The sequence below is a fragment of the Capricornis sumatraensis genome, chromosome 5 (assembly GCF_032405125.1).
Source record: "Capricornis sumatraensis isolate serow.1 chromosome 5, serow.2, whole genome shotgun sequence".
Taxonomy (NCBI): domain Eukaryota; kingdom Metazoa; phylum Chordata; class Mammalia; order Artiodactyla; family Bovidae; genus Capricornis; species Capricornis sumatraensis.
This window is the reverse complement of record NC_091073.1, coordinates 118,238,233-118,304,980: the sequence shown is the minus strand read 5'-3', so window position 1 is coordinate 118,304,980 and position 66,748 is coordinate 118,238,233. Positions and strand designations below refer to the sequence as shown.

General features: G+C 54.3%; 6 protein-coding genes across 8 annotated transcripts in view; 5 read left to right on the top strand and 1 right to left on the bottom strand.

The window, feature by feature from the left end:
- Window positions 1-524, top strand: part of SMARCD3 (SWI/SNF related BAF chromatin remodeling complex subunit D3) — a 9,266-nt gene extending 8,742 nt beyond the window's left edge. The window contains exons 12-13 of the mRNA XM_068973208.1: window positions 102-203; window positions 380-524. Of these exons, the coding sequence (XP_068829309.1) occupies window positions 102-203; window positions 380-433 (156 nt within the window). The 3' untranslated portion in view covers window positions 434-524. The remainder of the gene's footprint in view (window positions 1-101; window positions 204-379) is intronic.
- The window catches only part of CHPF2 (chondroitin polymerizing factor 2), a 6,895-nt gene extending 508 nt beyond the window's left edge, over window positions 1-6,387 (bottom strand). The window contains exons 1-6 of one of the 3 annotated variants that reach the window (XR_011144945.1): window positions 6,320-6,387; window positions 4,705-5,053; window positions 3,690-4,254; window positions 2,811-2,993; window positions 340-2,138; window positions 1-16 (exon numbers count right to left, since the gene is read on the bottom strand). The exon at window positions 1-16 is cut by the window's left edge and continues 135 nt beyond it. Coding sequence is in view for 1 of the 3 variants with exons in the window: in XM_068973207.1 (XP_068829308.1) it covers window positions 840-2,138; window positions 2,811-2,993; window positions 3,690-4,254; window positions 4,705-4,985 (2,328 nt within the window). In the remaining 2 variants the exon portion in view is untranslated. Of the gene's footprint in view, window positions 17-336; window positions 2,139-2,810; window positions 2,994-3,689; window positions 4,255-4,704; window positions 5,917-6,319 lie in introns of those variants that run through there. The other 2 variants (XR_011144946.1, XM_068973207.1) reach the window with 2 other exon arrangements.
- A 6,795-nt stretch (window positions 6,388-13,182) lies between these two features.
- ABCF2 (ATP binding cassette subfamily F member 2) lies at window positions 13,183-27,296 on the top strand. The gene is made up of 15 exons (XM_068972743.1): window positions 13,183-13,213; window positions 13,919-14,121; window positions 18,235-18,447; window positions 19,090-19,272; window positions 19,356-19,527; window positions 20,667-20,762; window positions 22,053-22,155; window positions 23,355-23,450; window positions 23,590-23,709; window positions 23,801-23,890; window positions 24,249-24,359; window positions 24,987-25,049; window positions 25,253-25,381; window positions 25,847-26,050; window positions 26,727-27,296. Exons 2-15 carry the CDS (start codon window positions 13,962-13,964, stop codon window positions 26,862-26,864), a joined length of 1,878 nt encoding a protein of 625 aa, XP_068828844.1. The 5' UTR covers window positions 13,183-13,213; window positions 13,919-13,961; the 3' UTR covers window positions 26,865-27,296.
- Window positions 27,297-30,400: 3,104 nt separating this feature from the next.
- H2BK1 (H2B.K variant histone 1) lies at window positions 30,401-32,837 on the top strand. The gene is made up of 2 exons (XM_068972770.1): window positions 30,401-30,532; window positions 32,601-32,837. Exons 1-2 carry the CDS (start codon window positions 30,401-30,403, stop codon window positions 32,835-32,837), a joined length of 369 nt encoding a protein of 122 aa, XP_068828871.1.
- A 2,008-nt stretch (window positions 32,838-34,845) lies between these two features.
- On the top strand, window positions 34,846-53,256 carry IQCA1L (IQ motif containing with AAA domain 1 like). Its single transcript, XM_068972465.1, is given in 20 exon segments — window positions 34,846-34,856; window positions 35,552-35,879; window positions 37,129-37,248; window positions 37,532-37,717; window positions 40,276-40,347; window positions 41,698-41,903; window positions 43,315-43,399; window positions 43,822-43,941; window positions 44,095-44,170; window positions 44,521-44,627; window positions 48,693-48,776; window positions 48,870-48,928; window positions 49,635-49,717; window positions 49,880-49,987; window positions 50,637-50,836; window positions 51,287-51,373; window positions 51,625-51,802; window positions 52,517-52,603; window positions 52,606-52,736; window positions 53,158-53,256. Coding segments are annotated over 20 exon segments (2,427 nt in total).
- A 2,083-nt stretch (window positions 53,257-55,339) lies between these two features.
- Window positions 55,340-65,605, top strand: ASB10 (ankyrin repeat and SOCS box containing 10). The gene is made up of 5 exons (XM_068973458.1): window positions 55,340-55,610; window positions 56,396-56,663; window positions 60,265-60,784; window positions 65,055-65,168; window positions 65,420-65,605. The coding sequence occupies exons 1-5, from the start codon at window positions 55,340-55,342 to the stop codon at window positions 65,603-65,605; spliced, it is 1,359 nt and encodes a 452-aa protein (XP_068829559.1).
- Window positions 65,606-66,748: the final 1,143 nt, after the last annotated feature.

Genomic DNA, 66,748 nt, shown 5'->3' with positions numbered 1-66,748 from the left:
GGGACCTCGGGGAGTGCTGGGTCGAGACAAGCATGCAGGGGAGACAGTGAATGTCGTGCGGGGGTGTCCAGACTCAGGATGACCCTGCTGCTCCCTCCCAGGTGATGACAGACGTGGCGGGCAACCCCGAGGAGGAGCGCCGGGCTGAGTTCTACCACCAGCCTTGGTCCCAGGAGGCCGTCAGCCGCTACTTCTACTGCAAGGTGTGAGGCCTGACCCCCCGCCCCTTCGGCTCCCCGCTCACCCCCAGAGAAACCCCCCAGCCTCCCCCTCGACACGTGGGGCTGCGCCTTCTCCCAGATGCTCCTCCAGGTGGGTGGGGCCCGTCCCGTCACTCACCAGCAACTCATCACCTGCGCCTGCTCTCCTTTCCTTACAGATCCAGCAGCGCAGGCAGGAGCTGGAGCAGTCGCTGGTCGTGCGCAACACCTAGGCGCGCGGGGGAAGCGTGCCGCAGAGGGCCACTCGGCCCTGCCCTGGCTTGTCCCCTCGGGCCTGGCTGTCACCCCCGACACCTTGTGGGCGAGGCAGGGGCTGGATTAAAGGTCATTTGCCTGATAACAGCCGTGTGGTCACTGGCAACTGGGGCGGGAGGAGGATTGAGGGGGGCGGGAAAAGGGCAGTGGGTCCCTCCGGGAAGCTCCCCACCCCCTCCCTCAGTCTCCTTACTCCCATTTTTCCTAGACCTAAACCAGTTTGGCAGAAGACACTTTTAATAACATTTTCTTATTAAAAAAAAAACACAGCGGCGAGCTCTCCCATCTGTCCATGCATCTTGCCTGCCTCCCCAGGCGGGGCCCGGCAGGGGCTGTGTGTGGAGGTGCGGGGCCCCGGGCACACTAGGTACTGTTGGCCTGCTCCTGCTCGAACAGGGCCATGGCCAGCTGCGCACGGGCCCCCAGCCCCTCCAGGTTGCTGAGGCGGCAGCGGTGGTAGAGTTCCTCGCTGAGCCTAGGGCTGCAGTCCCGCAGGGAGAACTTCTGCACCAGCCCTGGCTCCACGGCCCGGAAAAGGTGGAGCCCTGAGAACCGGAGGAAAACATCCATCACCTCCAGCCCCTCCAGGGCTTCCTCCTCTTCCTGGCCTGCCAGGTCGGCGGCCAGCCGGGCTCGGGCAGCCAGGTAGTCCGCGTTGTAGAAGCAGCCCTCTGCTGAAGCCTGCCGGTCAAACCTGCCCCCTCCGGCAGCCCCCCGGGCAGGGTCCGCACCCGGAGGGGATGGGGGGTCGGGGCCGGCCCCCGAGGGCGGTCTCTGTGGTGCCAGGGCAGGGTTGAACTCCTGGAAGTGGACTGGGAAGAAGGCCTGCCAGCCGGAGATGGCGTTCATGCGGCAGCGGTTGAGGACCTCGGGCCCTGGCCTGGTCCACACGGTGGCGAGGAAGAAGAGCGTGTCCACGGGGTGCTTCTTGGAGACCACGTCCATGAGCCGCACCTGGGAAGGCGCCTCCGCTCGCACGGCGAGCCAGGCCAGCCTCGTCCCTGGGTACCGTCGTTCCAGCTCGGCCGCTGCCGCCTTCACCCCGACGAACGGGTCTGGGGCCCCTCGGCCCCCTTCCCGTGGCCCGTAGACCAGCAACAGGGTGAGTAAGGCATGCTCTCGGGGCTCCAGGACCCCAGCCGCAAAGGCCTCCAGGAACGCGGGGGCCGCGGCAGCCTCGGCGGCCGGTAGTGGCAGCACCAGCTGCACGCGCGTGGCCTCGGTGACGTAGGGCATGGGCAGGATCTCCACGCGGCTCAGCGGCCGCAGCAGGCTGACCCTGCGCGCCAGCGCCCGCCGGTGCCCCCGCTGCGTCACGGCCTCCAGCAGCAGGTCCAGCGTGTACTCCATGCCCCGCGCTGGGTCGAAGCGCCGGTAGCCGTTGAGCAGCCGCTGCTTCTGGAAGCGCAGGCGGGGCTGGTAGCGCCGGTTCAGCTGCTCCAGGGCCGTCTCCACAGCGTCACCCACGTCTGCCCTGCTCGCCCCTTGCAGGGGGCACTTGGGGGCCCCGTCCGCGCAGGAGAAGGTGTGCTGCTCTGTGAAGTAGTCCCAGCCCAGCACCTCAAAACGGGAGTGCGGTGTGAAGGGGGCCGGGAGCCCAAGGGGCCAGCTCAGCCCCGCCTCCCCCTCGGGGGTCAGCGCGGTCAGGTTCCGGATCTGAGCCTAGGGCGGGAGGGACGCCCCATTAGCACCTGGCGAGGGAGTCAGGACCCCGGCACGCTCCAGCGTCCTGGGTTCTGAGGTCCACCCTGACTCCATCAACACTCAGTGAGGCCTGGCCTGTCTGTACGGGGCACACAGACCCACCATCTGCACACAGCTGCTGCGGGGAGGAGGATGGGGTGGGCAGAGTGCCGCTGTAGAGGGCAGGGGACCCTGACGTCTGGGGCTCCGCAGCCTTTCTCTTCCTCACTCACAGGACTCACGCTCTCTTCACAGAAGGAAACCTTTGTTTTCACCTGGATCCCACCTCGGACAACCCCCTGCCATCAACTAGAGAATTCTTCTACCTTCTGCCCTTGGGCGTTTTAAGGACAGTGCTAGAAGTCCAGGGACTGCAGGGTTTCAGCGAGGCACTACTGGAGAGGAGAGAAACCCTTCTGGTGCCAAACCCGCTCCTCAGAGCTCTCCTGCAGATCCTCTCAAGTGAACCCACATTGTGCCAGGAGCTTTCACCCAGAGCACCCGGAGCCCCTTCTCCCTGGGGTGCTTTTCACTGAGGTTCAGTCGGTACAGTCAGCCTCCTTCTGCCTCGCCCTGCCTCCCCTCTTGCTCATCTGTGAGCCCGGACGTCGGAAGCACCCTCTGACCTGCAACCCTGGGTCCCCCGCTCACCTGCAGCTGTTCTATCTCGCTGTAGGCCCGCTCCAGCTCCAGAGCACTGAAGCGCTTGTGGAGCCGGTACATGAGGGTTCCCTCGGAGACAGGGTGCACTGCGAAGGCACTCAGGAAAGCTAAGCTTCTCTCCGTCTCGGGGTCCCTATTTTTGGCCAGTTCAAATGAGCGATACTGCTGCCCCTGGAGGACCATGAAACCAGTCAGTGCCACACATGGAGGAACTGCCTGGCCCAACTACCCTTGACCACCCTTGGCGCTCACGCCTGTGACTGCCACTGCCGCCAAAAGGGCATAGGAGCTCATTCTGGGGTCCCCTCAACCTTCGCCTTACTCTCACCAGATTTTGGAGAAGAGAGTGCCCGCTAGGCAACTAGGATGACCTCGTCTCCCAAAGAATCCTGCTGTTTCTCAAAAGAATGACAGCTGAGAGCCAGCAGAGATGGCCAGGACTCCGGTTGAGGAGGAGGGCCCCTCTGGGATTGTCCCCTCTTCTCCAACCAACAGGGAGGCTCCCAGGCCACTCTCCTCCTCCAGGAGAGCGGTCCCCTCAATGGCACTCCCAGGTCACTGGAGACGGCACAGGTGTTGGGCAGAGGGCAGAGGGCGAGGGGCCAGATGGGGGGAGACTGGTGAGGAAGGGACACCTTTCAGGCTTGCTCAGAAGGTCCCTGACAAGACGCCACTTTTGACGGCCCTAGGGATCTAAGGCTGCCAGAGGTGGGCAAGGGAGAACGAGAGGGGCAATTAGGACTGGTGAGGGCACAACGACCACCCCAGGAGCTGCCAGGAAAGAGCCGGCAGCCCCCCAGCCTCGAGACCAGCTGGTGGTCCCTGCTAATTTGTCAGGGATGGGGACTAACTTGCAAGGGCCTTCACCTGGTGTTGGGAGACACAGCCGATGCCCAGAGAGTCAATGAGGCAGCGGCCGAGCCACTCGTCAGGTCGGGCACTGAGAATGTCTCCGCGGCAGCCATCCAGATGTGGCCGCAGCCGAAGCAGGAGGCTCCGGGACAACAGGTAGCCAAAGCCCCCGTGGCAGTACCGGGCCTGCTCGCTGGCACCGATGAACTCCTCCGCCCGGCCCAGGTACAGGTCCTGGTTGATGCTGAGGTGGCCGGCCAGGGCCGCCAGGCGGGGGGCCTGCACGTACGTGTCGTCCTGCATGATGAAGAACCAGTCGTAGTCGGCCCCAAAGTGCGTGTGAAGATGGCGCAGGGTCTCGGACATGAGCCAGGCTGGCCGTTCATCCCCGTGAGACACCACCTGCATCCCTGCCGGGGTCCGGGCCCCTCGCTGCCCAGTGAAGTAGAGCAACCGGGGGAAGTGGTGAGCCACTGTGCGGTTCACAGCCACAGCCAGAGTGGACAGCGTGGCCCGGGAGGTCAGGACAGCCACCAGCAACCGCTCGCGAGAGCCCAGCTCCGTCTGGATGTACCGAGTCCTGCAGGGAGACCAGTGTGCCAGGGTCAACTCCCTAATCTTTAGGAACCCAGCGTGTCCAGCGTATACCTCCCCTCAGGAATTAGTGAGCTGGGGATGAGACAAGAATGGGGAGACCTCCTCATCAACACTAATGAGCTACTGGAGAGAGCGTCTACTGAGTAGCTGATGCTGGAACTGATCTCGGGGAAATGGATTAGATGGATTAGATGCAACTCCTGCCCTCCTGAAGAACATCCAACCACTGACTTAACACCAACGGGTGAGGCTTTCTCAGGCCTGAGGAGGAGGAAAAAAAACTGGAACCATGATGGAAAATAAGGCAGAGAACTGCTTCAGGAAGGCTAATGACGATTACCAGTGACCACGGATAGGACGTGGAGGCACGGACTCGGAGCAACCCTGAAGTGGGGTGTGGGGATGATGCACACACGTGCACGTTAACTCTCACCTGAGCACCTTCTTGTAGGGCTTGTTGGGATCCCTGTAGTAGGGGACAATCCGGGGTTTGAAGTCTTCGTCGCTTTGGTCAAGCTGAGTTCTTGAGTCTAGACTCTGTGACCCTCCGGCTTCCCCCAGAGCCTCTACGCAGGGATCATCTCCCTCCCCCTGGATCCAGGACACTCGCAAGAGGCTCAGGCTGCACCCCAGAGACAGCCCTAGGATGAGGGGCAGTGCTGGTCGCAGCAGAGCCAACACTGAGCTCAGCCGCATGGTGGTGGGCCCGGCCATGTGTGTGCCCCAGAGGGCACAGCCTCAGGGATCAATCAGTGACCAACGGACTCTTTCAACAAGGGAGCCTGGGGCGAGTGAGGTCAACGAGAGAACAAGGTTGTGTTTGCTTCTGGGCCCAGGATCCCCAAGAAACTCCTGCCTTGTCTTCCGCTGTCAAGGTGCTGGTTCTAACCCTCAGTCCAAATGGTAGTAAATGTTAGAATCAATTTCACCCACTAATGGTGGGTCCTCTGGTCCAGAAGAGGAAGAAGCAAGACTCAGTCCTGCCAAACCTAACCCCCAAAGAAGGACTACATACATCTGGTGACAGTATCTAAGCAGAGAGATGGCAGCAACTGATAAAGCTGGGGTTAGGGAAAAGTACATTAGCCAGCAAAACACCAGCACCCAGCTAGAGAAACCTAACTCCACAGGCCTTTCCCAAAGAGCATCTGGGAGGGGCATACATCTCACTCACTCACTGAAGGGGCTGCTGACCCCTGGGCAGTCACAGAGATGGAGCCCAGGCCTTCCTACTCTCTTCACCCGCGTTAAGGTAACACTCGCGCCAGAGGAACCCTTCCTCCCGGCAGTCAGGAGCCTCTGGCACTGCGCACAGAGGTTCTGCCCCACCTAATGAGGTGGAGGGATGTGGTAACTCAGCACGGACAGCCTCAGAGGAGCACAAAAGCTGATGGAGCTGCTGGGCAGGGCATTCTTCTCTGAATCCCCCGTGCTGAGAGCCCGAGGCTGCCCACCATCCTCCGAGAAGAGAAAGGAGGCCGGTGACAAGCCACTCTGGCTGTTGTCAAGAGCGATTCGGTGGCTGCCTTTTCCCAAGGCCCCAGGCACCCGAAGCAAATCGAGAGGACGACAAGCAGCTGGCGCGGGCGGACGGATGCTCGGGTGTCAAGCCCGGCAACTCCTCGCCCCACGTCTCCCTCTCAGCCGTTACTGACCAGCCTCAGGCCCAAGAAAGGAGGCCCAGAGCGCGACTGGGCCGTTCGTCTCGCAGCAGAAATAAGAACTGGCTGCGTCACGGGCTGTCAGAGGAAGTGGGGCAGGGAGGCTCCGTTCGGGCGACGTGGGGAGAGGGCAAAGACCCCGCTCTCAGGCTCGACCGGGCGGCGGACACCCAGGGACACCCCGGCGGCCGGCCAAGGGGAGGCCCCTGCGGCCGGGCCGGGGGCGAGGGCGGGCCGATGTAAGGGGCGGCCGCCGGCCGGGGTATGCCCGGTCCCGGGGAGCTCCGGGGGGCGAGGACGTGGAGCTGGGACCGGAGCTGGGGTCGCTCCTATCGAGCGACAACCCCTTGCAGGGTTGTAGGGAAGGACGCGAAGGGGAGAACAGACCCCAGGGTTCCGCCGAAGCGCCGGCTCCGCCACCGCAGCCGCTGCCACCTCACAGCCCGGCCCACTCCTTCCTTTTCCGCTCGCTGTCGGTCCCCGTCTCTATGGTGACCGCATCCGGCCGCTCGCTCCGCCTTCGCCCTCTCTATGGTCGTCCCGCCCCGAGTCCGCGCAGCTAGCGGGCCGGGGTAGGTGAAGAGCTCATCCCGCCCACCCTCCACCCTCCTCCGCCCGGAGCCGGCGCGCGTTCCGCAACCCCTATTGTGAGTGGACCCAGCCTGAATCGGAAGATGACCCAGATCTTCAACCTCGACTCCCTTCTACCCTAGGAAAAAACTCTTCTCACCTTCGATGAGCGCGTTTTCTACCTCCGTGGACTACTACTCCCAGCGAGCTTTCCAAACCCCATCACCTACTCAGGTTATTTCAGAAATGTTTGTTGTTTGGTCGATGAGGTGGGCATGGTCCCTGCCCTCAGTTGGAGACGGGTATTAAACACACATTGACAAAGAATAAAAATAAGCATTTACGTTTAGGTCGAAATTACAAACTGTCCGAAGTAACAGAAAAGTAAAGACTCTAGTGGAGAAGTGTAGCAGGAAGAATTAGACTCAGGATTTGGGAATGCTGCGATCCAAAATTCAGTACGTTACCCAGGCAAAAAAGAGGAAGCCGGAAAGAGGAAGACTGGCCCAAGAACTGGGAAGGCCAAAGCAGCTAAGGCTGCTGAGTGAGGGGACAACAGGTTAAGGGAGTCTGGAAGGCAGGTGGGCCTTCAAGCAGCTATGGTGGGTTCCCACCCATGATGGCACATTTCTAGGGGGCAATTTGGAAATGCAGGAAGGCAGTTTTGTTGTCAAAGAATTGAGAGGAGAATGCTACATGTACATTGCAAGACTGTATCGCATTAGAATTGTTTTACACAGCTTTCAAATGTCCTACAAAGATTCATTTTAGAGGGGGGAAAAATGGTTAAAATCATCTACTTTTTGAGTCTGTTTAATATGTAACAAGTAATTTTGCAGGGTTGTAATGTGTGCTGAATTTTCAAAGAATGTAACTATCATGTAAATGGAAAGAAGCCTGTACTTCAGTTTTGTCCCTGAATGTTCTTGTTACCATTTTGTAACAAGTAGTGACTATTGATGTTTTCCAGCACAGGGAAGTAACTTTTCTTGTGAAGGATTTCCTTTTCTTCTGTTATCATTACACTGTGATTTTTTGAAATTTATGTGTGTAGTTAGGTTGTCACAAACGAACTTTATTTCAAAAGAGGAAAAGAGGTGTTACTTGAAAAGTTCCTTATTAAAAGAGAACATTGGGGCTGGTAGAGTCAGGAACCCATTCTAGGAGGCAAGTGGGATGGAACACAGCAGCACGGCTCCTCTTCACTGTTTTGGTCTTACTTTCATTTGGTCTCCCCTCAGCAACTGGCACATGGTAGGTGGTAAATGGTTTTTAGGCTCCAGACCAGCACTGTCCATTAGAAATACAATGTGAGCCATATATGTAAACTTTTAAATATTCTGGGGCTAGGCTGTTTAGTTGGTCAGTCATATCTGACTCTTTGTGGCCCCTTGGATTGTAGCCCATTAGGCTCCTCTGTCCATGGACTTTCCCAGGCAAGAATACTGGAGTGGGTTGCCATTTCCTACTAGGAGCGGGATTGCTGGATCATATGGCAACTGTATTTTTAGTTTTTTAAGGAACCGCCGTACTGTTCTCCATAGGAGCTGGTTTACATTCCTACCAACACTCTAGGAGGGTTCCTTTTTTTCCACACCCCCTCGAGTTTAATTATTTGTAGATTTTTTTGATGATGGCCATTCTGAAGTGCTACCTCATTGTATCATTTCTCTAATAATTAGTGATGTTAAACTTCTTTTCATGTGGCCACATTTCTTTTTTTAAAAAAGCAAAGAAAAAAAAGCAAAGAAACAGGTAGATTAATTTTAATATTTTATATTAAATATATCCCAAATATTAACATTTGACCACGTTATTGTTCAGTTGCTCGGTCATGTCCAACTCTTTGAGACTCCATGGACTGCAGCATGCCATGCTTCCGTCCTTTACCATCTCCTGGAGCCTGCTCAAACTCATGTCCATTGAGTTGGTGATGCTATCCAAGCATCTCGTCTTCTTGTCCCCTTCTCCTGCCTTCAATCTTTCCTAGCATCAGGGTCTTTTCCAGTGGGTCAGCTCTTGGCATCAGGTGGCCAAAGTATTGGAGCTTCAGCTTCAGCATCAGTCCTTCCAATGAATATTTAGGATTGATTTCCTTTAGGATTGACTGGTTTGATCTCCTTTCTGTCCAAGAGACTCTCAAGAGTCTTTTCCAATGCCACAGTTTGAAGGCATCAAGTCTTTGGCACTCAGCCTTCTTTATGGTCCAACTCTCACATCCATACATGACTAGGGGGAAAACCATAGCTTTGACTAGATGGACCTTTGTTGGTAAAGTAATGTCTTTGCTTTTAATATGCTGTCTAGGTTGGTAATAGCTTTTCTTCTAAGCAGGAGAAATTTCATGGTTGCAGTCACCATCTGCAGTGGTTTTGGAACCCAAGAAAATAGTCTCTCACTGTTTCCCCATCTATTTGCCATGAAGTGATGGGACCAGATACCATGACCTTAGTTTTTTGAATGTTGAGTTTTAAGCCAGCTTTCTCACTCTCCTCTTTCACTTTCATCGAGAGAGGCTCATTAGTTCCTCTTCGCTTTCTGCCATAAGGGTGGTGTCATCTACATATCTGAGGTTATTGATATTTCTCCCATCTGCCTTGATTCCTGCTTGTGTTTCACCCAGTCTGGCATTTCCCATGATATACTCTGCATATACAGTAATCAATATAAAAATTGAGATATTTTAATCTTTTTCCTATCCACATGCAATCTTCAAAATCACCCCCACCTCATGCATATTTCATACTTACAGCATATCTCAGTTCAGACTAGCCACATTTCAAGGGCTCCATAGCCACATCTGGCTAGAGGCTACCACACTGAACAGCAAAGTTCAAGACCTTTCTCAGTTACTAAGTTTCTAGGTAACTCTGGGTGAAACATTTCCTCCCTTGGGTCTCAGTTTCTTTGTATTTTAAATGAAGAGGCTGGATGCTGCTTCCTGTTCCAGCACTGACCTTCGGTGATTTCCATATTTAGCCAGGCCTTTTCTCCTCTGATCTCTCTCCATCTTATTTCCCCATTTCTTTCCCCTTCAAATCCTAAAAGATGATGCTGTTTAAGTGCTGCACTCAATATGCCAGCAAATTTGGGAAACTCAGCAGTGGTCACAGGACTGGAAAAGGTCAGTTTTTATTCCAATCCCAAAGAAAGGCAATGCCAGACAATGTTCAAACTGCTGCACAATTGCACTCATCTCACATGCTAGCAAAGTAATGCTCAAAATTCTCCAAGCCAGGCTTCAACCGTACATGAACCAAGAACTTCCAGATGTTCAAGCTGGATTTAGAAAAGGCAGAGGTACCAGAGATCAACATCCATGGATCATAAAAAAATAAAAGAGAGTTCCAGAAAAACATCTACTTCTGCTTTATTGACTACACCAAAGCCTTTGACTGTGTGGATCACAACAAACTGTGGAAAATTCCTAAAGAGATGGGAATACCAGACCACCTTACCTGCCTCTTAAGAAATCTGTATGTAGGTCAAGAAGCAACAGTTAGAACTGGACATGGAACAATGGACTGATTCCAAACTGGGAAAAGAGTATGTCAAGGCTGTATATTGTCACCCTCCTTATTTAATTTATATACAGTGTACATCATGTGAAATGCTGGACTGGATGAAGCACAAGTGAAAAGGAACTAAAGAGCCTCTCTCTTGATGAAAGTGAAAGAGGAGAGTGAGAAAGTTGGCTTCACCTCAACATTCAAAAAACTAAGATCATGGCATCTGGTCCCATCACTTCATGGCAAACAGATGGGGAAACAATGGAAACAGTGAGAGACTTTATTTTCTTGGGCTCCAAAACCACTGCAGATGGTGACTGCAGCCATGAAATTTCTTCTCCTTGGAGGAAAAGCTATGACCAACCTAGACAGCATATTAAAAAGCAAAGACATTACTTTGCCAACAAAGGTCCATCTAGTCAAAGCTATGGTTTTCCCCCTAGTCATGTGAGAGTTGGACCATAAAGAAGGCTGAGTGCCAAAGACTTGATGCCTTCAAACTGTGGCATTGGAAAAAGACTCTTGAGAGTCCCTTGGACAGAAAGGAGATCAAACCAGTCAATCCTAAAGGAAATCAATCCTAAATATTCATTGGAAGGACTGACGCTGAAGCTGAAGCTCCAATACTTTGGCCACCTGATGCCAAGAGCTGACTCACTGGAAAAGACCGATGCTGGGAAAGAATGAGGACAGGAGGAGAAGGGAACAACAGAGGACGAGATCTTTGCATGTTGGACATGACTGACTGAACGGAACTGAACTTTTCCTTCATGCCCAGGTCTGTCCCCTGCAAGAGACCTAAACCCTGGATGAGAATGGCAGAACTTCTAACTTTTCTAGGCCACTCTTACTGTGCTAGAGGAGACTTTGCCCAGCAACTGTTAATTTATGGGAAATCATGGACGTGATTGGTTGGTCTGCAGGTAGATTTAGAGAAGTAACTCGTTAGTCCTTGCCATCCCAAGTCACTTTACAGAGCTGGAGTGGTTCCCAGTACCAGAAGATTTGAGCTTCAAACACTGGTACTGTTTCCTACCAGCAGTGTTATTTTTTTAATAGCGCTGTGCCTTTATTTCCAATCTGTAAAGTTGTATTTATACCCACTTTAGAGTTTGTTGGGGGAATTAAATTTGATGGCATAAATGAAGGAGTATAATTATGTTAGTTATCTGTAACCTGAAACCTGCCTGTGACCAGGCATTTTAATGAGGCTGGGAGAGGCAGGCATATTGTAGACCTCCCAGGAGGCTAGGTGCTTGCATGAGTCATTTTATGTGAACCACAATCATATACAACTTCCTTGTTTCATAAAGAAGGGCACTGCAAGCAGTTAACTACTGTCTGTATATCTCTACCTAGAACAATGCTTTGGCCCATATGGCACTTATTACCTACATGTCATGATCTGTTTCCTTTTTAAATTTTTCATCTTGTCGGTTGAAAAAAAAAAAAAGCACAATGTGAGAGTTGTGAGTTAAGTTTTATTTGGGGGCCTAATGAGGACTATAGCCCAGGAGACAGCCTTCCAGATAGCTCTGAGAAACTACTCTGAAGAAGTAGGAGAGGTGAGTATATATAGATTGGTGGCTGGTGGAAGTGGTGGGGGGAGGGGTATGTGCAGTCAAACACATTTTGGCAGAAGGTTGTTCCTAGCCACAAAGAGCAGATGTCTCTACTTTTTTAGACATGAGAAGATGCAAGAAATTGGGCTCATAAAATCTTCCCCAGAAAATATCTGAAGGTCTGTTTTGTCAATTTTCCCCAGAGCACAGAGTGCCTCATTCCTGATCTCTGTCCTGAACTCTTTTCAAGGTGTGTGGACGCTCCATGACTGCAGTAGCTAGTGACCTCATCATTCTAAAACCCGATGGTGAGCAATAACTTTTAGTTGGCATTCTTAACTGTGAGCTCCTTGAGACCAGAGAATGACGTACCACCGTTACAACTCTAGTATCTAGCTCTGAGTCACACCTTGGTGAGGGTTAGTCTAGGAAAAGGCATCCTTAAAGGCAAGAGGTGTGAAATGGCATGGCTTACCTCAGAAACGCAAGTAATTAGATTCTACTGGAGCATCAAGTTTGAGAAGGAAATCTAATCCTATGAGGAAATGAAGTGAGCTCACTTTTTTTTAAAGGGTCGGGGGTCTACTTTTGGATCAGGTGCTTCGCTTAAGCCAAGGAGCAAACTGAGATTTGCAGTTTCCAGGGCCGGAAATAACAGCTGGCTCTGCTCCCTCTAGCCGTGTCCCTGTGGGAGGTACTGATCAGAAACCTGGAGAAGTATTTGATAGACTACAGATTTAGGATTTGCTTACTGCAGGCTATGAGAAGTCCGTGAGGGGTTTTAAACTATGAAAAGTAACGAGGGAGAAGGAAGGAAAAAAAAAAACAACAACGAACGGGCAAGTGACGTTATAAAGGTAAACTCCGAAGTCTGGATTTTCACTTCAGGGTTCTTCCCATCAAACTTACTGGCTTTGGATGGAAACTTAACAAGTTCTGCAGTGGATAGGCAGAGCAGCGACGATTCAGGAACAACGCTCGGCACAGTCTAAAGTTTGGTTATCACTGGACCAGCCTCTAAAGCTTCGGTTTCACGGAACGAGGACGCCTTTCCTTCACGGAGGGATAATTCTGTTCTTCGCATCCTCTTGGAAGCGACGAGCGTTTTCCCGGCCCTCTCACCGGTCGCCTCACTCTTCCTCCTCCTCCCCGTCCCGCCCCCCGCCATTGTTTCAACCCATTGCTGCCTGACGCCTGCTGGGAAGTGTAGTAGCTCTCTCTGCTGTCTGAGCCGGTTTGGCGGCCCTGATGAAGCCGGTAGCTCCGCATAACCCCTCAGCTATTCCAGAGGCAGGGGAGCCAGGGACGGCGCAGCCCCTCCTCTGAGGAGCAAATCTGGGACTCACCGCTTCCGGCGCCCGAAGCGGACCGCTAGCAGAGAGGGCTCTGGGACTCCAGTCCCCCTCAGCCGCGCGCATCGTGATGACGTCATGCGGCCCGCGAGGCCTCTGGGATCCGCGGTAGTTCTCGAGGAGCGGGTCTCAGGTTCGGCAGCGGTGGCCGGAGGACGACACTTCCCAGGAGTCTGCGCGGCGGCGCGACGAGAGCCGCGCGAGGCCGTGATTGGCTGGTGAGCCGGCCGCACGCAGAGGAGCTCAAGAAGCCGCTCTGTTGCGACAGAGGCCGAGCGGCGAGGCCCAGTGAGTTGGGGGAAGGGGCGCTAGGAGGAGGCGGGGGCGGGGGAGGGTGCCGGCCGGTGAGGCGGTGAGGCGGAGGGGGGGACGAGAAGAGGGAGGAGGGAGTGGGCTGGGATGGAGGCGACTGCAAGGGAGGAGAAGGGGCCAAGGGAGAGAAGCTGACGGGCGGAGGCTGAGGGGGGCTCGGAGGGGTGGTGGTGGGTGGCGAATGAAGAGACTCCCGGGGGTACCCACAACGGGGGGTCGAGGGGGAGACGACGGCGCCCCGCGGACAAGCTGGACTCGGCGGCCGGGTGGTGTGGAGGGAAGACGGAGAGGAGGCCTGAGGTAGACGGGAGGGAGGAAGCCCGGGAAAGTGAGGTGGCCGGCCGGAGCGTGGAGCGCCAAGTTGTGGGGAAACTGGAGACCGGGTACCTGTGCCGAGGGGCAGAACCCGGTCCCTCAAGTGGAGGCCCTGAAAAGAGGAGCGTCTCCAGAGCGAGGCCGTGGGGATTGGTGGACAAAGCCCCGAAGGAAGAGCTGGTGAGATGGGAAGAGCGGCAGAGAAGTCGAACTGGCTGGAGACATCCTGACAAAAGTTGGAAGCGACTTTAGGCTGGGGCGGAGCTGGGTACCAGAAGCTTGCTAGGGAAATACTGAAACGGATGGAGCACAAGGCCCAGGCACTGTGCGGAAGTTTAGAATTTGGGGGTGTTTGCCTTCCTTCAGGCTTTCTGGAAGAACAGTAACGGTTTCCCTGTGGTTCATCACCATGCCCTCCGACCTGGCTAAGAAGAAGGCAGCCAAAAAGAAGGAAGCTGCCAAAGCCCGACAGCGGCCCAGAAAAGGACATGAAGAAAACGGAGATGCCATCACAGAGCCACAGGTGGCAGAGGAGAGAAACGAGGAGGCCAATGGCCGAGAGACCACAGGTGAATAGAGGGAGAGGTGGGTTCCTGGGATGGTTGCTGGGACCCAGTGGATGCCTCTGCTGGAATCTGAGTCAGGATGCTGGAGGTGCCAGAGAGTGTATCTGGTGCTACAAACTTTTCATAATGAACCAAACCAGTAGGGTTGAAGCTTGATCAAAGAAACTGAACGCAGTTCTCACATACACAGTGGCAAGCAAATATGAGAGTTGTGCTGCCTTGCTGCCCTGTCTTCTAGATTTGGTGGTCAGTTCCCTGCCCCTTTCTGAATTTTCATTGCTACACATGGAGGCAGTGTGCCAGGCTGTTTGCCACCTGATACCCTTGTCCTCCTGGGGCAGTGACTGTACCAACAAGACAGAAACGTATGAATTGTTTTATGGGTTTTTCCTGGGAAAGATATGCATTTCTGTTACAAGTGCTTCTCAAATATTAGACAAGAGATCACTGAATACTGAGGCACTATAAGCATGGGCTTTCCTCTGATAACTTGCAATCTAGATGGGGAAACAGGGAAGTGTGTGATAAAGACTATTCCAGGCTCTTGGCTGTCTATGCCAGCCTTCTTCTTGCCCCTAAAAGCTCTCTAAACAGGCCTTCTCTATTGTCTACTGTTGTCCGTTGAATAGTCACCACGTTTCTGTCCACTTACAAATTGAGGTTCTTATACTCTAATTTTTGCACTAGCTACATTTGACATTTCTCTTAGGGCCCAGCTCAAGGTGGTAAAATCTTTCCCTGTCAAGCCTGATCTCAATAATACTGCTATTCACTATATCCTTGTACTGTCTATCCAGGGCTTCCCTGTGGCTCAGATAGTAAAGAATCTGCCTGCAATTCAGGAAACCCAGGTTCAGTCCCTGGGTCAAGAAGATCCCTTGGAGAAGGAATGGCAGCCCACTCCAGTATTCTTGCCTGGAGAATCCCATGGACAGAGGAGCCTGGTGGGCTACAGTCCATGGGGTCACAGAGTCGGACACAACTGAGCTTGTGCGTGCACACAACAAACACACTGTCTCTAGGGTTGCTTTTTCTTTGGCTGGTACCACACGGCATATGGAATCCTAGTTCCTAGACTAGGGGATTCAACCCCTGCCCCCTGCAGAGAAAGTAAGGCGTCCCAACCACTGAACCTCCAGGGTAGTCGTCCCAGCATTACCTTCATTGTATCTGTCTCTCCATCTGAATTGTTTGATCTTTGAGTGAAGGGACTGTGTCTTGGGTAATACTTTTTTTGCATGATTATCCTTGCAGACAGAGATACTAGGTAAAGTTGCAAGAGGAGAGAATTATTCATGCAAGTTGCAACAGAGAGACAGGAATTCCGAAAAAAAAACAACAAAAAAACAGGGTTTAAAATGATTGCGAAGAGAGAGTTAAATGGTAGGAATTGTCTCCAAAATAAAAATTATGAGGGAGGACTAGTGTAGTCAACTCAGGCAGTTTTCTTCCTGGTCAGGATAGTGGAGAGATGGGAAGGTAAGAATGGTGAAAGGGAACGAGTGGACTGAATTGTGATCTGTCAAGTAAGGTTCTCTCTAGGCTCTCGGGAACAGGGGTTAAGCCTCAATTCTGTAGTACTTTCTGGATGAGTTGGAAAAGTAGACAACCGAATCCCACTTTGAGACTTGTCCACAGTTCCCATTACAAACTTCTTTGCCTTTCTCCCTAGAAAACCAGAATTTGTCAGGGCAAACCCAGCTGTACCACCCCTAACTCAGTCGGGAGCTTTGGGTTTCACCCTGCTTCCTCAGGGAGCTACTGTTCTAAAATATAAACTCTGGGTTTTTTCCCAGCTCTCTCTCTGAAAATATTTCTTATTGCTAGGGACCCAGGGTCGTTTCTGCTTTCATAACTAATGGGTCATCTGTCCTCTCTCACAAGACTGGGTGTGCTCTCTTCTCCGAGTTTGGAATTACTTAATTCTCCAACCTGGTAGTTACCATTGCTACATGGTTTTCTTTAGGTAGTGAGATATGGAAAGATCAAGAAATATCAAAGAAAGTGACTTCTGACAAACTACTGAGCCTTTCGAATGTGAGACTCTTTAGGATGGGTACTGGAGTTCATCTGGTCCCCTCGTTTGGGAAATGAATAGAAAGGGGCTGCTTGTGAAGTCTACAGTATTCCTTTTAGTTTATTCCAGAATCCTTTCTCCATTTATTTAGTACTGTTCACTTATCTTTTGAGCCTGTTTTCTAGGATGCTATAGGCCAAGACAGTGAGGTATAAGTCTTATTTTTAAAGCTCAGGAGATGACTTAGGCCATAGATGCTATAAAGTGGAAAAGTCAAGTCACTCACAGTTGTGTCTGACTCTTTGCAACCCCATGGACTGTAGCCTACCAGATTCCTCCATCCATGGGATTCTCCAGTCAAGAGTACTTGAGTGGGTTGCCATTTCCTTCTCCAATAAACTGGCAAAGATCAAGAGAAAAGTTGTATAGCTGTGTCTCGGTGTCTGCTGGGGGTTGGTCCCAGGATCCCTGTAGATACCAGAATCCACAGATGCTCAAGACTGTCACATAGAATGGTATATGCAGTCTTTGCATATAACCTGGCACATCTCTAAATTACTTACTGTACCTAATACAACATAAATGTAGGAAATAGTTGCCAGTGTGTGGCAAATTCAAGTTTTACTATTTGGAACTTTCCGGAGTGTTTTTTTTTTTTAATCCACGTTTGGATTAAACATGATTTTGGATGCAGAACTGTGGATACAGAGGGTTGGCTGTGTAGCTTTCCTTTCATTTTGATCTTCTTGCCTGAGCACATGGAGATACAGTCCAGAGATCGACAAACTTTTTCTGTAAAGATCCAGATAGTGAATATTTGCAGCTCTGTGGGCCATATGGTCTCTGATGCAGCTGTTCAGCTTTGCCATTGTGGTGGAAAACAGCCATAGACAACTTGAAGATGTTGGGTATGACTGTCTCCCAGTAAAACTTTATTTACAAAAGCAGGCAGCTGGCCAAATGTGGCCAGCCTTTTTTGTAGGCCACCCCCTCCCAGGCTAATAATGTTTTTTACATTTTTTAAGTGGTTATGTTTCAAATGGTAATGGATATACCTACATAATGGTTGTGATTTTGCTACTAGGGCTATAACCCTAAAATACTTACCATCTGGCCCTTTAAGAAAAAGTTTACTAACTCCTAATCTAGATCATAAACTTCTCTCTACACTGTCTTCTCAAGATCTAGAACAAGGATTGGCACAAAATGGGGCTGTGAGAAGCCTGGTGACTCAACTGTGTAGAAAGGAGACTTTTTAAATTCCTCTCCTCCATCAGAACTGCCCTGGAACCCTCTGTATTTTCTCTTACTGGTCCCTTCCAGGCTGTATAGCTTCTTGGAATTAGCACCTGGAGGCTCTCTAGGTTGTAGAGGAAGAGAACTGCACCTCTATAGCATCTACTTTCTCTGGGGCATTGATACTAATTTGGGGGCTCCCCTATAGCTCAGTGCTAAAGAATCCGCCTGCCCATGAAAAAGACACGGGTTTGATCCCTGGGTTGGAAAGATCCCTTGGAGAAGGAAATGGCAACCACTCCAGTATTCTTGCCTGGGAATTCCCATGGACAGAGAAGCCTGGCGGACTACAGTCCATGGAGATCACAAAGAGTGAGACATGACTCAGCGACTGAACAATGACAGCTAATTCTTTTAATACACACTCATGGAGGACAATTTGGAGTTCTGGCCATTGCTACCGTGCATCATATCATCTAAGAACAAGAGAAGTTAGAATTAAAAGGACAAGTTGTGAAGTAAAAAATGTCCACGAAAGCAGGATACTAGGGCAGAACTACATGTAGTGTACACCTTGTTAAAGCTGGTGAAACATCTGAGTCAGCTCAACCTGATCTTGAGCCCTGTTCCTTCAGGACATGCCTCATTCAGCCTTTGGATTTTTATGTGTTAATATGTGGTAACTTAAAGAAGAGCAAAAGCCACAAATGCCCAAGCAGGGGCCTGAGCCCTCAGCCCTCACAGTAAAAGTCTGATGCCCTTCTTACTGAGCCACCCAGATGCCCCAAGACGTGACTTTTTGTGTAAGAGCTTAGCGTGTCTTACAGCCCTCTTCCCAGATTGCTTTTCTTTTCTGTCCCCAGAAGTGGATTTGCTGACCAAGGAGCTGGAGGACTTCGAAATGAAGAAAGCTGCTGCTCGAGCCGTCACTGGCGTCCTTGCCTCTCACCCCAACAGTACCGACGCCCACATCATCAACCTATCCCTCACCTTCCATGGTCAAGAGCTGCTCAGTGACACCAAACTGGAATTAAACTCGGGCCGTCGCTATGGCCTCATCGGCTTGAATGGAATTGGTGAGGCCCTTGGAAAGCAAGGTGGGAGGTATCTCTCCTTGGCTCATCTGTTGCTCAGCAAGTGTTTCCTTAGCACCAGCTGTGTACAAAGCTGGGCATTTACAGTATGGGTGGGGGCCAGATATGCTCGCCATACAGAGTAGTCATGTGATAAGTACCACGTGAGTTGTTGCAGGCAGTAGGTGCTGGAGAAGTGGGTAGGAGTGGGTGGCAGTGGTGTGTGAAGTGTCTGTAGGCTCACAGACTTCACATAGGAGGACTGGGACAGGACGTGGCAGAGCCATGTCCCATGGAGGGGTCAGTCATAGGCTTTGAATGAACAAAAGGAAAGAAAGGACTCAATAAACGGGGAGGTCTTGGTTTGACTGGAAAAGATTGAAGGCGGGAGAAGGGGATGACAAAGGATGAGATGGTTGGATGGCATCACTGACGCAATGGACATGAGTCGGGTGGGATCCGGGAGTTGGTGATGGACAGGCGAGCCTGGTGTGCTGCAGTCCATGGGGTTGCAAAGAGTCGGACATGACTGAGCGACTGAACTGACTTGGTTTGACTGGAGTGGAGGGACTGATGTAGGGCAATGACAGGCAGAGCTGTGCTGAGCGTCCCCTTCTCTGCATGTTTGTTGCCTGCCCCTCTCAGGAAAGTCCATGCTGCTCTCTGCTATTGGGAAACGCGAAGTGCCCATCCCCGAGCACATTGACATCTACCATCTGACTCGGGAGATGCCCCCTAGTGACAAGACGCCCCTGCAGTGTGTGATGGAAGTGGACACGGAGCGGGCCATGCTGGAGAGGGAGGCTGAGCGGCTGGCTCACGAGGACGGTAGGGCTCCGGACCCAGGGGCGTAGGGTGGCTTCCCCCTGGGAAAGGCCCCGGGAGCCTCACTGGCCACGCACCATCCACAGCGGAATGTGAGAAGCTCTTAGAGCTCTACGAGCGGCTGGAGGAGCTGGATGCTGACAAGGCAGAGATGAGAGCCTCGCGGATCTTGCACGGACTGGGTTTCACACCTGCCATGCAACGCAAGAAGCTCAAAGACTTCAGTGGGGGCTGGAGGATGCGGGTTGCCCTCGCCAGGTGTGTCTACCCGACCTCTGCCCTCCGTGGCACCCTGTCTCTTCTCAGGGTTGAGTGCTCTCTCCCACAGAACTGTTTAGAACAGGGGTCGGTGGTCAGTCCTTGCCAGATACTGACAGTGTGGAGGGGAGGGGGTGATGTATATGAGCTAAGGAGTGAGCTTCCTGACCCACGTGGTCCCTGTTGGACTTTGGCACCATGTTCAGGAATCCTAGGACCAGCTCTAGGTAAATGGGAGGATAGGTCTGTCTCTTTCCTCTTGACTCCTCTCTCCTCCCTGCTTTTTGGGCTTCAGCCTTTCTAATTCTTGTTGTAGAAAGATAAATTGTTAGGCAGCTGCTAGGATATCTGTCCTTCTTGCCCTCTCTTGACCTGACCCAGAACCAGCTTCTGTAGGCCATCATTTCTGCACTGATCCCCCAAGAAGTCCCCAGTCACATAAGTGGTTCCTTCCCCAACCCATCTCTGTGCAGAGCCTTCAGGAGGCTTGATACACTGCTTCAGCAAGGCTGGGTGAGTGTGCCCTGGAACATAAGAGCCTTGGTTTCACTTGCTGGCAAGGAGTTGTAGCCTCAGATTCACTAGGGAACTTTTACATGCATGGATTTCCTGGCCTCTTCACGGCTGTGCTGGAGTCAGACGTCCGGAAACCTGGTTTCTAAAAAGCACTGCAGATGTGACCGCAAGGGTGGGACCAGCGCTGTCCCCTTGTTCCTCCTGTCTTAAGATGCCATCTAAGAAAAGAACATTCTTGGGCCTCTTTGTTAGAGTCTAACAAACCCACCAGTTAGGTTTCACCTGAAAGCTTTTTAGCAGTGTACTTTTTCTGTATCCTTTTGTGTATCCCAATGGTCACCAACCTCAATGTAAGAGACTTGTAGACTCATAACGAACTTTTACAGCCTTGTGTTTGAGCTATATCTTCCCTCTGCTTCTTAGTTCTGTTTTCTGCTCTTTAACCCCCACCCTTCATCTCTGGTTTCTCTCCTACTTCTTACCTTTTGCCTGAGGTGTAGACACTAGAGCTGATTTCAGGACTCAGTTCAGGCCTGACCAGAGCAGCAGGTAGCAGGCAGGCCGTCCCCTCCTGTGTAGCACGTGGTAGACTGAAGTGGTTCTGTCTTCTTTCCTGTCTTCAGAGCCCTCTTCATTAGACCCTTCATGCTGCTCCTGGACGAGCCCACCAACCACCTGGACCTCGATGCTTGTGTGTGGTTGGAAGAAGAGCTAAAGACGTAAGAGGCGGGGCTGGGGGGAAGGGGCAGGTCCTCAGGGAGGGGCTGAGCAGAGTCCAGGGGAGATGACACCTAGGACCCACAGTGATGCTAGAGCAGTGAGCAATGGAGCAAAGTGAGGCTAGAGGGAAGACCAGACTGAAAAGGTGATGACCACTTTGTTCTTGTTTAGTCACTCAGTCGTGTCCAACTCGTTATGACTCCATGGACTCTAGCCCGCCAGGCTCGTCTGTCCGTGGGATTCTCTAAGGAGGAATACTGGAGTGGGTTGCCATTTTTCTCTCCAGAGGATCTTGCCCACCCAGGGATCAAATCCATGTCTCTTGCATTGCAGGCTGGTTCTATACCGCTCAGCCACTGGCAAAGCCCAGTAACCACCGTTAGGGCAGGCCATTTTGTTAGCTTTTGTTTAGTCTGAAATATATGAATTTCTTTGTGGTATTTTTTTGTGTTTTTTTTCCTATTATTTAAAATATAACATCTTTATTAAAGATAATATTTTTTAATTGTATTTGTATCATATTAAACAGGGATCCTTATATAAGATCATGATGCAGTGACAGAAAAATAGCCCATATGGCCGTGGTCCTTTGCTTGAGAGCCAGATAACCTGGAAAGTTGCCAGGTAACCTGGAAAGTTGCCTTCTAGAAGAAGGCTTTCCATGGTCTCTGCAGTGACCTGGTACCTTCTTTATAAAAAGGAGTGGTTTAGTCGCTAAGTCATGTCTGACTCTTGTGACCCCATGGACTGTAGCCTGCCAGGTTTCTCTGCCCACGGGATTCTCCAGCCAAGAATACTGGAGCGAGTTACTGTTTCCTTCTCCAAGGCATCTTCCCAACCCAGGAATCGAACCTGGGTCTCCTGCATCGCAGGCAGATTCTTTACCAACTGAGCTATGAAGGAAGTAATATGAAAAGGAGAGCCTGGTGATTTTTACTATACCCATTCCAGTTCTTCGCACTGGCTTTAAAGTTTATGGGTGCTTGTGCGCATTTTTGATTTTATCATCACTATTACTGCCATCTCCATTCCATTCTTCTGAAAGTTAGAACAAAAGTTAGGAATTTCGACTGCCTCACCACACTTTGAAAAATGTCTAGTGTCCTTACACATAGATTGAGCACTGGCAGCTTAAGTGCAGAGAGCTGGGAATTGGCCAGGAAATTTAAAGGACACTCAGGCATAAGGGTGGGAAAGGATGAAGGTTTTCTGGGCCCGACGTTCAGTTCCCCTGTTGTGAACTGTCTACCGTGTTGAGCTCCTCCCTGATTGGTTCTCTGGCTTTGCAGTTTTAAGCGCATCTTGGTCCTCGTCTCCCATTCCCAGGACTTCCTGAATGGTGTCTGTACCAACATCATTCACATGCACAACAAGAAGCTGAAGTATTATACGGTGAGTGGGCTCCAGCTTCTCCACAGTACCCTCTGTGCTTACCGATTCCATGAAGTTCTCCTTTAAAAAAAAACTGACTTAGCAGCCCTTTTCTACCTCTTGCTATAAAAAGATGTGGACAGGGAGTTCTGCAGCCTGTTTTATTTTAGCCCCAAAGTAATTGCTTTCAGGCCATAGGCCATGGATTGGCAGCCTGTGCACGGGGTGTATGTTTGCCTTATGCAGAGAGGCTGCCTCTTCACGGTGCCCAGGCAGGCCTTGCTGCCCTCTGCCTTCTTGAGTAGCTGCTTATGAAAAATAGAATTCCTCTTTATTCATAGTAGTACTCACCAGAGGAGTATTAATAGTTCTTACATAGTTTTTCAGAAATTTCACATGTACTTGCAAGCGTTTGTAAAAAATTTTATGTACGCATACCACGATTCTGTCGGTTGAGTTTAAATTTTAATATGTCTTGCAAGCTTTCCATATGAGTATATTTAAATCGTCCCCCCCTTTTTTTTTCCAGTGACTACATGGTATTCCATTTAGTGGCTGTCCTGTAACTTACTTGTCAGACTCTTTGATGGGTATTTAGCTTGAGTCTGGGTGTTTGCAGACAGACACCACGGGAGTCCATAGTGCAGGGTTTGCCAGGTCCTAAATCTGACTGGTCTGGTGTCTTCCCACCTGGAGGCAGTTCTTGTGGCCCGCCTGGGGCTTCAGCCTCTCCAGGTGGGGAGGGGATGCACATGCCCTTGGAAGGCTGTGAGCCTCTTGATGATCAGTCTGAGAGTGGTTTTCAAGGCTCCTGCCTGGGCTGTGGGTGTTTTTATGGCTAACCCAAGGATTTAGTCTGAAGCCCTGCTTTAGGAAGGAGAGGCACACAGTTTGAAAAGACCTCAGCTTCTAGATTCAGATATGCTGGTGTTTTATTTTTAATATTTATTTATTTGACTGTGTTGGGTCTTAGTTGCGGCATGTGGGATCTAGTTCCCTAATGATGGATTGAACCCGGGCCACCTGCATTAGGAGCTCAGAGTCTTAACTGCTGGACCAGCGGGGAAGGCCCAGAATATGTTTCTTTAATGCACTTCCTCTTCCCCCGCTGCACCACCTCGTAGCCAGGGCCAAGTCAGGTGCCGTCTTGAACGCCCCCTGAGTGAGGACCCAGGGCCGAGGCTAACGCTGCCCATCTCACCTGGTGCGTCTTCCTGCAGGGTAATTACGATCAGTATGTGAAGACACGGCTGGAGCTGGAAGAGAACCAGATGAAGAGGTTTCACTGGGAGCAGGATCAGATCGCACACATGAAGGTAGGGCCATGATCTCCTCCGAGAGAGCTGACGGAAGGTGTCTTGGGAGGTGAGGGAGCTAGAGAAGTCCTTTACCCTCTTTTCAGATGAATCGTGGGGTACCTGCCCACACACAAACCCCCTCTCTGCACTCTTTCAGAACTACATTGCTAGGTTTGGTCATGGCAGTGCCAAGCTGGCCCGGCAGGCCCAGAGCAAGGAGAAGACGCTACAGAAAATGATGGCATCAGGACTGACAGAGAGGGTTGTGAGCGACAAGGTAGGGTCTGGTTGGGTGGAATTATGTGGCCTAAGGTGAGGTGGATAAGGAAGGACCTGACTTGATAAACACCTCTTTATCCTCTTCCTAGACGCTGTCATTTTATTTCCCACCGTGTGGCAAGATCCCTCCACCTGTTATTATGGTGCAGAATGTCAGCTTCAAGTATACAAAAGATGGGGTGAGTACTTGGGTGTGGTTGGGAGGCTGGGGTACATTGTACAAGGTGTCAGCTGGCGAGAAGAGTGTCCTGTTTGCCGACCACATCTGCTAACCCTTGTGGTGCTGGGGAGTTTTCCGGCCTGGCAGCCTGGGTTGCCTCACTGAGAGCCTTAGAGGAGTGGGGGTCCCCTCCAAGTACTTGACATTGCTCAGCCACCTTGGTGGGTCAGGGCAATGGGTAGGGGGCTGCCATTGGGAGCCTCCTTCCTCCTCATTCCCGCCGCCTTCAGTGGTGACTGGGGGCTCAGCGCAATTGCTCTGCCAGTTGGATTGATTACCCTACCCCTGGGTCTGTTTCTCTCCCCGGCCCACCTCAGCCTTGCATCTACAACAATCTAGAGTTCGGCATCGATCTCGACACCCGAGTGGCTCTGGTGGGGCCCAATGGAGCAGGGAAGTCAACTCTTCTGAAGCTGCTAACTGGAGAGGTATGGTGCCAACTGGGGGCATGGGACTCCAGCACTAGATGCCAGTGTGTCAGGGTTGGGGGGCAGCATGCAAGGGCCACTGGTCTGGGAGGGGGCCTGTGTGCTCTCATGATGAGTGAGCCGTCCTCTGGGGGGCGGGTCATCCCTGGCCAGTGTGATGTTTGGGGCATTTTCTTAGAGAAAACTGGGAGAAGGAGTGTGTGTGAGAGAGAGCCTGTGAGAGGCAACCCAGGCCTGTTCTCACCATCTTCCCGTGTCTTCATTCAGAGCATTTAGATCACAGGAGCGGCTGTGCATTTAGAAACGTTTTTATTGTAGAAAACATATGTTGGACCCCTGCGAGTCCTCTGTCATAGTTCAGTGCATGGGAGAGTAGTCCTTTAATAAGTACCCAGTGGATCGTGTGGTGTGTGTGTCTGCCTCCCCGAGAACATCTGTCTCGGTGTATTTTCTCCGAGTGGCCAGCAGAACAGTTTGTGAGGTGGTGGTACGGGTTCTGTTTTGGAAGTGGTAGGAGTCTTGCTCGGTGTGAATGTATGTTTGCTTCCTGTCTCTGCTTCTGACCAGGTTTCCTTGTCTGTGTGCTTATCTTTCCACTGTCTGCTCTGTTTTTTTATCTTCCTATAGCTACTGCCCACAGATGGAATGATCCGAAAACACTCTCATGTCAAGATAGGGCGTTACCATCAGGTACAGTCCTGGCGGGGAGCGGGGAGTTCCCCAGGGTGTGAGAGCAGGGCTGCGTGTGCCCAGGTCAGCTCCTGGGTGCTTCTGCAGTCTTGGATAGCTGCCCGGGGAGAGGTAGAGAGACGGTACGTGGCAGGTACCCCAGCAGGCTGCCTTTGAAGAACGCCAGGCACACCTGGATGGGTTCTTTTTTTCTCCCCCTGTAGCATTTACAAGAGCAGCTAGACTTAGACCTCTCGCCTTTGGAGTACATGATGAAATGCTACCCCGAGATCAAGGAGAAGGAGGAAATGCGGAAGATCATCGGGCGATACGGTCTCACTGGGAAACAGCAGGTCAGCGGGTTGGGTGGGAGGACCCCAGGCAACTGGGAGACGTGGGCTGGGCGTCTGTTTTTCCCTCTGCTCTAGGTGGTTACAGATTGGAGCTCTGAAGTCTCAAGGGAGGGTGGGGGGTGGTGTGCTGGTCTCTGACATGCCCTTGCCCCAAGACTAGCAGGATGGGCCATGGTGTTAAAAGCAAGGGAAATTGAGACCTAGGACACAGGGTCCTCTGACCCAGACACAGATCCCCTGACGGCTGCACTGCATGAAGACTCTGTGCCGAGGCAGGGCTTCAGACTTCCAGGTGTGTCCCCTAGGCCCTTGAGGGACTGCCAGGGTGCCACTGTCTTACTGTGTGATCTTGGGTCTTCCTGAGCCCCGCTCTCTGTGTGATAACTGAGAAGCTATGGGGAGAGGTGAGTCTTGATGCGTGGTGAGGGCAACTCCAGACCTCGTAAATGACATGGTTCCACGCAGGTGAGCCCAATCCGGAACCTGTCTGATGGGCAGAAGTGCCGAGTGTGTCTGGCCTGGCTGGCCTGGCAGAACCCCCACATGCTCTTCCTGGACGAGCCCACCAACCACCTGGACATCGAGACCATCGACGCTCTGGCAGATGCCATCAACGACTTTGAGGGCGGTCTGATGCTGGTCAGCCATGACTTCAGGCTCATCCAGCAGGTGAGACTCCCAGCCAGGACGCGGTTGGGGGTAGCACCCCCCCCATGGCACGTGGGGGACACTGAATCCATGTTACCATGTTTGGGAAAAGGGCGCAGGACGTAGGGTGGAGAGGACCAGATCTTACGGTTCTCTGAGAAACTTAGAAAGCCTTCGCAGAAATACTTTAATTCTTCATTAGCTGTTTGGGGCCGTTAGCCTGCTTGCCATCGTTGGCCAAAATCAGGGAGAGAACTGACTAGCGAACAGGGTGCTTTTGCTATTGTTTCCAGGATTCTTCAGCCTGGAAATAGTATTGTACTAAGGAGACTCTGGATTAGACAGAGGGCTCCTGCTTGTCACTGGGGAGAAAGCTGCTGGTCATTTCTCTGAAGCTGTGAGAAAGACGGGGTGGAACGCAGGGAGCCGAGAGTGAAGCCCTGAACAGGTCTGGGTCCTGCTGGGGAACTGGCAGTTGAGGTGACTGGCGGGTTCCAGCTTGGAAGGCCCCACCCCCTGTTGGGTATGGTGTCTAGATTAGACCATCCTCAGGAACGCTGAGAGGGTGAAACGGAGCTGGATGTGGGCCAGTGGGAGCTTACAGGGTTTTTTTCTCGGATCCCGCCAGGAACAGTCTCTTGGGCTGGGGTGGGAAGGGCGCTAGCCAGGGTGACTAAGTCTGGGGTTTGCTCTCCAGGTTGCACAGGAAATCTGGGTCTGTGAGAAGCAGACAATCACCAAGTGGCCTGGAGACATCCTCGCCTACAAGGAGCACCTCAAGTCCAAGCTGGTGGGCGAGGAGCCCCAGCCCACCAGGCGGACCCACAACGTGTGAGCCCTTGCCGGCCGGGCTGGCTGGGCCGGGCCCCCGGGGCCACATCCTGCATTGCTGCAATACTGCTCCCCAGCCCCTTGCCCCCACCTGCCTTAGCTGCACTCTGTGATCCTATCTACAGCTGGACAGGACCTGTCCGTCTCCTGTCTTTCCAGCTACTGTGTCCATGTCTGGACTCGGCTGGCTGTTGCCGCCAGCTCCTCGCTGGTTCTGACCCGATAGTGATGCAGCCAGAGGCCTCCGAGGGTCAGCCCGCAGGCCCGTGCCCCAGGTTGGCCTGTGAAAAAGCTTAGGATCCTCGTTCTCTGGGTTTTGGTGATGTTGGAGGAATACCCCCCCAGCCCACCACCCCCATTCCTTTCTGCTTCTGGTTTGGAGCTCTGGACCAGGGCCTTAATCCTGGTCGGTTTTTAAATAATTATTTAACGATGTAACTTTTAGACCTGCGTGACATCCACAAAGCGTCCAATAAAGAAAGAAGAAGCCATGGTCCCTGCCTTCCTCCTTGGGCCTCTGGGTCCTCTCCTGCCCCTCCCTGCGGTGCCACCATTCACCTGCCCTCAGCATGGGCTGGATGCAAACTGAGGACTGTCCGTGGGTGCTTGAAGAACTCTCTTCCCTTCTGATTTGAACTCATGCCTTTACTTAGGCCAGTGGTTCACAAACATTAACGTGCGTCAGAATCAGCTGAAGGCTCATTGGATCACAGGCTGCTGGGTCTCGCCTCGGAGTTTCTGGTTCAGTAGGTCTAGTGAGACCAGGAATTGACATTGCTGAGGGTTGCCCAGTGCTGCTGCTGCTGTATTCCTGGTGGAATACAAGAAGTTCTGTGATGTTAGCCTGTCCACGGCCTTAATTTTCATTAGCACTGCATCCACTTTATCAATACTCCATGCCAGGGCTTTGCTTAGCCTGTCTGAACTTTAATAGCCCATCCAGCCTTTGTGCCACCAGGCTTCCTGCCTGCCTTCACCTCTGAAGTCTCAGCAACCATCCTTGTTTCCCCCCAGTGGGGAAACGTGCACAGCCATGGTTTCTAAGACAGTAAAACACAAAAAAAGTCCCCGATGGTGTCTAAACCCCCAAAGAGCTCGTGGTCCAATGGGAAAGCCAATAAGACGGAAAGGGCATTCATCAGTGCCCTTTAACTTGTAACTTAGATGGTAGGCTACACAGGAGACCTTAAAAGGGAGGGAAATTTCTCGTGAGTAACTGCCCAGAAAGCTGGGATCGGTGCTCTGACTTGAAAGGTGAGTAGGGTCTTCTCAGATGGCTGTGGAGTCCCAGAGCTGCCCTGGGCAGAGGGGACAGGGTATCAGGTGAGTGCCTGCAGCTGAGTCCTAGATTCCAAGGCTGGAGTGAGGGACTCCACTCTGACTCCGCCCTCTGACCCCCAGGGGCCTGGCCTGGTTGCTTTGTGCCTCAAGGCGGGGGCCCAGAGAAAAATGGCTCATCAGTCTGTCCTGAGTGTCCAGAGGTTTGGTTAGGAGGATAATGGGAACAGAGATGGAGAGCTGCTACTTTGGCCAAGGGAGGGCCTGGTTGTGTGAAGAACTCCCGCTGAAGTCTGTTGGGGTCTCCAGGACAGGGGGAAGGGGTCTCCAGGCCTAGAGGAAGGGACGCAGTAGGCTGGTCAGCTTGTCCAGAAAAAACGCTAGCCTCAACATTTTAAAAAATGTTTTAAAAATCCCACGAAATACACATTACTACAAGTGCCTAAAATCAGTGCCTTATTTTGGATGGAGGGTCTCCCTCCTCCAACCCCCGGCGCACAGCCACAGCTGAATGGTGGGAACTGGGGGTGTGGGGGCTTGGTGAGGTGGAGGGTGCTCAGGCGCCTATGGCAGGTGATGCTCATTTGGCTCCTCCCCACCTCTTTATTGGGAAAACCCTCTTCTCACAGCCTGGGCTTATCCCGTTGCTCTCGATTTCCTTAACCACAGCATTCAAGGACCTGAAATAGTCACACTAGGTGCAAAGTGAGACCACCACTCTGCAGAATAGCACTTTTTTTCCCCTTCCCTTCACAGCTTACTTCCACAGGGGCCCCATGTTCACAGAGAGCACCCCGTGTTTCTCACTCCAGCTTCTTCCAGTCCACCTTCACCAAAACCCTCCCAGCTGTGGTTCCTGCTGCCTTCACCTGTCTGGGCTCAGGTTCCGCTCCATCTTCTGCCTCCCCAAAACCACACCCACTGATTTCTTTCTCCCTTTCCTCCCAACTAAAATCTCTCTCCCCAGTTAAATTGTACCCATCCTACCAGGGGCTTCCCAGGTGGCACAGTGGTAAAGAATCAGCCTGCCAATGCAGGAGACGCAAGAGATCCTGGTTTGAATCCTGAGTGGGGAAGATCCCCTGGAGAAAGAAATGGCAACCTGATCCAGTATTTTTGCCTGGAAAATGCAAGATCCATGGGGTCGCAAAGAGTCGGGCACAAGTGTGCACGCATGCATGTCCTACCAGACCAGCTTCAAATCTCCATTTATTTCCTGAAGCCAGAGGTTTCTTCTTTTTTTAAATCACTTGTCTATTTCTATAAGCCTATCTTAAAAAAAAAAAATATATATATATATATATATAGAGAGAGAAGTAAGTCAGAAAGAGAAAAACATATTTTAATGCATGTATATGGAATCTAGAAAAATGGTATAGATGAACCTAGTTCCAGGCAGGAACAGAGAAAAAGGGTAGAGGAGGTTCATGGAGACCTGGGGGGAAGGGGAGAACGGGGCGAATTGGGAGAGTCGCGCTGACATATATACATGACCATGTGTGAAGCAGGTAGCTGCCAAATATCACAGGGAGCTCAGCTTGGTGCTCTGTGATGGCCTCACTACGTTTTTTCCCGAACTCAGTTTCACAAACTTTACCCTTTCACCCTTCCTTGATGGTTTCCGGTGAACCAGTCATCTCTCCAGCTAAATTGTAGGCCCTCAGAGAAGGGGAGGGGGCCTTCCCTGGTGGCTCTGATGGTAAAGAATCTGCCTGCAATGCAGAAGACCCTTCCTCTAGGTCAGGAAGATGCCCTGGAGAAGGGCAACCCAGTCCAGTGTTCTTGCCTGGAGAATTCCATGGACAGAGGAGCTTAGCGGGCTCCCGTCCGTGGGGTCACAAAGTGAATGAATGAATAACGCTAGTGAGACTGAGTGAAGAGCACTAGCACTTGGTGGGCGGTGCTGGGGGCCTTGTGCTCCGCTTGACGCTCTCCAGCACTCAGCCGTCCATGCGAGCACACGGGTGCGGAGTGAGTGCACAGCCTGAACTCTAACGTGTCTGTTACAAGCATTTTGGGAGACGGAAGGGTGGGGAAGGGGGCTGGTGGAGGCTTATTCAGAGGTGGAATCCGCGGGGCGGTGGAGAGGAAGAAGCCATTAGGCTCTTTCAGGACTAACGGAGAGCACGTTCTGAACAGGGTTGGGCCTGGCCCCGCCCCTGCGCCCAGGTGCTGGCCCCCAGCCCCTCCAGGTGGACGAGCAGCTGAACTCTTAAAAGTTCGCCCAAGACGTGGGAAGAGGCCGCCGGGAGGACCAGGAGGATGAGTGCGGAGCACGGACAGCTGCAGCAGTCTGGGGGCCGGCGGGGCCGGAGTCCTGGGGACAAGAAGTCCAGAAGGCGCAGCCGGCGCAAAGAAACCTACTCCATGTACATCTACAAGGTGCTCAAGCAGGTGAGCGTGGGGGGCCACCATGGGCGTGGGGCGGGGGCTGGCAAAAGCCTGGAAAGGGCCTGGATGGAGTTCACTCCCTGCACAAAGGCCCCCGCGCCCCTCTTGTGGGGTCACTCTTCATTTCAGAGGCCCCGGGGGGCCGCTCCGTGTCTGTCCTGAGCCTGTGACGGGCAGGAGGCGATTCAAACATGCTCCCACCCTGGTCCAGAGGCTACAGGGCTCTGGGACAGATGAAACAGTCATGTGGGACCTTAGGTGGGACAGTTTAAGTAAAGGAAGACCACCAGAAAGTGCAGGGCTGACGGTGATCAGGTGTCAAACGTGCTGGTCCAAACAAGAGGGACTAGTTAGCTGTGGCCGAAGCGAGCAGTAGTTCCAATGAACTGCGGTCTCGGGGGAGCCCCCTAGGTGGGCGGCGCTCCGTCTTTGAGGGGCTGAGGGGTTGGTCTACCTTATAGATAAGGAACCTAAGGTACTAAGGGCTCAGCAGGATGACTGGGTCACATGACCTGGCAACAGTGGAGGTTACCTCAGACCCCCATCCCCGGCCGGCCCTGACTCTGGGTAAGCCCCAACCATAACCCACACTCAGACTCCCAGCGCACCTGTGAGGACCATCTACTCCTGGGACTCACGCAGTGCCACCAAAGGGCACACAACCGCTGTGTCTGAAGGATCCCAGGCCACCTGGCCTCAAATGCTCTGCCCCGCTCAGCAGAGCTGGGCCTGGCAGTGAGCTGCCTGCCCTGGGTCTCCCCTCACCTGCCTGAGTCTCACCCCTTGTGAGACCAGACCCCAGACATGAACCTTGTCTCCGGTCTGAAATCCCATAAGCAATTTGAGTGACTGGACGGCCGGGGTCTCTAGGAGTGCTCTCACAGGGTGGGCCCGGCACCCACGTGGACGGGCCAAAGGGCAGCAGCAGAGAAGACTCCGGGGTCCTGATGAAAGTTGGGTGGGAGCTGGTGTTAGTGAGCCCCCTGCAGCTTAGCCTAGCTTTTTGGCTCCAAAGTTGTGAAGGGAGCATTGCAGCAGGACTGGGCTCCCCGAAGAGAGCTGCTGAACGGGTCCCCCAGGTCGAGGAGGGGCACTGCCCCGGCCACCTCGAGGGAAGAAGATGTGATGACCATGGTCCGGCTCAGGCTTCCCGCTGTCAGATCCGTGGCCCCCAGAGGCTGTGTGGAGAGGGAGCGGCTGGGCCAGGAGCCAGGGTGTTCGTTCACCTCCATCACTGGCCTGATGTGTTTGTCAGCAGTCACTTCCCTCCCACTTCGCAGAGAAATGGTGGCTCAGATGGTAAAGTGTCTGCCTACAGCATGGAAGACCCTGGGTCAGGAAGATCCCCTGGAGAAGGAAATGGCACCCCACCCCAGTACTCTTGCCTGGAAAATCCTATGGACGGAGGAGCCTGGTAGACTACAGTCACTGGGGTCACAAAGAGTTGGACATGACTGAACAACTTCACTTTACTTTTACTTTTTGCAGAGAAATGGTGTCTGCCTGCTCACGTGTTAGGATTGTTATAAGGTCCCTCCCGTTTGTTTTACTAGAGATCACCTAGTTCAAAAGCTGGTGTGACAGAAGAGGAAACAAGCTCAGAGGAAAGTGCCTTGTGTAAGGTCCCACAGGGACTCACAGGACAGCCCCAGATCCCAGTCTCCTCACTCCAGTCTGGTGCGGAGAGTATGTCCTGGGTGCGCCCTTCCTGGAAAATAATCTGGTTAACGATCTACCAAGTCATGTGCACCAGCCCTCTAGGAACTTCTAGGAATAACCAGCTTACTCGCACAAGTGTTAAGTGTTAAAGACATGTATTTATTAGGACACGATGTAATAGCAAAAAGTGAAGCACACCCCCTAAATGTCCATGAAGAGAGGGATGGTGATATAAACCATGAGGCATCCATGGTACAAAACGCTGTGCAAACCATTAAATGGAAAAAGAAGGGAAAAAAAGAGGCAGCATTCCTTATCTGTTGCAGTTGGGAGAAACTTTTTTTTTAACTTGGTTATAGTAGTAACCTGTCTGGCCCCCCCTGTTAACAGATTGCTCCTGCTGCTTCCCCAGGTGCACCCCGACATCGGCATCTCCTCCAAGGCCATGAGCATCATGAACTCGTTCGTGAATGATCTGTTTGAGCGGCTGGCCGGCGAGGCTGCCCGGCTGGCCCAGTACTCGGGCCGAACCACACTGACGTCCCGGGAGGTCCAGACAGCCGTGCGTCTGCTACTGCCTGGGGAGCTGGCCAAGCACGCCGTGTCCGAGGGCACCAAGGCCGTGACCAAGTACACCAGCTCCAAGTGACCCGGGGCCCAACCTTAATAAAGGCTGCACTGCTCTCCTGCGTTGTGCTGATTTCAAAAAGGGATGTGTGGAGGTGAGGTGTGGTGTGTGGCAGGATGTCACTACTTGTCACGCCTCCAAGACGGAAGAACACTTACGCATGCCTCATTAACACCTGCGTTCTGGGTGGGGCCCACGAGTGACATGTGGCTCTTTGTAAATGTACACCAGTCTTGTTGTTAGGTGAGATGAGGGACGGCCTGGTCTGGGTTAGAATCCTGAGTCTGCCGCTGGCTGTTTCCATCACGCCCTGTCTGGGCCTGAAATTGCACGTGCATCCCTCCTTCAGTATGGGGTTCTGTGAGGCCATTCCTAGAAGACTCTTATTTTTGTCCTGTGCTGGGCACAGGGGCTACACAGATCTACAAGATACAAAAACAAAAGGCCCAAACCAGCTTCAAAGTAACCTACTGGGATCTTGAAGATATTTTTATTTTCCCCTAAGATTTTCTTCCCCTTAATTTCAGAACAAATTGATGAGAATGTTTTTGAGACTCCTAACTTTTCTTCCCCCATTTTATTTTGGGGAAAAAAAAAAGCAAAAATGGTACCATAACCACTTGTACAACATGCGCCTAGATTCACTACATAACATATGACCACATTCTCCTTTTGTCTCTAATTCAGCCTCCACGGCAGTGGAGCGAAGGGCTGGCTGGGATTGAGCGAACATTCCAAAATCCTTTATGTTCCCTTTGTAACTTCAAGTTCATATATTGAAAAGGCTCACTGTAACGATGGCTGAACTGTTGTTTCCTCCGCTGTCAAGCCTACGGTGGAAATGCCACGTGGTGAGAACTAATTATCCAAGCTTTTGTCCCAGGGCAGGACAAAGACTGGCTCAGGAGACCTGGCCGGGAAGCTCGGCTCCTCCCCACTCCCCGCTGTGTTTCCACTCCTTGCTACTCTAGGCGTGATTCACAGGCCAGCAGCTTCTGTAACACCCTGGGAAAGCAGGTTAGGAATGCAGAATCCTGGGCTCTAGCTCAGCATGCTGAATGGGAATCTGCATTTCGGCAAGGTCCTCGGAAGCTCTGGGGATGCGTGGATTCCTCTCCCGATCCTCTGCCTGTCCCTCTCCTCCCCTGTCCTTTGCCCCTTGCCTTATGTATTTATTCAGACGTTCCCCACTCGACACTGAGCCAAAAGCTCACCGCAGCAGACCCAAGCCAGGCTGATATGCTTTGAATTTTCCAAAGAATGTCCTCGTGAGCCTGAAGCAGTGATGGGGAAACCCACAGAGAGCTCAGAAGGAGCCCCCAAACACCACTGAGTCCCACCTACTACTCCTTGCAACATCATTCTTTACACAGGTACAGCTCACTCGAACCTTGTGAACTGGTGTCAGACCCCAGGGGAACTGGCGTGTTTGTGCTCACTTCAAGGGAAGCACGGGGACATCCCTGGTGATCCAGTGGGTAGGACTCTGCTCTTTCACTGCCGTGTCCCTGGGTTCAGTTCCCGGTTGGGGAACTAAGATTCCACAAGCCACGTGAACCCAGGCCTGCCAAGCCCAACTCCTGCCCCTTTGCCCCTGTGGTGCAGTCACACACGAGTGTAGGGAGGCTGGGCCTGGTCTCCAGCAGAGAGGACAGCTGGACGAATGCCTTTAGGACTAACAACCACCCAGAGCCTCATGGTCTACAGGGTGACGTCAAACAAAGCCCGTTCTTTCATTTGATCCTCACAAGGGAAGTAGCTGCGGCTGACCCCACCGTCCCCTGGCCAAGGCTTGCTACAAGGGAGCCCACGCCATCTGGCATGCCACCTCTGGGGTGTCCTCCAAGATAAGCATCCCCAATCCTGTACCTGTAACCCCTTCCCCTCACAGCCTTAGAACTTTGAGACAATGGGACAGAACTCTTAAACCTGGGCTATTCTGGCTTTGTGGAGCGGCCTCTGGGTGGAACCACAGACATTCTGTGGATTCCAGGACCAGCTCACAAAGGGCAGAGTGGAGTTGGGCACCATGTCTGAGGCGTGAGTGAAGGAGGGGAGGACAAAGAGCATGGCGCCTCCCCGGTCCTTGGGCCGGGCCTCTGGGGACGGGCTGGTGGGAGAGGGGCTTCTGAGGGCTGGCCCAACCTGGACCCCGGACACACACAGCCACCCTGGCCGCTCCTGCCCGCGCTCAGGTTTCCCTCAGGCTATTGATTCCAGAACAGTCCCTCCGCACAGTACCTTTCTCTACAGCTCGCCCTCACACCCCTTCCAGCCCACCATCCTAGACCATTGCAGCATTGCTGGGTCTCCCTCCAGCCTGGAGGGACCAGCCACAGGCTCTGAAAGTCCCCTCCCTTGGCAGGTGCCCATTCGTCACCCTCCTTGTTCCTCCCTCAGTGGGCTCCAGCCCCAGGAGCTCCAGTCCCTCGGCTTCTCTAAGCCTCAGGGGGTCTCCCTGGGGCCACCATCTCAGTTTCCTGAAGGCTTCTCCCTTCCTGGAACTCCACCTCCGGGCCATGAATCTCCTTAGCATCACATCTTCTGGGACCTTGAGTTCAGGTCTTCAGGCGCCTCAGGGGAGCTCCCCCCACCCCACCCCGCCCTTGCTCTTCTCAGGCTCAGGGCGCCCCCTCCTCAGCCCCCTTCCCCACTCTGAGGCTCAAGGTGCCCCCTGCTGCCCCCCACCCACTCCTCTGAGGCTCAGGGCGCCCCCTGTCGCCCCCTCCTCCCAGAGCTTACCAGCGCCTCTGGGACTCCTCCCACCTGATCTTGGAAGAGCTGCTGGACCAGGAGCCGCTGCTGCGGGAAGCCGCTTCCGAGCGCGAGCGGCAGTCCTTCCAGTACCGGCTCTCCTCCCTGTATCTGTACTACTTGGGGCTGCTGCGCCGCTTCGACACCCTCTACGACCAGATGGTGCAGCCGCAGAAGCGGCGGCTGCTGCGGCGGCTGCTGGACAGCGTGGCCTGCCGCGTGCTGGAGCTCAAAGACGATCTGGTTCGCGCCGACCTGTGTGAGACCCACTGCCTGGACCAAGTGCTGCAGGACTTAAAGCTCACCCCGGTGCGCGGGCTGCTCAAGCACCGCACCCACCCCAGCTCGGGGGGCGGGGAGCTGGAGGGGGGCTAGCCTTGATCTCCCCCTCCTTGTGGAAGCAAACCAAGCCCCAGCCCCAGCTTGGAGTAGGGGTGGCCTTGACTTTCCTCGGACACCCCAGGCCCTGGAACGTCATCTGCAAGGGAAGGCAGGCAGGGCAGATAGGACAATGGGGTTTGGAAAGTTCACGCACCTTAGGAGGTGCGACTTCCCTGGTCGTCTAGTGGTTGAGTCTGCCTGCCAATGCAAGGGACGCGGGTTCAATCCCTGCTCTGGGAAGATCCCACACGCCATGTGGCAGCTGAGCCCATGAGCCACAACGACTGAGCCTAGAGCCTGAGCTCCCCAAGAGAAGGCACCACAATGAGAAGCCTGTGCACCCCCAACTAGAGAGTAGCCCCCACTTGCAGCAACTAGAGAAAGCCTGTGTGCAGCAACAAAGCCCTAGCACAGCCAAAAATAAATAAACAAATCTTAAAAAAAAAAAAAAGTAGTTAAGGGTGGCTGGGGAGTCAGGCTGGAAGTTCTGTTGGCTAGGAGGATCCACGAACCCCATTGCAGGGGATTGCTGGAAAGCCCTGGAGGCTTGTTCCTCAAAGCGTGGTTCGCGGACCAGCAGTGTCAGCATCGCCGAGGAGCTTGTTAGAGATGCAGAATCTCTGGCTGCACCCCAGACCCACTACTCTGCCCCTGCATTTTCACAAGACCCTCAGTGGATGTCTGTGCATCAGCAAGTCCCAGAGCATAGCGCTTCTGCACTGGCCTCCAGCCCGTCCCAAGGTCAGGGCTCCCTGTTCCACGTCTAAGGAGGACTCAAAGTTTCCCCAACTAGCTGCCTGAGACCCATCTGTGGACTTGAAAAAAAAAGACATTCTCCAGGCCCTGCCATTCTGATGTGGTTGCCCGGGGAGGGCCTAGGAGCCTCCATTTTAAGAGCTTGGGTCCCAGTTGACTCATGTGTACAGCTAGGACTGGGACCACTGTCCATTACCTACCATGACCCTTCAGAATTCAACTCTGGGCACGTGACAAGGTCAAAGGAAGAGCGGAATGACTTTTGGGGCGATCTGCCCAAAATCTGTACATTTCCCACCCCGCAGCTCTAGGATGGAGGAAGCCAGCCCCAGGGGTGTGTATGCAGCTGAAAGCGGTAATGGGTTGGACAGAGGGTCTGGAGGTTTATTCCCAACTCTCCTTCTCCTGTGTTGCCCCAAAGGCAGACCTGGAGGTTCCGATTCCCAAGTATTTTGAGCTGGAGCAGTCCAGCATCCTGAAGGAGCGGGAACACGTGCTGACGGAGCTGCTGTCCAGACTGAAGCCAGAGATCTCAGAGGGGGTGAGTCAGGGAGACACCCCCTGCCCTGGAACAGAGCTCCCCGCTTCAGGACGTGGAGGTCCTGTCCTGCCCTTCACCACCTCAGAGAGCGCTCTGGGTAGTCCTGGCCCCCTCACTGCTGCGCTATGCTCCTCGTAACCTTCCCACACCAAGGCAGAGACACACGACTTGGGCACCTCACTGCCCTGGGACATGCCCCCAGCATGTCTTGAGGGGACTGATCTCCCAACTGGAGATGGCAACCCTCCCTCGTTTCCTCCTCCTTTGCTCCTGCTGTGGCCAGAGCTTTCCAATATTAAGCCGGACTGAGGCCATAATGCTACTGCAAAAGGCCGAGCGGGCCAGGCAAGGCAGGCTCCGGGCCACCTTCATGCGGGAGATTCGGAAAGAGGAGGAGCGAGACCGGAAGATTTGGGAGGAAGGTCGGTTCAAGTTCAGTCAGGATGAAGCAGCCATCACCATACAGAAGGTAAAACCCCCCACCCCCCAACATCAGGCACCCTGGAGGAAAGTCACCTCCTCCAGGAAGCCTGCCTGGCTCAGCAATTGAAGACAGAAATACAGGCACTTGGATTCTGCTGCCCCGCAACTAGATGTTAAGCTAGGGAACTTCATCGGTAATAAATATGTATCTTATTTATTATTTGTTCTCCATCTTCCCCAAAAGACTTGAAGTGGGACGCCATAAAAGCCCCCCAAACAGAAGGATCATTAAAATCAAAGGAGAAAGGGAATTCTCTGGCAGTCCGGGGGTGAGGGCGCCTCATTCTCACTGCCAAGGACCTGAGTTCAATCCCTGTTCAGGGAACTAAAAATTCCACAAGCCACATGGTGAGGCCAAAAATTTTAAAAATAACAATAATAAATAAAAATTTTAAATTAGGGGAGAAAGATCCATAATACAGCAGCAGAACAGAGTGGACGATCATTCCCAAAACTTGTAAGACGGTGAAAAATGAGTCACAAAAACTCTTCCGGCCTACTATATCCTTCTGCTTTTCTGTCTGTTCATTTTATGAATTTTTGAGAGTTTGATGTTGAAAGTGAGTGAAATGAAGTTGCTCAGTTGTGTCCGACTCTTTGCAACCCCATGGACTGTAGCCCACCAGGCCTCTGTCCATGGAATCTTTCAGGCAAGGATACTGGAGTGGGTTGCCATTTCCTTCTCCAGGGGATGTTCCCGACCCAGGGATCGAACTTGGGTCACCTGCACTGCAGGCAGACACTTTACCGTCTGAGCCACCAGGGAAGCTGCAGCTAAATATATTAGTTTAGCTACTGAAAAAAAATAGTTGTAATATGTAGTGGAACCGTATGTAACTCTTCTGTATTTCCCAAGTCTCCTGTAAACGTTATCATTCTGTCATAACGGAAAAAATAAAAAAGAAAGGCAAAGAAATGAGTCGCTGAATTGTAGCCTGAGCCTCCAGGTAGCTGAGGCAAAAGGAAGCATGATGAAGGATATGGAGTCTGAGAACTGATGACTCCAGGTGTCTTCGGGGTCTGGGCCCCCTGAGGTCACCCTTTCATCACAGCCCCTCCCACCTCACTACAGAACACCCAGCTCCATCTCTAGATCCCCCCTGTGCCAGCCCGCTGTCCTGGCGGGCATGCCTCTCCTGTCTCCTGGTGGCCCTGCGGATCTCCCCCTAGGTGCGCTAAGTCGACTCACAGAGGGCCAGTGTTTACCAGCTTGATAAGATGGGAGGCGCCCTAGGGAACGCCAGGGCAGGAAGGCCCAGGACTGCTCCTCTCCCGTCTTCTATCAAGTCTCAGAGCCTCCAAAACTTCTGTTTCCCAGCCCAATACAGGAGACTTAGGACTTCTTCCCCAAAATCCAGAGCAAACCAGCCAACTAACAGACAGCAGCCTTGAGAACAGATGTCCTCTCCAACCGAGATAGATTTTCAGATTGCAAATCAGGGGACTTGGGCTGGGGTGCTGTGCATTCTGTGCCCAGGTCTGGCTGCCCTACGGGTGAACAGGGGGTCCTCATCCTCGGGGCTCGATAAAACAAGCCTTTGGAGAAGGAGGGTCAGCCCCAAAGCTGGAGCATCCTCCCCCAACCCGAAAGTCAAATCTCGTCCTTTCGTCCCTGTCTCCAGACCTCAAGGGTATGGCAACACTGCGTCCCAGGTCCCGGGTTCCCCACTCATCAGAGGGGGAGATTGTGTGAGGCCCTCAGTTATCAGGGGTCTTTCCTGTGCTTTTCACGGGAGCAGGAGGACAAAGCCTGGCCAGGAGCCTGGACAGAGCCTGCCCACTGAGGCTCTGTCCCAGTCAAACTGCCGGGTGAGGCACTGGCCCTGCCTCCCTCTATTCTCCCCAGGGCACCGGGTTGGCCACGGGCCCAAGAGTAGCCGGGAGAGGAGCCCTGGGTGAGGAGTCAGGAAACCGGGCCTTGGTCTCGGCTCTGCGCCGAACGGCCCTGGGACCTGGGAAAGGCCATGTCCCATCTCTGGCCTCAGTTCCCTTGTAACATGTAGGGATTAATTAGGGGAGCTGCATGGTCTCAACAGCACCCAGGTCTATGGGCCTGGGTGGAAGCAAGCATTTACTCCAGATGCTGCAAGTATGCTGAGAAGTGAGAGCAGGGAGGGCTTCTCAGAGGAGGTGGAGTCTGAGCTCTGATTTGTGCCTTAAAAGATACAGCAGGTTAGGGACTTCCCTAGTGGTCTGTTGGCTAAGACTCTGCACTCCCAATGCAAGAGGCCCAGGTTTGATCCTCGGTTGGGGAACTAGATCCCACATGCTGCAGCTAAGAGTTCACCTGCCGCAACCAAGAACAGAAATATTTTTAAAGGCAGGTTAGAAGGTGGAGATGAGACAGAGGGGATTCCTGGGGGGCTCCGAGAGTGCCGGGGGTCTGGGTGCAGACCGGCCCCACCCTGTCTGGGCTATCTCTGCTCAAGGGTCAGTGGCCAGTGAGCTGTATCCTAGGGGTGCCCTCCCCAGAGCTCTGCCCACTACCCTGCATCCCAGCAGAAAGGCAGTGTGGGGAGTGTCCGGGCCCATGTGTCCCCCCAGGTGTGGAAGGGTTACCTGCAGAGGAAACGCACTCAGCAGGACCGGCGATCCGAGATGGAGTTCATCGGCATGGTGAGCGTCCTGCCCCCAGCCCTGTGCACACCTCCCTCCACTGAGGACTGGGGGAGGAGGGTCTGGGGACCCTGGTGGAAGGTCACCACAAAGCCACTGCCAAGCCACGTCCCTTCCTGCTCCCCCCCCCCCGAGCCCTTTGGAAGGAAGTCATACATGGGGTGGGGTGAGGGACGGTGGCTCAGAGCATCCTGTCCCCTGGCCCACGATGGAGCTGGCAGGAGAGGCTGCAGGGAGTGGGCCCCGCAGTGGCACAAGGCCAGTTCCCAGGGCCAGTGGGTTTCCTGCAGCCTCTGGGAGAAGCACGTGGGGGGCCCAGTTGCGATGAGGACACACCCCCTTCACCCCAGAGCCTTTCGCGGGGGGCACAGGCTCCCCACTCGCTCTGAGATCCCCGACTCCTTCCTCTCCTCTGCCCTGCAGGCAGAATGGCTAAGTGTGAGCTAGGTGACTGGGGCATGAATGTGCCCATGGAGGGTGGGGGTGGGGAGCATGGGTGGCCAGGGGTGAGGGTGCAGGCGGGGAAGACAGACCCGAGTCCTGTACTCTGTGGTGATCGGCCCCCAGCTGGGCTCTGCTGACTTAGGAGAGGAAGCCATCACAGGGGTGAGGTTCTGCGATCCCTGGGAGGGCGCTGGGCCCTGGGCAGAGCCACGAAAGCCTGGCCTATAAGGGGAGATTGAAGGAGGGGCTGGGAGGGGGTGCTGGGGTTGGGGACAGAAGAATCGGAGGCCAGGGCTGGGATGGCCGCTCCAAGGAGGCTGGGGGCTTCAGAAGGAGGGAAGGACCGGGTGGCCCACGTGGGAGCGGAGGTCGGAGCTCGCTGATGACCAGGGCAGCCGGACCCCAGGAGGCCAGGGCTGGGTCGTGTCTTGGTGGGGTCGGGGGGCAGGGGACCATGGCACGACTGGTAGGTGAGGAATGAGCCCGGCCGCCTGGGCCCATCAACAGTGTGAGCTCAGCGTTTTCAGTAATTGTCTCTGCGCAGAGTGATATTTAAAATACATTTGGGAGCCAATGAGGCGGGAAAGTGGCTGCGGAGCGGCTGCCAACACGGGCGCTGGGCGTGGGGGTGGGGCTGGGGCTGGGGCTGGAGGCTGGGGTGGGGGGCGCGGGTGCTGGGGGAGCGGGCGGGGGTGGGGGGGCCAGCCCGGATGCATCTAGCAAACTCATTATCAGAGTAATTTACACAGACGAGTTTCAGGCTGCAAACACAATTTCTTCTGATGCAGGCAAGCCCTGCTGTTCCGCGTGGGTGTGTGCGCACACGGGGCTCTGTGCGGGGATGGGGAGTGCTGGGGCACCCCACTCCCACCCCTGAGCCCCTCGCCTCCCCGTCCACGTCCCCAGCTCCCCTCAGCCAGCCCGGCGGAGCCCGTGGGCACCTGGTCCCAGGCCAGCCTCGGGGCAGATGTGCGCAGGCTCCGGCAGGCAGAGAAGGAGGAGGAGCTCCAGCTGGCCGTGGTGAAGGCCCACGACCCCCTCAGGGAGGTGGAGGGGCCCGACATGAAGGAGAAGATGAAGGAGCAGACCCGACAGTGGTTCATCGAGTGCCAGTCAGTGTCCCCGGCCCCCGCGGACCCGCCCCCTCCCCCGCCGGGAACCCCCCTCTTGCCTTTCTCAGCCCACCCCGGCTTACCCCCAACCTGCTGACACACTGGGTGTAACTCGGGGCCCCCAGCCTGCGGGAACAGCACCACTCATGACTTCCTGCTTCCCCAGATGGCAGAGAAAACGCCAGAATAAGATGGGAGAGTGTCCAGGGACCCCCCCTCACTGGTCTCCCTACTCTGTCCTGTAACGATCCACTCCCTCCCCCTCTCCCTGTCTGCCTTGTCCTTTGTCTTTCTCCACCGTCCATCCATCCAGCCAGCCAGCCAGCCACCCATCCGTCCACCCCTCCGTCCATCCACCCATCTGTCCATCCACCCACCCATCTGTCTACCTATCCATCATCCATTTATCCTTCTGTTCCTCCGCCCATCTGTCCATCCATCCATGCATCCATCCGCCCATCTGTCCATCCGTCCATGCATCCAGCCAGCCACCCATCCGTCCACCCTTCCATCCATCCACCCATCTGTCCATCCACCCACCCATCTGTCCACCCAGCCATCATCCATTTATCCTTCTGTTCCTCCACCCATCTGTACATCCATCCATGCATCCATCCACCCATCTGTCCATCTGTCCACCCTTCCATCCATCCACCCATCTGTCCATCCATCCGTGCATCCAGCCAGCCACCCATCCGTCCACCCCTCTGTCCATCCACCCATCTGTCCATCCACCCACCCATCTGTCTACCCATCCATCATCCATTTATCCTTCTGTTCCTCCACCCATCTGTCCATCCACCCACCCATCCACCCATCCGTCCATCCGTCCACGCATCCATCTATCCATCCGTCCACCCCTCCGTCCATCCACCCATCTGTCCATCCACCCACCCGTCTACCTATCCATCATCCATTTATCCTTCTGTTCCTCTGCCCATCTGTCCATCCGTCCATGCATCCATCCACCCATCTGTCCATCCGTCCACCCTTCCATCCATCCACCCATCTGTCCATCTGTCCACCCTTCCATCCATCCACCCATCTGTCCATCCGTCCGTGCATCCAGCCAGCCACCCATCCATCCACCCTTCCATCCATCCACCCATCTGTCCACCCACCCATCATCCGTTTATCCTTCTGTTCCTCCACCCATCTGTCCATCCACCCACCCATCCACCCATCCGTCCATCCGTCCACGCATCCATCTATCCATCCGTCCACCCCTCTGTCCATCCACCCATCTGTCCATCCACCCACCCATCTGTCCACCCATCCATCATCCATTTATCCTTCTGTTCCTCCGCCCATCTATCCATGCACCCATCCAACCCATCCACTTTTCCGTCCACTCATCTATCCACCCATTCTTCCATCCATCCATCTCTCCGACCATCTTATGTCCATTTAGTGCCCTCACCGGCCGATTTCCTGATTATCCAGACGAGTCTTTAGGTGGATCCTCCCTGATCTTTGCAGACAAGACTCCAGAACAGGTACCCCAGAGGTGGGAATAGAGGCGCTTCTGTGTTAGGTGGGATCTGAGGTTAAAGAGAGTAACCTGAGTGTCAGCGGAGGGTGGCGGGGGCTGGGGGAGAGGATGCAGGTGTGGTGCAGGAAGGGGTCCCCGGAAGGAGCTGGAGAAGCCCCCCGGGTCAGAGAGAGGTGACTGTGTGATGAGAGCACTGTGACTCCATCTCCCCACTTCCATGGAGACCCCCGGGGAGAGCAGCAGCTCTGAGCAAGCACCCACCCACTCAGTTGAGCCCCTTTCTTCCTGGACCCTCGATGCCGGGGTCGCACCAGTGACGCGAGGCCTTGGGAATCCTGGGTCCACCCCTAGCTCAGGCCCTGGGATTCTCTGGCTCGTATCAACCCGCTTAGTCTTCTCCAAAGCATCTTCCTGTGCCTGTCACAGGTGAGGATGGAACTGGAGGTGCAAGTCCAGGAGAACAAAAAAAAGGAGCAAGAGAAAAGTAAGGAGAAAGAAAAGGAGGAAAAAGAGAAAAAGAAGAAGGGAGAAAAGACCAAGAAGGGAGTAAGGCACCGCCTGGAGCCACGGACCAAGGGGGCAGGGGCACGGAGTCTCAGAGAGTGCCTGGCGGGAGGCGGGTCTGAGAGCATCAGGCCCAGATGCGCGGAGGTGATGCGTGGAGGTGAGGGCTCTGAGTGGAGGATGTCTCTGTTCCAGGAAGCAGACACGATGCTTAGAGCACTGCCTTCCAAATCCATCCCTGCAATTAACGCTGGCCACAAGGAGTACATGAGTGAGAGCAGAGGGGCGGTCAGGCCTGTGGGGTCTTGGGGTGACCTTGGTCCCTGGGAGAGTGGGCCCGTGCCACGTGTAGGGGGCATGGGGACATGGGGGTGACGGCCGAAGGGAGAAAGCCGAAGAGGAGAGGGGCGTGAGGTGTGCTCCCTGGGCTGTGGGTCTGAATCCTGTGGCCACAGGCCTTGGGATCAGGCCTGGATCTGCAGTCTGGCTGGAAGTGCCAGGCAGCTCAGTGAGAGGAGAGCTGGGCCAGCGTGCATGCGTGCACCTGTGAGCTTCTGTATGCACATGAGCGTGAGTGTGTGTGTACATCTGGATCCTGGACATACGCCCCTGCACCAGCAGATCTGTGGAAGAACCGGTTTGACAGCCTCTTTCCCAGCCAGAGTTTTGACTCTGAGACCCTCAAGATGGAAGAGAGGAAAGAGGTGGAACAGGAGATCCGGATACAGGTGAGCATCCCTGCGGGGCCTCCAAGGATCAGACTCCATCCTTGCTGCCCACCAGCCCCCGGCCTGCCAGCCTCTGCAGCACCCTGCCTCTAGGCACCGCCTGCCTGGTGTAGTCCCGTTCCCATCTGGGGGCATCTTGGTCCCTGGGGTCCTCTGACACAGCCCTGAGGGCGGGGGACATGAGGGGCTCTATGCCGGGGACATACCCACCGTCCTCTGCCCACCCTGTGCTGCCCACCTTGGGAGCATTGGATCACACAATCTTTCCAACAACATGTGAGGCAGACGCCTTAATTTTCTTGACATCCCATGTGAGGAACCTGAGCCTGAGAGGTCACGAAATTGCTCAAGGTCACGCAGACTATTTAATTTATTTGGCAGCATTGGATCTTAGTTGCAGCCCTTGAGACGTTTCGTTGCAGCACACGGACTCTCTAGTTGTGGGTGGGGGGTCACTAGTTGTGGGGCACAGCTTAGTTGCTCTGTGGCATGCGTGATCTTCGTTCTCTGATCAGGGATTGAACCTGCATCCCCTGCATTGCAAGACAGATTCTTAGCCATGGGGCCAGCAGGAAAGTCCCCCATGCAGACTTTAAACAGTGGATCTGGGGTTTGAGCTAAAGGCAAGGGAGAAAATGAGATACCCATTTGAATGCAGAGTTCCAGAGAATAGCAAGGAAAGATAAGAAAACCTCCTCAGTGAACAACGCAAATAAATACAGGAGAACAATAGAATGGGAAAGACTAGAGATCTCTTCAAGAAAATTAGAGATACCAAGGGAACATTTCATGCAGAGATGGGCTCGATAAAGAATAGAAATGGTATGGATGTAACAGAAGCAGAAGAGATTAAGAAGATGTGGCAAGAATACACAGAAAAACTATACAAAAAAGATTTTCATGACCCAGATAACCACAATGGTGTGATCACTCACCTAGAGCCAGACATCCTGGAATGTGAAGTCAAGTGGGCCTTAGGAAGCATCACTACGAACAAAGCTAGTGGAGGTGATGGAATTCCAGTTGAGCTACTTCAAATCCTGAAAGATGATGCTGTGAAAGTGTTGCACTCAATATGCCTGCAAATTTGGAAAACTCAGCAGTGGCCACAGGACTGGAAAAGGTCAGTTTTCATTCAATCCCAAAGAAAGGCAATGCCAAAGAATGCTCAAACTACCACACAATTGCACTCATCTCACACACTAGCAAAGTAATGCTCAAAATTCTCCAAGCCAAGCCTCAACAATATGTGAACTATGAACTTCTAGATGTTCAAGCTGGATTTAGAAAAGGCAGAGGAATCAGAGATCAAATTGCCAATATCCATTTGATCATCAAAAAAGCAAGAGTTCCAGAAAAACATCTATTTCTACTTTATTGATTATGCCAAAGCCTTTGACTGTGTGGATCACAAGAAACTGTGAGAAATTCTTCAAGAGATGGGAATACCAGACCACCTTACCTGATTCCTGAGAAATCTGTATGCAGGTCAAGAGGCAACAGTTAGAACTGGACATGGAAGAACAGACCTGTTCCAAATAGGGAAAGGAGTACGTCAAGGCTGTATATTGTCATGCTGGTTATTTAACTTACATGCAGAGTACATCATGAGAAATGTCAGAGTGGATGAAGCACAAGCTGAAATCAAGATTGCTGGGAGAAGTATCAATAACCTCAGATATGCAGATGACACCACCCTTATGGCAGAAAGTGAAGAAGAACTAAGAGCTTCTTGATGAAAGTGAAAGAGGAGAGTGAAAAAGTTGGCTTATAACTCAACGTTCAGAAAACAGAGATAACGGCATCTGGTCCCATCACTTCATGCAAATAACTGGGGAAACAATGGAAACAGTGAGAGACTTTATTTTCTTGGGCTCCAGAATCACTGCAGATGGTGACCTAAGCCATGAAATTAGAAGACGCTCACTCCTTTGAAGGAAAGTTATGACCAACCTAGACAGCATATTCAAAAGCAGAGACACTACTTTGCCAACAAAGGTCCATCTAGTCAAGGCTATGGTTTTTCCAGTGGTCATGTATGGATGTGAGAGTTGGACTAAAAGAAAGCTGAGTGCCAAAGAATTGATACTTTTGAACTGTGGTATTGGAGAAGACTCTTGAGAGTCCCTTGGACTGCAATGAGATCCAGCCAGTCCATCCTAAAGGAGATCAGTCCTGGGTGTTCATTGGAAGGACTGATGCTAAAGCTGAAGCTCCAATACTTTGGCCACCTGATGTGAAGCACTGACTCATTGGAAAAACCCTTGATGCTAGGGAAGATTGAAAGTGGGAGGAGAAGGGGATGACAGAGGATGAGATGATTGGATGGCATCACTGACTCAAAGGACATGAGTTTGAGTAAGCTCTGGGAGCTGGTGATGGACAGGGAGGTGCTGGGGTCCAGCCCCGGTAGATCCAGGGTAATTTTAAGCGGGGACGGTGTGGCGAGACAGATATATAGATTTAGAGAGAGATAAGGAAAGAGTTTGAAAGTTAAGAAAATAGAGGAGAGAAAGAGGCTGTATTCCTTGGTTTACATAGAAAGCCAATAAAGCCTCAGACAAGAGACTTACACTGTCTACATAAGGCCACAGGCGCCTGCTTGAATAGCAGAGGGTGCCCCGCCTTAGGCTCCCTCTCACGTGGGTCTTAGAAGCCCACACAAATAAGTAGACATGATGAGCCTCTATGCTCCAGAGGGGAATCAGCCAGAAAATAGAGTAAGAAAGAAAAGAAGACACGGGGGAAGCCAGATTTCTGAGAAACTGGTTCGTCCTTTATTTTCCAGGAAAGCTTTAATACTTTTTTTTTTTGTACATAGAGATCAATGGATAATACAAAATCATGCAAGGTCAGCAGCCCTGACCTTTATCGAGACCAGGCTTTCTCTCTGCATACCTAGCTGTATACACAGGTCTTGGGTGATTTACATCATCTTCTGGCCGGGAGGCCTATTAGCATTTTATGGCCCTTTTCTGATAAGGGTCCGTCAACCAGAAAACTTATTTGCCCTAAAAGTGTTGTTCTTACTAAAGTCAGGTGCCACTCTCAGAAAGCACTAATTAAGGCTACATTCTTACATAGCAAGGACACAACAATTTATAACAAGGAAAGAGGAGTACTGTGATTTATAACAAAGAGAAAATTCATTAACTCAAAAGTCTAGTATTGCTAACATCAAAACTACTATATTCCTATTTCTGCATCCCAATTACATTGATCAATATCCTCCAGGGGCCTAAAAGATAAAGGATATGGAGGCCTGGTGGCAGTCATTAACACAACAATGAAAACCTTTCACCAATATAATTCTTAGCTCTTTGAAAAAGGCTCTGTATCTTTAAAATGTTTTAAGCTTCGTGCCTCTCGCGGTTGGGGGGCTATAAACAATCACATGCGTAGTTGTAAAAGTCTGGGTAAACCTGTCAGGAAAGTTAGAGAGCCATCAGAGGGGTTTGAGCTGAGACACTCCTTTTGTATGCAGGAGACTGTTAACTGGAGCTCTAAGTTAACTTTTTCCAGAGAAAGGTGGTGGGGGATAGCCCCCTGTTAGTGTCAGAAGACTAGGTGGAAACATACTGCAGTAAGGTAGGCAGACTCTGGTTTTGGGGGTAGATGCTCGAGAATCTCCAAGGGGACCCCTGAGGCTTGATCCCGCCTTTGCGTATGTCAAGCCTCCTTCCTCATAACCTTTGCCATGGGCGGGATTCTTCACGCTGGCTCCCGGCAGGAAGGCTTGGTGTGCTGCAGTCCATAGGGCCACAAAGAATTGGACATAACTGAACTGAACTGAACTGAACTGAACTGAACTGAACTGGGGCTTGAACTGAAAGCTGACTGGCTCCATCCTCAGAGCTTCTGCCCACATGAATGCCAGGCTCAAGCATGAGCGAGATATGGATCAGGGTTGGGACATTCCGAAAGAACCCTCCACCCCCACCAGCTGCCATCACTGGGCTGGGCTGGATCTTCCCTGAGGGCCCCCCGACCCCGACTTCATCCTCAGCCTCCTACCTGTCCTCCCCAAGCCCCGGTCACCCCATCACACCCCCTGCCGGCCCCCAGGTGGATGATCTGATGCGTCAGGAGCTGAAGAACCTGAGGTTGGCCGTGGACAGGGAGGAGACGAGGCCTGTGAAGCCTCCGAAGGCAAGACGAGGGGCTGGGGCTGGAACAAGGCAGGGCGCTCGGGCGGGGGAGGCAAGGAAGAGAAGACTACTGCCTGTGTTTGCTTTCTACCAGAAGAAGGCAGGCAAGAAACCTGGGAAGAAGAAGAAGGAAAAAGACCTGACCCCAGACAGGTAGCAGAGCCCGCACTTTCCTGGGGGTGGTGGAGTGAGCCCTCGTCCAGGACAGATCAGACTTCAGGGCCTGGTTCTGTAGCTGTGTGACCTGGGGGAAGTCACTTAACCTCTCTGAGCCCCCGTCCTCAGTAACCTGAGTCCCTGCCCCACCAAACTCACGGGAGAGCAGTGAGGATGAACTCAAGCACAAGAAAGTGCTTTGAAAGTGGAGATTCAGGATGAGCTGTGAGTGGGGCATTGTTCCAAACGCTCCCTGTTTCCTGTGTCTCCTTCCTTCCCCACTCCCCTGCCACCCTTGGGCATCCCACTCTGGGGCGTCGGGGCCTTGCCAGTGGCCCCTTTCTACTCCTCTGGTGATGTGAGCACACTGGGGCCAGCTGCGTTCCTGGCCAGCCCCGCCCCCAGCCTCCTGATAGCATGTACATCTTCCATGTGGTTTCTAGGAAGGGGCTGTGTGTCACCCACGTTGGGTCTCAGAGGGTGCTGGTCCTTCTCACACACCACTCAAACCCCAGGGCACCCAGCTGGGGCACGCTACCGTCTGGGCCAGTGGGCCAGCATTGTGCCTTCCGATGCTGTCTGACCGCAGGAAGGTGGACAGGGTACCTCTGGCGAGTCCCCCTTGCTCCTGCCTGCAGCGCCCCCACCAATCTGTGTCCCTTTCCTTTTGTCCTGGGTGCCCCCCTGCGCCATCCTCTGCCAGGCCTATGGACTCCCTGTTTGAAGAGCTCGTCGTCTTAGGCCTTCTAAAGAAGAGCGAGACAGTGCCCTTGAAAGACTACGTTGGTGAGACCTCCCCGCAGCGCCTGCTCCAGGGCTGGACCAAGGAGCGGTTCCCCTGGCCGTGGCCACCCCCAAAGCCGACTGCCAGCCCTGCGTGACCCCTCTCCCCGTGTGCCCTGCCCCAGCAGGTGCCGCTCACCAGCTGCGCCCCCCTCCCCACCCCAGGTGACTGCCTCTACCTCGGATCAGCCCTGAACTTGGCAAACAAGCTGCCTATGCCCTCCCTGGCTGACATCAGGCAGAACATGGCCTTGTACGGGATTCTGCGGCTCGGTGAGAGGCCTGGTGGGGAGGCAGGCCCTGGAGTGGTGGGGCTTAGGGACAGGGGGCTGAGGAGGGTGGATCCATCCACCCTCCTGACAGGCTTTGGATGCATGTCAGGCTCCCCCTGTGCCTTCCTTGGGGCCCCCCAGAGGTCACACTCTGAAGCCAGGCAGACCCTCAACCTGCTGAGGAACCCACATTTCCAGCCCCTCCCTCAGTCCTGAGCAATCTGCCCTAGTCTATCCTGTTCCCAGAAGATCAGCCCCCCACTCCCTGAAACACACCAAAGGCTGAATCTTTCTGAAGGGCTTTGTCACACGCCCTTTAATTCCATCCCTTCAAAATCCAGGAATGGAAACAGGTGGGATGGAAAGAAGAAAGGGTACTGGGAGGAGGGAGGCTCTCTTCTGAACCCCGCTCTCTCCCCGCCAGTGTCCCCCTTCCCATGTAGCCCTTCAGAATTAGGCTTGCTAAACCATTAGGCTCCATCCAGGCTGCCTCTCCCGGGGGCATTGCCCAGGCCCTGGGGCAGAAGAGTGCAGCCGTGACCTGACCCTCGTCTTGCCCAGCCTGGGGCCCATGGCCTCCCCTGACTCAACGTCTCCACCCCCGGCCCCCTGCCGGCCCCTAGCCGCCCCCACTCCGTCTTCTCTCTCAGGCTCCCCAGATGTACACGCCATGGCTCCCCTCATCCGCTCCATCCTCCTGGTGGGCCCCTCCGGCATGGGCAAGAAGATGCTGGTGAAGGCCGTATGCACGGAGACCGGTGCCAACCTTTTCGACCTGTCGCCGGAGAACCTGCAGGGCAAATACCCCGGCAAGACTGGCGGGCAGATGCTGGTACACGTTGTCTTTAAGGTCTGGGAGTCTCCCGATGGCATCTCGAGTTCTCAGACTGAGACAACAGGGACGGGTGGGCTCGGTGGGGGGGTGGGAGGGTCACCCAGCTGCGGAGTCATTTCAGGAGCTGGTGAGGTCTCCCTACCAGTTAGTCCCTGCTGGGAGTTTGTGGATTCCCAAAGCCCCAGTGATGGGGGAGGTGGGAAGGAAGTGGATGACAGGGTACTTTCTTCTTTTGGCAGAGATGAAGCTGAACACATAGCCCCCCGCACCACCACCATCACCCCAGGGAGGGCAGGGACTCTGGTGTGATGGGTGTTGGAAGGGCACAGAGGTGGGGCAGGCAGGATGTGTGAACGAATCCGGCCACTGACCGAGGACGGCCCTGACCCTGGGTTCAACCGGATGGGGAAGGGACCCTTCCCCAAGGACATCTAACCTCGGGCTTCTGTTCTCTGATGCATCCAGGTGGCTCGGTACCTACAGCCCTCTGTGATCTGGATTGGGAATGCGGAGAAGACTTTCTACAAGCGGGCCCCCAAAGAAGAGGAGGAGGTGGGCAGAGCCCGTGGGCAGGGCTGGCAGGCATGGGTGTGTTCACGTCACTCCAGACCTCACCCGCCACGCGGCCTCTGACGAGTCCTCCTCCTGCCTTCCGTCCTTACCCTTAAAGCGGGACTGACAGCCCCTCCCGTCTGCCCCCACCCCCACCACGGTCCTTGTGAGGCTGAGCTTTGTGAATTAGAAGCCACTATGATGTCCCTGGTCCCCACCCCACCTCTCCCTCCCCACCGTCCCCGGAACAGATGGACCCGAAGCGAATAAAGAAGGACCTCACCAAGGCCCTGCGGCTGCTGAGTCCCGGGGACCGCGTGATGCTGATCGGGACCACCGACCGGCCACAGGTGGCCGAGATGAAGGGCCTTTGCCGAACCTACGAGCGCATCCTCCTCCTGCCTCGGCCCGATTATGCCTCTCGTTATGGTGAGGCCCCTTGCAACCCTGTGGACTGCAGCCCACCAGGTTCCTCTGCCTGTGGGATTCTCCAGGCCAGGATGCTGGAGTGGGTAGCCCTGCCCTCCTGCAGGGGATCTTCCCGACCCAGGTCTTCCCTGGCGGCTCAGATGGTAAAAGAATCTGCCTGCAATGCAGGAGATGCAGGTTCTATCCCTGGGTTGGGAAGATTCCCCTGGAGAAGGGAATGGCAGCCCACTCCAGTATTCTTGCCTGGAGAATCCCACGGACAGAGGAGCCTGGCAGGCTACAGTCTCCATGGGGTCGCACAGAGTCGGATACGACGGAGTGACTAACACTTTTTCACTTTTTTCATGGTGAGGCCGGGGAATGTGGGGTCAGGTCAGAGAAGGGGTCGAAGGGCTGCCCTTGCCAAAGCTCCCTGCTTCCCCTATCCGCCCCTGCCCTGAGTCCTGACCTCCACTCCAGGTGTTCTGGAAGGATGGCTAGACATGCCGCCCTGGGGCCTGGGGCCTGGTGTGCCTCTGTAGACATGGGCAGGCCGCTCAAGTCCTCGGAGTCTCACTTGCCATGTTAAGTGGGGAGGAAGATCCTTACCTCCCCGGGAGCAGGGGCGCTGCTGGACACCGGGCGGCCTTCCAGAAGCACAGAGCTCCTCTGTAGACACGGAGGCGCCCACTGCCTCTCCCTGCCCCGTGTCCCCCCACCCTCAACTGTGTGCAGTGCTCTGGAGGCATATGATTGAGGCCCAGGGAGTCCAGGGGACCCAGCACCTGGACATCAGCGCCCTGGCCAAGGTGTCCGACGGCTACAAGCCATCCAGGCGGTGCTGACTGAGCGGCGGCTCCTGCAGCTGTCCAAGCGGCCCCTCCTGACCTCAGAGTTCCTGGGGCCCCTGGCGAAGCTGGACCCGGTGTACAGGGAGGAGGAGGAGTCCCTGAAGGTGAGGCTTTGGTGGGGGCGGCGGGGGGGGGGGGCAGGACCAACAGCAGTGGGGGAGTCAGCCCTCTGAAGCCCCCCCAGGCCCATAGTGTACTTTGGACCCCTCCGTCTGCTCCCCGTGGAGCTCAGAAGAGAAGGACTCGTGGGCAGGGCCAGCTGGGCACCCGCAGCCACTGACCCTGGGGATGGCCGGGGGAGGACCAGGGGGTACAGGGCAGGGGAGGAGACCTCTCACCCCTGACCGTGGCCCAGAGTATCCGGTGATGAGTGAGGGAAACCAGGGCTCTGGCAGGAACCCTAGGACCCCAGAGGAGAGCAGAGGACCCGCGCGTGGAAGACGCAGATCTATCTGAAGGGAAGGGCGAGGTCAGCCAGCAGAGCGAAGGGTCTGACCTGTCGCCTCCCCCCTTCCTGCAACCCAGGACTGGTACTTCAAGACCCCGCTGGGCAAGAAGAGGATGAAGCTTCTCAAGGACCAGGATGCTGCTGAGGAGGCCAAGCTGGCAAAGGAGAAGAAGTGATGCTGAGGCTGGGGTGCCTGAGATTAGGAGCAGGATGGGTGGGGCCCCATGGGCCAGGAGGGACCTGGGGCGGGGCAGAGGTATAAACGGCCAGACGGCTCGGGGACCTGCTCTCTTTGTCCATGTCCACGCTTCCCACCCCTTGCTCTGTGCCCCTGCCCGGCTCAGCCTTGCTCCACTTCGCAGCCACCCTCTCTCCACCCCCGGCGCCGCCGCTCACAAGCCAGCTCTGCTTTGGTTCCCAGACTCCTCTGACCCCGACCTGGTGTCTTCACTTGCTGTCATTTCCCCGCCCTGGCTCCCCAGCCCTCCCCCTCCCTGAGGTGTCCGTGTGTGCGTGCTTAGTTGTGTCTGACCCTTTGCGACCGCGTGGACTGGAGCCCGCTAGGCTTCTCTATCCACGGGATTCTCCAGGCAAGGATATACTGGAGTGGGTTGCCATTCCCTGCTCCAGGGGCATCTTCCTGACCCAGGGATTGAGCCTGCGTCTCTAATGTCTCCCGCGTTGGCAGGCGAGCTCTTTAGTACTAGTGCCATCTGGGAGGTCAGAGGTGTTTAAGGGAGAAAAACAGGAGAAGGAGGAGAAAAAGGTCTACAGTGAGTATCGAAGAAAAAACAAAAGCTGGAGCGTGGGACCAGCGGACCCGGGCTGTAACCTGAGTGGTCTCGCGTGGTCCTTTCCTGTCTCTGGGCCTCACTTGCCTTCTTCAGTGTAGTGAGAAGAGGTTGGATCTCCAAGGTCCCTTCTATTCTAGGGTTTATTTCTACAAGAGCGTCTCTGGGGCAGCAGTGGATCGGAGTAGGGGCAAGGGGAGACGGTTCTAGGGGAAAAGGCGGTAGGGAAAGGCAGGCCCCCGTAGGCAGGGCGAGGGCTGTGGGCAGACCCATCATCTTCGCTGAGGGGTCTCACCGTTCCTCTGAACACCACCCCTCCCATTCCCACCTGCCGGAGCTCAGCACTCCTTCCTATAACCCTCAGTGGCGGAGGTGGGGGATAAAAGGGACACGGCCTCCTGCCCTTGGTGGAAGGCCGCCTGCAGGCTTCGAGGGGGACCCTAGGGAGCTCGGGATAACCATGCCACCGAGCTCTGGGAGCCCCAGGGTGATCGCCAAAAGAGCTGTGTAAGGATCATTTGAATAAAGGTCAAAGCGTGTGGCCCGTGTCTTGAGGGCCAAGGGAGAGGAGACAGCTGGACTGGCCCGAGAGGGTCCCGTGCTGGGCACGGGGTCCCCCAGGGGCTGGTTTCGAGTTTCCTTTCTCCCTTCTCCCCTTTTCATCTCCCCTGGGGAAGTGCTCTCTTTATCCTAAGGTACCCCCAATGGACAGAGTACTTCCTCCTTGATTGCCAGGTAGCGATGGCATGGGAGACCCCCGGGGTCACCCAGAGAGATGGGGGTCAGTGCCAAGCTGGGCTGCCTGCGGGGAGCCCTCTGTCCCCAGCACAGAGCACCCGTGGCAGGGATTCCTCACAGAGGGGAGGTGTTCTCTGCTGTTTGCTGGAGACCCCTAGCTTGTGTTTGGGAGCGGGAAGGTACGGGGATAGTTGGTGACACTTGGAAGGCAGGGTCCCCTCTCGCCCTACCTCTGGGGTCAGAGTCTGGACTTCTGGAGGCCGGCGCCATGAAGCACAGGACAGATGAGAAAGGCTGAGAGATGGCAGCTTGGGATCAACCCCCACCCCAACGCCTGCAACACGACATCACACCTTGGCCCCATCATCCCCCTCCGGGGCTCCCTCTCCCTTCACCCAGGAAATTGCAGGTTGGACTCCACATCTGGGTGGTCCCTTCAGCCCTGCCACCTGTCCAGCTCTGCGGGGGGAAGCTCTGAGCTCCGCCCTGACCCCCTCCTCCAGGCTCCTCCCTAATTCCCCAGCCTGAGGCCTCCTTCCTTGGCAAGGCTGGGATGTCCAGGCTATTTATGGCCTATGGAAGGGCTATTTATGGCGTGGCCTCTGTGTGCTCCCTGCCTCTCCCACCCTCCTCAACCCCCCAGGGCCTGAGCCTGGCTTCAGCCCAGCACCCACCTGCCCCGACTGCCAGCAGCATCACCCAGGGTCCTTCTCTCGCCCTGAAAGTGGCCATGCCCGGGAACAGGAGCTCCCCACCCCAGCGGGGACACAGTCTGGGGTGCCTCCCCTCGGCCCCAGCCGGCCGGGTCTGGGGGGCCTGGTCCCACGAGGCCCAGGAGCGCCCTGGGCCCCCGCCACTGCTGTGCCCGGACATGGCGCTGCAGAACGCCCTGTACACGGGAGACCTGGCGCGACTGCAGGAGCTGTTCCCCCCGCATAGCACGGCCGACCTGCTGCTGGAGAGCCGGGCGGCGGAGCCTCGCTGGAGCAGCCACCAGAGGGGTGAGGGGCCCCGGATGGGGCTGAAGGCAGGGGGTCCGGGCGCGGTGGCAGCCAGCACTTGAGGATAAGGAGCGGGCCCCAGGGCTGTTTCCCTTCCAGCCCAAGGCTTGCCTAAACCTTGGCCCAGGAGGCAAGTCATGCGGAGCCCAGAATAGCTCCTGCTGAAGCCCAGTGAGTGGCCAGCTCAGGCTCAGAGACGCTGAGGACCCAGAGACGCTGGCCCATCCCCCTCCTCCTCCTCTTGGGCCCCCGCCTCCCCTCCCCCAACATCCGTCGCACGCTCACAGCCTGCCCTCATGAGCTGGTCCCCAGAAGAGTGCAGGGGGCAGGGCGAGCCCCCTGGTGACAGACACGCCCTCTGTGCCAGGCTGGTGGAGAAGCCCCGCGGAGGGTCCCCGGAGTCTGGCCCAGGACCCATTGTCACCCGCACGGCCTCGGGACCTGCCCTGGCCTTCTGGCGGGCAGTGCTGGCCGGAGACGTGGGCTCCGTCTCCCGCATCCTGGCCGACTCCAGCAACGGCCTGGCTCCGGATTCCATCTTTGATACCAGCGACCCAGAGCGATGGAGAGATTTCCGCTTCAACATCCGCGCTCTGAGTATGGGCCAGGGTAATGGGGGAGGGAGTTGGAGCTCTGAGCGAGGGGTGGGTGGGAGGGAAGCCTGGGAAGGAGCCCTGGGCTCCGGCTTCCCAGCCTCTGCCCACCTCTCACCCCCACCCCTCATTGCCTGGCAGCTGTTTGCCTCCACCCAGGCTCTGAGGTCCTGTGTCCCCATCTCTCCCTAGGACTCTGGTCGCTGACCTACGAAGAGGAGCTGACCACCCCCCTGCACGTGGCGGCCAGCCGGGGCCACGTGGAAATCCTGCGGCTGCTGCTGAGGCGGCGGGCGAGGCCCGACAGTGCCCCTGGGGGCCGGACTGCCCTGCACGAGGCCTGTGCCGCGGGCCATGCTGCCTGCGTCCATGTGCTGCTGGTGGCGGGAGCCGACCCCAACATCCCTGACCAGGATGGGAGACGCCCCTTGCACCTCTGCGGGGGGGCTGGCAGCCTCGAGTGAGTGACCCCTCACCCCAACCACCCTGCTCCCCTCTTTAAGGGAGAGGCAGAGACAGCCGCAGGGAGGGTGAGGGAGCCTGTCTGGGCCTGGCAGGTCCGGTGAGCTGGTCGGAGTGGCCTTTAGGATGGCCTGTGCTTGGAACGGTTTCTGCTTCCCAGTGTGGACAGAGGGCTGTGGCAGGGCCTGGATACATGGCCTGGATTGGGGAAGTTGTGGACCTGTTATGCGGAGGTGGTTAAGGTTTTCATTTTTCTGAGCTTACCCTACATCCCAGGCACTGTGCTAAGAAGTACAACTCACGGCCCTGTAACTAAGGCCCGATCCTGCCCTTGGGGAACTGACTGTCCAGTCATCCAGACAGGGTGTAGAGGAGAGAAGACCCTCAGTTGGAGCCTGTGGTTGTCCTTGAGGGCAGGGTCTGGTTCGCAACTTGGCAGGTCCAGCATTTCCATGTTGGCAGGCACCCTCAGATCAGTAGGCTCAGGGACTGAACCCAACTAACCAAACTCACAAGAAACGGATGGCTATACACATATGTGACCCTGTATTATAACTGTAGGGGATATTCATTTACAGTGACCCAAATAATTATGCCCTATGTATCGGGGGCCTTAGAGAGTAAGTTCTCACAATTTTTTGATGAGTCTGGAATCCCAGCAAAGGGATACTTGGCAAATCTGAGTACTAACTGTACATACAACGGAGGTCTTCTCTCTACTGACTATACACCTGCCAATTTTCACATCTTGTCCCTGGATGGCCCCCAATTTTTGATCCTTGGGCTCCCCTTTTAGGGCCTTCTCCCTCCTGTTAACTTTGTCGGCCTGCAGAGGATTCTATTGAGTCACTCATATTATGTTTGAAGATGTATGTATGACAGCATGGTCCAATAGAAATATACCATGGGTCACATATGTAATTTAAAATTTTCTGTTGCTGTTATTTAGTCGCTAAGTAGTGCCTTTGCGACTGCACAGACGGCAGCACGCCAGGCTTCCCTGTCTTCCACTATCTCCCAGATCTTGCTCAGACTCATGTCCATTGAGTCAGTGATGCCATCCAACCATCTTATCCTCTATCGTCCCCTTCTCCTCCTGCCTTCAATCTTTCCCAGCATCAGGGTCTTTTCCAATGAGTCAGCTCTTCGCATCAGGTGGCCAAGGTATTGGAGCTTCAGCTTCAGCATCAGTCCTTCCAATGAACACTCAGGACTGATTTCCTTTAGAGTTGACTGGTTTGATCTTCCTGCAATCCAAGGGACTCTCAACAGCACCACAGTTCGAAAGAATCAGTTCTTCGGAGCTCAGCCTTCTTTATGGTCCAACTCTCACATCGATACATGACTGCTGGAAAAACCATAGCTCTGACTATATGGCCCTTTGTCGGTAAAGTGATGTCTCTGCTTTTTAATATGCTGTCTAGGTTTATCATAGCTTTGCTTTCAAGGAGCAAGTGTCTTTTAATTGATATGAAAAAGAAACAGGTGAAATTCATTTTTAAATAGTGGTAAATTACATGTAACATAAAATTTACCATCTTAACTGTTACTCAGTGTCCAGTTCAGTAGCACTAAGTACATTCACACAGTTGTGCAACCAGCAGGACCATCTAACCCCTGAACCTTTTAAATCTTGCAAGACTGAAATTCTGTATCCTTTGAACAATAACTCCCTACCCCTCCCCCGAGCCCCTGGCAACTACCCTCTACTTTTGGACTCTATGAATTGGAATGGTCTCTGCACCTCTATTGAGTGGAATAATACAGCATCTGTCCTGTTGTGACTGGCTTATTTCATTTAGCATAATGTCCTCAGATGCATCCAGGTTGTAGCAGGTAACAGAATTTCCTTGCCTTTTAAAGGCTTGAATAATATTCCATGGAATATGTCACATTTTATTTATCCAGTCATCTATTGAAGACTGCTTGTAGTCACCATGTAGGTGGCATCATGTAGGAAGCACCATGTAGGCTGCTTCCATGTTTTGGCTATTGTAAATAATGCTGCCATGAGCATGAGCATATAAGTATCTGTGAATCAAGTGAAATTAATTTTAATAATATATTTTAATTAACACAATGTATTCACAATGTTATCATTTCAACATGGAACCAATATAAAAAGAACATATGAGATGTTTTACATTCTTTTTTTGTACCAAGTCTTCAAAATTGGTGTGTACTTTGCACTTACAGTGCATCTCAGTCAGGATTAGCCATCCAGTAAGTGCTTGGTGGCCACAGAATCAGACAATGTCATTCTGTGAAGTCCCACATCTTTAGTGAAATCCCTGTGTTCCAGCCCAGCTCCCTGAGATCACACTTGGTGATAATCATTCCTTTTAAACAAACAAACAAAAAAAAACAAAGGGAAAGTGTTAGTCGCTCTGCCCATGGAACTCTCCAGGCAAGAATACTGGAGTGGGGAGCCATTCCCTTCTCCAGCAGATCTTCCTGACCCAAGGCTGAAACCCTGGTCCCCTACATTGCAGGCAGATTCTTTACCATCTGAACCACCAGGGAAGCCCCTTGATTAAGTACATATTTTTAAAATTATTATGGAGGGACTTTCCTGGTGATCCGGTGGCTAAGACTCTGTGTTCCCAATGTGGAGGGCCCGGGTTTGATCCCTGGTCAGGGAATCCTATGTGCCATAACTAAGAGTTTGCATAGTGCAACTTAAAGATCCTGCATGCAACAACTAAGATCCAGCTCAGCCAATAAATAAATCAATAAGTAAATATTTTTTAATTATTATGGAGAATTTCAAACCTGTAGAAAGGTGGACAGGATCATATAATAAGCCCTACAATCCATCACCATCTATATCACCCACTTCCGCTGCCCATTGCTGTTTTGAACTCTTAGCTGATAGTTTGTCAGGCATTGTCTCATATGCCACTCACAACAACCTCTTGAGTCTAGGTATTAGCAATTATCCCCTTTCTACAGCTCTGCTGGAGCTCAAAGAGACTGAGTTCCCTTAACCTTGAATTCTCGGGCACAGGTCCTTGTAGTAATAGTAATACACAGTCTTCTAAGAGGACTGTTTTGCTGCAAATCTGGCTGGCGAATTTTGGTTTTGTTGATCTTTCTCCCACCACCCCAATTTCCATGTGTGCCCACTTTCAGGCCCCTCCCCACTCCAGTTCCAGCATGCAGAGCCCTGCAACCATCCTGGTGCCCCTGGACTGGAATGCCAACTCTTCCCTCACTGGCTGTGTGAACCCGCCAAGACCCTCCACCCTCACGGCCTCAGTGACCTCATTTGAACCCGCCCTGGGAATGAACCAAGTCAGGGCACGTGATGCCCGCAGAAGGTGCCTGTCCTAACTGAGCAAGGGCTGCTGGTGCCTTTGCTCCCATCCAGGGTTTAGGGCACTTCTCCTGCCGAGAGCACGGGGCTTGACAGAGGGCACTGGAGATGCTGCAGAATGTTGCCAGGATCTTAGTGCCAGGCAGGCTGGAAGGGGATGGGCAGACAGCACCAGGGCCACCCAAGGGTGCCCCAGGGTTTGCTTTGCTCACACCAGCAATCATGCAGGGGTGAAGGTCTCCACGCCAGTCTTCCTCCCCCACGGCTGTCTTGCCCTTACTAGGTGCGCCGATCTGCTCCTGAGGTTTGGGGCGAAAGTGGATGGTCGGTCGGAGGAGGAAGAGGAGACCCCTCTGCATGTGGCCGCCCGGCTGGGCCACGTGGAGCTGGCGGACCTCCTCCTGAGACGCGGGGCCTGCCCCGATGCCCGCGATGCCGAAGGCTGGACCCCGCTGCTGGCTGCCTGTGACGCCCGCTGCATGTCCCCCGCCGACGCCGAGGCCACCACGGCCCGCTGTCTCCAGCTGTGCCACCTGCTCCTCTCCGCCGGGGCCGACGCCGACGCCGCCGACCAGGACAGGCAACGGCCCCTGCACTTGGCCTGTCGCCGCGGCCACGCGGACGTCGTGGAGCTGCTCCTGGCCCGCGGCGTCGGCGCCAACGCCATGGACTACGGGGGACACACGGCCCTGCACTGCGCGCTGCAGGGCCCCGCCGCGGCCCTGGCCCAGAGCCCGGAGCGCACGGTGCGCGCGCTGCTCAACCACGGGGCCGTCCGCGTGTGGCCAGGAGCTCTCCCCAAGGTACCGGCTGGGGCCGGAAGGAGGGCCGCGAGAGCGGGGTGGGGGTGTGGGGAGACCCGGTCAGTGCGCCAGGTTGCTCTGGACGTAGGCAGCTCCAGACCCGGGTCAGTACTTTGTCTTTCAGCCCAGCCCAGCAGGGCGCAAACCGCACACCAGCAGGAGGTGCGGAGGGTTTGCTCGTGCGCCTGCACACATGCATATCCACTGCCTGCCGTGCATGTACACGTGTTTGCATGTGCGTGTGTGTATACGTGAGTGGGTGATGAATGTGAACCGAGGGCTGAGGGGCCGGACTCTAAAGGGTCTGAAAAGACAGGAGTCAGGTCTGATGGGGGCCAAAAGGGCTAGTTTCTTCCTCAGAGGAGAGAGCGGATGAATGAAGCGTTTAGGAAGCTCCCCCTGACAGTGGGACTCGTTCAGAGAGAAGCTCCAGTCACAGGAGACACTGGCCCGGGGCAGAGTGATAAGCCTGGTCTTGAGCTTCAAGGCCTCCTGACCATCTGCAGATGGACGAGAGAGCTTAGCAGAACATGCACCAGGGACACCCGCAGCTGTTATGCTGGCACCAAAGAAAACACACTCACTGTCAATTTCCAATCTCTGCCTTATATTTAATATTAACATCCCCGAGGTGGGTTCAGGCTGAAGATATGTGCTACCGATGCCCTGGCAGGGGGACCCTGTCCACGCTGTGCTGTGTCTAGAAAAGGCTATATAATATTTCGGAGGATGCTGGACCTCGGGGTGGGGACCCTGGTTCTCATAGGGGCTTGGTCAGGATGGGTATCGGGCAGCAGGCTGCGTGCAGGTCCCTCGCCCTGCCTCTGGGCTTGAATCATCCAGCCCCGCCCAGTTCTGGACGCTCCCCTGCTATCCCCACCTCTCCCCTTCACTCATAAACCTAGAAGCATCTGTGTAGATTCCTAAGCAAGGCCAAATAATTAAACAGCCCGAGAGTTCGGCAGATTGGTCTCCCCTTTGGGAAAATACAAGAAAATCAACAATTAACACTAATTAATCTCCTATTAACACCAGATAATTAGGAGAGGAGCAATTCCCGGTAATCTGACAGTGGCTCTGACAGCTAATGATTCCCCTTTGGGGAGGGGGTGGGAAGAGAAGGCAGAGCAGCGAACGGATATTCTGGGACACCACTGCCTACCCCTGCAGCCCTGTTCTGTTCTCACTGCCCTGGGGACAGGCCGACACAGCAAAGTGCCCCCTGCGTCCCTTCATCTGGGCTCCACAGCATCCCAGGTGATCAAACAGTTGGCATTCATCTCCCACAACCTGCAGCTGCTCTGGGATTGGCTGGGGTACCTGTCCTCCAGCGCAGAGCTTCTCCCTGGCCCACCAGTGACCACTGTCAGCCCCCAGCCAGTCCTGCAGAAGCCACCATACTGGTCTGGGTGCTCAGACTGGAGCCAGGGTCTGGCTGTGATGTTTGTTCATGTGACTCTAGGCAAGTCCTGGGATTCTTTGAACCCATGTTCCTTGCGTGTGATACAGTCTTGACCTAAACTTAGTGGGAACAGTAGAAACAAACACAGCCCTGACCACGCTCCAGACCTGTTCTAAGGTGTGTTACCTTAGATGCACGGATTTCTTCAGTCCTCCCAACAACCCCGTGAGGTAGATGGCAACTGAGAACACAGGCTCTGGAGCCAAGGACACTACCTGTGTGACCATCAGCAAGTTGCTTCAGTCTCTCCAGGTCTCTGTTTTCCTCATCTTATCTTCACAATAGGGATGTAACAGTGTGCCTGCTTCATGGGTTAGTGTGAGAACAAATGAGTCACATACATCAAGCCCTTTGGACAAGGCCTAACCTCGAGATACTGCTCCTCGTCAGTTAGCCAGTGTCGTTCTAAAGTTAAACAATGTAGATGAAAGCGCTTGGGAAGCTATTGGGCATGATCCCAGTGTAGGGGATCTTTAGACAAGGGATAGAATGCTGCAGGTTAGAATAGCCACCGAGGCTTCCTGGAGGAGGTGGGACCTGGGATGGGCAGGGCTTGGAGAGATGGAGGAGGACGATACAGGTATTTCAGGTGGAGGGCAGAGGCAGAACTCCCAGAGTGGCCTGGGAAGGGCAGAGAGACTGGCATAAACAGCAGGCAGCAGCAGCAGCAGGTAAGAACAGGAAAGTTACACATAACCAGCCCGAAGCTCTAAGGAGGAGTGAGACCAAGAGGCCTGCTCCAGGGAAACGAACTGGGGCAGTTCCGGTAAGCACTGCCCAGATGCAGAGACAGAAGCAGAGGGCCTGCGGTGCATGGGATGCTTTCTCCCTGGACAAGGCCTTCCACCTGCTCCCACTGCCCAGAGCATCCAGCACGTGCAGCACTCCCAGCCTGCCAGGCAGAAAGCTCTCCTTTCCTCGCAGGCAGGGGTGTTAGAGACCCTAGTGTTACATGCAAGTGTGTGCAGCTTACATTCAGGAACGCTGCCTGAGAGACCGCTCTCAGCTGTTCTCAGGTGTTATGAAAGGTCCAGGGCCACTGCCTGAAAAACACCAAGAGACAGAGTGGCTGAAGCACGATTCGGCTTACATGCATCACGTGCAGGCATGGAGCAGATGACGGTTCCTGGGTATGTCCGGGCTGTGCACGGCTGACTTTCTGACCATGGGGACAGTGGCCCAGCACAAGCTGCCTCCCAGCATGGCTCGCCCCTCACAGCACAGGCCACCTCCTCAGACAGGCCTTTCTTGACCACCCATCTAGGACCGTGCCCTCCTGACCGCACTTAGCCCCTGAGCCTATTTTCTTTGTAGCGGCGAAGACGTAAGTGGCTAGTAATGTGTTGTGCGTGCCTCCTTTTCTGCTTGGATATTTTCTTATTTGACTGTGTCGGGTCTGTGGCATGCGAGAGCTTCATTGCATCAGGTGGGATCTTTTGTCACGGGGCATGCATTCTCTAGTTGTGCGTGCCGGCTCAGTCATTGCAGTGCCTGGGCTCTCTCATTGAGGCACATGTGCTCTTGGAGCACGCGTGCTTAGTTGCCCTGCAGTATGTGGGATCTTACTTCCCTGACCAGGGAGCAAACCCGCGTCCCCTGCATTGTAAGGTGGATTCTTAAACACTGGGAAATCCCGCGTTTTCCTTCAGAAAGAGAAGCTCCCACCTGACGAGGACCTGTGTCTCCTGCTCACGGCTGGGTCCCCCAGTGCTGGCCCAGAGTAACCCTCAGTAAATATTTGTTAAAGGAAGAATGAAAGAATGAATCTGGCTGCAGCTTGATCCTAGGCACACTCCCACATCAGGTGTCTGCTGGCTTTTTTCCTTCTTCTTAAATGCTCTCCTCGCCTTTACAGCCCAAGCTTGCCTCTCTGTGAATCCCTCCTGGACCACCCAGCACTCCTGCCCCGTCTCCATCCCTCCCCTGGCACCAGCGGGTTCTGCCTTATACGTGATTGAGCTTTCTGTCTTCTCAGGAGCTCCAGCCTCAGGTCAGGGACCCCTTTCCCACCCAGGAAGATGCAGCACAGAGCCTTGTAGAGGCAGACAGGAGAGCAGGATGAGGTGGTAGTTGAGGGCAAAGAGTACACCGCCGGGCTTGGATGGCTGCAACCACAGCTTGGGCAAGTTACTTCTCTGAGCCTCAGCTTCCCTTGTCTGTAAAATGGGGACAGCAATAGTCCATACCTGCAGGGGTGAGAATTGTCAACACACGTAAAGTGTTAAGAAAATATCTGGCATAAATTACGCAGAGTAGAAATGGTAACTGTTGTATTGGTTTCCTGTCATAGCCATAACAAAGTACTGCAAACTGGGAGGCTTAAAACAGTAGAGATGTATTCCCTTTCAGTTCTGGAGGCTGGGCATTCGAAAAACCCAAGTGTAGGTAGGGCTGGCTCCTTCCAGAAGCTCAGAAGGAGAATCTGTGCCAGGCCTGCCTCTGCACGTCAGGTGGTTGTCCGCAATCCTTGGCGTGCCGTGGCTTGTGGGCAAATCACTCCGATCTCTGCCTCCATCATCACATGACATTCTCCTTGTGTGCCCGTTTTCTCTAATGAAGACAGCAGTCATATTGGATTAGGACCCACCACAATGACCTCATTTTTACCTTGATTACATCTGCAAAGACTCTATTTCTACGTAGGTCACATTTCTAGGTACTGGGGTCAGGATGTCAGCATATCTCTTGGGGGACATAGTTCAACCCACCGTAGCTGTTTCTTGGCTGTCTCATCACAAGGCCTGTTCTGCCAGGGACCAGCCGCGTGTGGTAACCCCTGGAGCACTGACGCAGCTCTGCCCCCTGCAGGTGCTGGAGCGCTGGTGCACGTCCCCGCGGACCATTGAGGTCCTGATGAACACCTACAGTGTCGTGAAGCTTCCTGAGGACGCCGTGGGCCTGGTGCCTCCTGAAACTCTGCAGGTCAGATTCTCGGACCCTGAACACACAGTCATCCAGCCTGCCCCAAGAGACGTCCAGCTCCTAAAAGGAAGCCCTGTGGGTCCCCCCATTCTGCCCCCACAGAAGTTACTAAGGAAAAGAAAACTCAGAGTGAATACCTGAAATGCTCCTGACTTCTAAGAGGCTCCTGGAGACTCCCCCTGCCCCACCCCACTTTAGAAGCAGGTGCCCCCTGCCTAGGGCTCCCTCTGAGCCCCTCGTTCTGCCCCCAGAAGCACCATCGTTTCTACTCCTCCCTCTTCGCCCTGGTGAGGCAGCCCAGATCCCTGCAGCATCTGAGCCGCTGTGCACTCCGTGCCCACCTGGCGGCCTGCCTGCCCCAGGCCCTGCCCCGCCTGCCCCTGCCGCCCCGCCTGCTCCGCTACCTGCAGCTGGATTTCGAGGATGTGCTCTACTAGGTGAACCTGAGGCTCTGTGGACCACCCCAGTCGTTGGGGGCTGGGGGAGGGCGGGGCGGAAATGGGTCTGAGGCAAGATAAACATGGGGACAGGGCCCTAGACATAGCTCCCCAGACCACTGGACCTCTCTGAATCCACCCCTCTCCTTCCAGATGTCCACTGCCTTTTGAGAGAGTCTGAAAGCAGATGCCCCAGACCCTAGGGGATGCCAGCCCACTGCTTACACCACCTGGGACTCGGGACTGAGCTGAACGGATTCAGGCCTAGGTGGCCCTCTCAGCAGGAGGCCCAACTCCACGGGGAGAAGTGCTGTCATCCTCCTCAGGAGAGGCAGACAGACCAGGTGGCCAAGTGACATCTGTTGGCGAGAGAGCTAGGACTCATGGCAAATGATATATACTCTCCTGGGCGGGGGGGGGGGGGGGGGGGGGGGTGGTTCTCCTGAGGCCCCCTGCAGACTGTCCAAACCCTGTGCTCACATTAAAAATATGCAGGCCTGTGTTATTGGATGCTGTCTCCAATAGCCCCTCCTCTAAGCTGGCTGGCTCACGGGGACTCCAGACGGGCAGATTTATGGGGTCCCCTGGATCTGCCCCACGGTGCCAGCTCTATCACCTGCCTCCTTTGGCCTCCACCAGCTACTGAGGGATCCCAGGCAGACCTGGCCCTCTGGCCACGATGAGGGGGAATAGTCATCAGGTGAGATAGTGCAGAAAAGGCCTGAAAGAGAGCCGGTGGGAGGACGGGGGAGCAGAGAGGCTTGGGTAAGCAAAATGAGGCTGTGGAATGAGGCCGGCCAGACCGTGGGGCAGGGCGGTACAGGCAGCCCCAGGCTTGGGCAGCGAAGTGAGGACAGGAAGACAACCGGAGGTGGATGCACAGGGCAGGCAGCTTGGCGTAACCCTGGACCAGGTGAGAGTGAAAGACTCAGGTTTAGAAAAGCCGAAACAACTCTGCCTGCTGCCTGTCCCGTAGGTCGGATGTACACCTGGGTCCGGGAGCTGAGCTGAGACGTAACACCTCTGGGTTCTAGTCCCAGCTTTGCCATTAACTTGAGAAACAGACGTCTCTTTCCTGTTCTGGACGCAAGCTTCTGCATCTGTCAAACAAGAGAGAAGGAGAGGGTCCCTGAGGGTCTTTGC

Excerpts from the sequence above, each read along its gene's own strand:
- ABCF2 (XM_068972743.1), top strand. The coding sequence starts at position 13,962 with ATGCCCTCCGACCTGGCTAAGAAGAAGGCAGCCAAAAAGAAGGAAGCT. Across the intron at positions 23,891-24,248 it reads TCAAGTATACAAAAGATGGG|CCTTGCATCTACAACAATCT; the intron begins GTGAGTACTTGG and ends GGCCCACCTCAG. Across the intron at positions 26,051-26,726 it reads ACTTCAGGCTCATCCAGCAG|GTTGCACAGGAAATCTGGGT; the intron begins GTGAGACTCCCA and ends TTTGCTCTCCAG.
- H2BK1 (XM_068972770.1), top strand. The coding sequence starts at position 30,401 with ATGAGTGCGGAGCACGGACAGCTGCAGCAGTCTGGGGGCCGGCGGGGC. Across the intron at positions 30,533-32,600 it reads TCTACAAGGTGCTCAAGCAG|GTGCACCCCGACATCGGCAT; the intron begins GTGAGCGTGGGG and ends CTGCTTCCCCAG.
- ASB10 (XM_068973458.1), top strand. The coding sequence starts at position 55,340 with ATGCCCGGGAACAGGAGCTCCCCACCCCAGCGGGGACACAGTCTGGGG. Across the intron at positions 55,611-56,395 it reads CTGGAGCAGCCACCAGAGGG|GACTCTGGTCGCTGACCTAC; the intron begins GTGAGGGGCCCC and ends ATCTCTCCCTAG. Across the intron at positions 56,664-60,264 it reads GGGGGGGCTGGCAGCCTCGA|GTGCGCCGATCTGCTCCTGA; the intron begins GTGAGTGACCCC and ends TGCCCTTACTAG.